Genomic DNA, 71,046 nt, shown 5'->3' on the forward strand with positions numbered 1-71,046 from the left:
GTTTAGAATCATTTGATTGTTTTGTGTATACACATTCTTATTTCAGTTCAAGAGCCAAGAAAAAACACTCTTAATAACATTGTGCTTTCATCATATCTTCGCTTACAGAGTGAAGGTTTCCTAAGTACTTGGAGTATTTCCTTTGTTGGTCCATGGGATGCATCTCAAGGAGAGCATAACCCTGGCTTCTAAATGTCTGTCCATTTTTCTTTCAACATAAAATCAGGCTTGGATAATGTATACCACATGACTTTGCTACAATTGCATATGAGAAGATCAAGCTCTAGTTCTTTCTTCCTACCTGCGACTCATCAATATGTGAAATCGCTCAAACTGCTATAAACAAACTGAGAGGTTCATTCTGTTTGATATTACTTTTTATTGTGATGTCTTAATTCAATGTTCCAGTGCTTATGTATTACATCTTTATACTGATTATTTTTGCTTTGTAGTTGCTTCAAATTGTTTATGGGTAGCCTCAGACAACTCAGAATAGGTAGCAGCTACAATTTCCCAGGCTTTAAGAAATTCTTTAGTAAGGCATAATCTCTACTATCTCTTAAGGACGTAGTGTAGGCGTGCACACACCACGGTTCTGCCTCCCGCGACATCCTCCGCTCCCTCCCACGCCCGCGCATGGAAGTCCGTCGTGCCCTCGCCCCCAGATCTCGCGCACGCCCGCAATCTCGCCCACGCCCACGCCGCCAGATCTCGCCCACGCCCACGCCCACGCCCACGCCCACGCGTTAACCCAGCCCTAGCTATGCCCGCGCCGAGCCCTCACCCACGGATCCAAGATCTCCTACCCCTCTGTCCCATTCGTCGCTCTCGGCCGCACCATCTGTCGATGATGACGAGAGCCCAGGGTTGACCGGCCCGGAATCCCCCGCACCACCCCCATGAGCAGATCGATATCATCCGCAGAGGTGGACCGCTTCGCGGGAGGTGCGGGCTCCCCTCCATCGTCGTCCTCGTCGGCCCAATCGCCGGTCGGGTCGACCCCAGGTATGGATTTGCTCCCTCCTAGGAGCCAGTCATCGTCGGGTCATGATAGCGCGGAGGTGGATTGTGGGGTATGGGTGGGGATGAGGATGTCCGTGTAGAGGTCGCCGAACTCATCGTCTTCCTCCATCGCGGTGGGATCCGAGGAGGTGGAGGATGCGAGGCGGCGGCGGCTGGATGGACCGACGTGATCGAGCAAAGCGAATCGGGAGTCCCCCATGGCCGATGTGATCGAGCGAAGGCCAAGGTGGCCAGCATCAACCGGGCCTTGGAGGACCGCCATTAAGGCGTCGTCCCCTTCGTCGACTCGGCTAGCCATGCTGCCTCCTTCCCCGTCGAGGACTACCTCGTCGCCACATGCCACCTAAGCCCGGTGCAGGCGCTCAAGGCCAAGGAGATCTAGGAGGAGGAGGTCGTGGTGCCGTCCTCCGCCAAGCGCAGCAGCACCTCCCGCATGCCATCGATCCCGGCCTCCGTGACTCCGTCGACCCCAACCATCGTCGCACGGAGATATGCCCTGGGCCTACGCTCCTGCTGACCAAGCTACTGAAATGTGCTCTTTGCTATTTCACAAAAGAGGCAAAAACAAAAGCCGATAACAGAAAACCTAATCCCCCAAACCCCAATCCATCTCGAGTTGCTATTTAATGTTTCTGTTCTTCCCCTCCGATTAGATGTCTCTAGCTCCTCTTCCCGTGGCGATCGAGTTGCTATTTAATTGCCTCTGTTTTCTCCTTCGACAACTGTCCAATACCTTCTCCCTTAGGCCTGGCACGGTCTTGGTTGGTACTGCGTCACATAGCTCCTTTGTATAGTTGTGCTTACTCGTTACAGCTATTTAGCCAAAAATTACCTGTAGATGTCAAGGGGATGATGTTCAGCATCATTCAAATAGTTGTTGCTCCAATTGCTGTCGGATTGCTTCTGAATAGGTATTCCCTTCATTGCCTTGAACTGAAGTATAGGACAAAGTTGTGCTAGATTGGATAGTTCCCTTATATTTCTTTTTTTTGTTCCCACTTTGAGTGACTTCTGTTTTCAAGTCTTAATTCATGCTTCTTTATATTATGCAGATTCCTTCCAAGGCTCTGTGCAGCTATTTAGCCATTTCTCTCTTCGATGTCGGTGTTTGTCACTGCCCTGTGTGTTGGCTCACCATTGGCAATAAATATCAAGGTTGTTTTGTCACCATTTGGATTAACCATAGTGCTGCTCCTTTTTGCATTCCACACCTCATCTTTTGTAGTTGTTATCATCTTGCTGGTACTTGGTTTAGCAAGTCAGACGACGTAAAGGCACTACAAAGGACAATATCTTTTGAGACAGGTGACGTCCTCTCCTATACATGAGGATATGCTCTTTCTAATTTGTTTTGTTGCCTTACCGGTATCTCTTGATACGGGAATGCAAAGCAGCCTTCTTGCTCTTGCTTTAGCAAATAAGTTCTTCCCAGATCCAGTACTACCACGGGCACGACTTTGTTGAGGTGTGATTATCCTCATATTTGAAGAATTTTCGCTTATTATCATTTTTGGGCTAACCATTTTTCCTTTTACTTTGTATCAGTTCGTCAAATCAAATTGTAGTATGCTTATGTGCCTTATTGGCCGGAACTTTCCTGTTTTCAGCTATGTACTTAATCCATCTAGAATTGTACAACCAGATGATATATCTATATATTACAGGCGAAATTTATCTCTAATAGATCTTTACTGTTTAAAATAATAAATATATCACACAATAGAGGAAACACTTATTATTTCCATTTCTAAATTTGTTGTCTTTCATAGATCTTGCTCATATTTCATATCCTGTCAGCTTAGATACTTAGGAACTGGAAACATTTTAAGGTACCATATAGGTATTTTGGAATTTGATATAAGAGTTCTGAAGTGTCAGTTGTCAACACTACCGTGCGGTGGTGCAGAACAGCTGCACCACCCAGTGCATTGATAGGCGCCATAACATTTCGCTCAACTCACTAGCGGCACCACTACCATTTGTATTTGTACAAGGAACTCATGCATCACATTATGACATGAGCATTTAAGATCCTAAAATTAAGTAACCCCTCTTCCAAATTATAAGTCATGCCAACTTTCTTAGAGAGTCAAACCATCTCAAGTTTGAACACTGTTGTGAGTATTGCGTTGTAACAACAATAAGTCATGTTTCTTTTTTGTGTTGGCTTGCTGGACAGCAGGACTTGTCATTTATTTTCTCGTAGGTGATGTTAAAACAGTCTTCTTTGTCAAGTCACCAGAGATGAATTATAGGCCACACCACCATCTGATGCATGCCTTGGCAGTGTCAATGTGATGTTTTTGTTGCTTGCTTTATTGGACTATTACATGCCTAATATTTGACATAGTGTTATTGGGCATAAATTAAAGATAGGATTAGATTTGGGTCAATTAGAGATAAGATTATTGTGCCTTCCTTAGATGACTTGCAACTGCATTATAGTCTAGAAAACTAAAATAATCTCAGATGAATCAACTTATACACACAAATATGGGTACATAGGGAAAACACTTGGCGAAGTCTTTGACGAGTGTGACTCTCGGCAAACAAGTCTCGGTCTAAGAAAAGTTTAATAGGACCAATTTAGTTTGGTAGACATTAATAAAAGTATTGTATTACCAGCAAACAAGTCTCGGTCTAAGAAAAGTTTAATAGGACCAATTTAGTTTGGTAGACATTAATAAAATGCAGGTACTACCTGTTGTTGTTGTTACTGTTAATCACAAAATTGAATGTGCCGCGCCGGATCGATATGCAACGTTTGTGTAATCCAGCGGTGACTGCTATTAGCATTGTATCTTGTTCATTTTCTTGCCTGCTTGGCTGTTGTATCCAATCCATGACAAAGGTAAGTACATTGATCTGGTGACCATACATTAGCCTGGAAGAAGTGCCTTGTAGACATTTGTCCAATTTCATGATGATTGAAGCAACTGCAATATAATACTTTGTGTGGACTTGTAGCTAGGCAAACAAATTCGTATTGCCGCTGACTGTATTATTATTATTGTTACCCAGTTTTGTCGTTGTTCAGTACAAAATCCTTTGTGTGGACTTGTAGCTAGGCTCATTATATCCCTACTAGGTTTTTTTATAGGTGCTCGACGAGTTATCTTTAAAACAGCCCATAGTTTATGTTGTTGTTGGTGCTTGCTGCAATCTGTGCATGTACGGGTGAGCGAAATTGATCCATAGCAGCTAAAATTCTGTCCCAAACATCAGTGCTATTTGGATGACATTGCCCTGAACCATAGTTAGTTTTGTTTCCCGACATTTACAGGTTGATTGCATTGCTGGCTCAATGATTAGCTAAAGAAAGAAGCTCTAAAATGCAGGTACAAGCTGATGAATTGCAGTGGGATTATTGAATCAGGGGAAAGCGAGAAGGTCTTGCTGCTCATGAAGAGTGGTGTCAGGATACCCTTTTATGTGCATTTCTGCAGCGACAAGAGCACCACCCCTTCAGGTTTCAACCTGAAACTACGAAAGCACATTCATAACAAGAGACTTGAAGATGTCCATATGCTCAGATATGACAGGGTATTGTTCCAGTTTTGCTTTCTCTTAGATAAACATTTCATGCCACTAGATATGTATTGTTGTTTGTTGGCCATTTAATTGTGACCATTTTTTGTTTGTGTAGATTATGCTTTTCCATTTTGGGTTTGGCAGTAATGCACATTTCATAATTTTGGATCTCTATGCACAAAGAAACATTCTTCTCATGGATTTAGAATACACAGTAATGACACTACGTTCTCACAGGTTGTTGCCTGATTGATAAGCTTTCTTAGCATGTATTACCATTATTGCAGCAGTATTAACTAATAAGGATAAGAAAATATTAGAGTTAACATGTTGTGTTGTGACCGCTCCCCCTAGCTGGCCCTCGACTTCTTCCTCTTCTTCGCCTCCATGGAGGCGCTCTTCTTCTCGACGTCACTGATCAAGTTCTTGGAGGGCGCTTGGGTGCCCATCCTCCCGTCATGATCGTGTGGCATCACACCACCATATAGAAGTATGAGTATGACGTGCACAACAAGGTGACCCTAGAGTGGTTGCTGGCGCTGGGCGATAAGCTGGGCACAACACGACATAATGTGCGAAAACTTGTTTACAATTTTTTACATTTGAAGCAGTGATAATGTAAAATTTCTTTATATTTTTTAAGTATGAATAGTTATGAGTTCTTAATTCTTTGCATTCGTCTTAGTATTCAAATAACTGGAACAGAAATGCATCGAATTATCTTTATGGTACTTTATCTGTTTTAACTGGTCCACGACAAGCTTGGCCGATGGGGCCCGTGTTAATGGAGTTTCATGGAGAATCGTGTGAGCATTAAATTATACAACACATCAACAATTCTAAATTAAAGCTAGCATGGCATGAAAGCTAGGGTTCAAAGGGGATTTTAGTATTCATGAAAACATTTAAATTTTCCGTTGCAACGCACGGGCATATACCTAGTATTACTATATATAGAGCTACGAACAGATCTGCACTCCCACCATGTCTGTGTCAACATTTTTTTCCATCCGCACGATCTGAGATCCGATGTCGCATGACCACTCTTGAAAAGTTCATGCTTTCTAAAAAAATAGCATGGTAATTATTATAATATACAACTAGGAGCATATTTGTACTCTTGCATGTATGCGTCAACTTTTTTTCATCCGCATTATCTGAGATCCGATGTCGCAGAACAACTCTTGAAAAAACAATGCATTTTTGAATAGCATGGTAATTGTTTTTCACAATACAACAACCATAACCCAAAATAGTGTATTAAAATATTTAAAACTGCTAGTCTTAACTAACTCTGGGCATATTTTGTGGGCCTGCCTCTTATTAGAACCTTACTATCAATAGTAATTCTTATTAAGGTTTTGGTATGTGCAATTTTATATAAAACAAAGTCAACATTCCTTTTTCCAGCTTACACTTGCAGTGTTTCCAAACAGACAAAATGATGATGCATCAGAAGAGAGCCTCCATTCTATCCTACTGTTACTACCGGCCGAAAGGCCTACATCAAATGGACATGGCCCCATATATGGTTTTGTTTCATAAGCAAGTAACCGATTGATGAGCACATCATGTTAACCTCAATGGTATGCTCTCCCCTCCCTTCTGGTTGCGGTCACTAGCCCGTCTATTTCACCGTCTATGTCTTTATTGCATTATTATGTATATCAACTTCTAGTTTTGATAATGTCTATTTGTTCATCCCTTGATGGTAGACATTGCCTTGACGAAATGCATGTGGTAGACATTGTTCATACGGTCGATTCTGTCCCATATTTGATAGTGTTTATTTGTTCATCCCTTGATGGTGTAGGTCATTATAATACTCCAATATTCTTTTATTTTTTAGGAGCAGGAAGGGCCAAAGTCCTATAATACTTTGATCTGACTATTTGTAGCTGCAATTAAATTGTTTTAGCACACAATTAGATACGATGAAACTTATATTTATTTAGGTGATGACCCAATTAGATATGACGCCAAGACTCTACATATATTATTGTTTTGTAGCTAGGTTTTTTAGATAATGGAAACAAAGAAAAATTCCAGCCTTTTGCAGTCTCCTACATACAGCCTTATATATTCTAATAAAAACACACGTCATAAAAAGGGACATCCTTAGAAGGAAACAGGCCATAAAAAGGAACATCCTTAGCTAGGTACAATGCATGTATATATAGTTAGCATTTACATCATGCTATCTGCTTCCTGAAGACAAAGATAGCATATCATTGCATCACACATAACTTTGAACTGGTACCAAAATTGTATTTATATCATCATATCAACTTTGAACTAGTACAATGCATGTATATCAATGTTGTGTTACCTCAATACCTTCATATATAACATTCTTCTTTTTTATATACATTGTAATATGATGATAAAAAATGTTGCGTGTGGGGCGCGAGATTATGTCCATACCTTTATTTCCCAAACCTCAGTGTCATCTTCTTAGGCATGTAAGACACATAAAGAGAACACAATGTTGGGGTGGTCGATGTCAACTCATATATGAAAAAAGACAAAGCAACCTATGTTATCCTTAAACTTCTCATGTCCTCCATGCTCTTCTATCCTAAATGCAGCATGGAGACCAGCCATCCTGACAATGTGGCATTACTTTCAGTTCTAACATCATCTGCACATATGAATGCATTAGAATTAGGATGGTGGGTGCATATATTTCTGGGTAGGCAGGGTTCAGTGGTGTGTTTCCAGTATACAGAGAAGATTACCTGACTTGAAGGAAACTTATTTTGGAAATTGAATTGCATGACCTTGGATTATAAGTTGTTTATATGTTTTGACATATGGAGGTGGAGAACATAGCGCCAAATAATATCAGTTTTGTTGTAATTTTTTCAATATATACTTATGTTAGACTAACTTATTTGGGTTGTTGGTATTTCGGTATCATGGTGTCTTAGTAGTTAGTACAAAATTAAGCTGCATATATTCAACATTATGAATGCATGGTTCGTGTACTTTCTGTGCCACTTCGATTTTACCAACACATTGTGCTTTATGTTCTACAATTTTCATGTCATGCATTTTATTTTTACATAGTAGCCAATCACTGCTATCCTTTTGAAACTATTTAAGTTGCTATTGAATGTTGTCAATATCTACCTATAATAGACTATTTGATCTAGGTTGTCAGTATCCACTTACGATACACTATCTGATCTGGGTTCTTTCATAGCATCAGACTACATACCAACAAAAGATTGAACCAAACCAAACTAAATCACAGATACAAAATTTCACAAATTCTATCTTATGATAGACGCTATTTTCTAAGATTTCTATAAGGATAGCGTATTTGATAACATTGCAATCAGTCAATAAAGGAAACATATATGATAAGTATTTTTCTCTTTTAGTTTCTGCTAATTAACACATTTGTATTACAACTTCAAATCCCTCTCATCAACTATCACGCGACCAGATATCCTTGATTTTTATATATCTTTTTAAAATTGTAAAGCTACACAAAATCTTAAATAACTTTGTAATCATATCTACTGCTACATACTAAATATATTGGTATTTATTATCCAGTATTTATACTCTTTTTGAGCAATGTGAAACCTATTAAGCCACTAGCTATTTCATATTTACCCTCTGTCTTTTACCCTTTTAGTGTTTTCCCCCTATCTTTGTTTCTTTTGAGTTTGATCCCTAGCCTACCCATAATTGATCAGGACAAAAATCTATGTTGGTGTTATGTTGTTCGTATCAACAAAAGAAAAAGGTAGTTTGGCAAACAAGTGTCCAGGGCCGAGGGCGGTGAAGTATTTATATCTAACACAAGGATTTTAACCACCTTTGGTAACTATGTTTATCAAGATATTGCTAACAAATGCTAGATTTATAGTTTCACAACACTGATACAACAAATTAAAAAACACCGATAAAAGGCCACAAAATAACTTCTCAACTTTTGTTTTACATTAAACACACTATTTGACATTTCTTATCCACTTAATACAGGTTGACGACTAACTTTCAGATCAGCCTAAGAAGTATGTATTATCCAAAAAAGAGAAGCAAACCAAACAACATATACTTTTGATTTTTGTATTTATGAATTATAATTCATTCTAACATCACAAAACACATATAAGATCAAGACTAGCCAACTCCACGAACAACAGTAAGGTTCTACAGACCCTAGACCCATAACTGTTAGATCATCGTCGTTGCCACCAAGGTACTACACCATCTATTCTCATTCGCTCTACATAGTTTGTAATCAATATAATTTGCATATTATTGTTCACTCTCCTTCATAACCATTGAACAACAATACAATAGCTCACATATTCTTTAACAACTAATGTTTCTTTTTTTCTATACAGGTAACTATTTTGCATGCCTATGACGAGAATCGTCACTTTTGGAGCACGGGTGCTTTGTGTACATGTAACCAAACTGCTAAAACATTTGCAGTTATGTATATGTTTAAGCGATCCCTGACCAACTCTTCAATTATGCCACTAATGTACTAAATAAATATGTCATATCGGTTGACTCAACAACTTATGTTAGCGCTAGAATTGTCATCTATGTACACTATGAGTTCTTTAAACGCTAGAGTTTTGTTAAATTTGATTTTGCACTTATGTACTTATTTACTCCATAACGTACACATCATACATTATACTTTGTTATTCAGCTATCGGCAGGCGCGCATGGGCGCGCCCCATACACTAGTATATATAAAACAAAGTAAGTTCTCTATTTTTAGGAAAAAGAGAAGGAAAGCAAAGAAATGAGAGAGTAACACTTGAATTTGGTGAATATTAGAAAAGAAATTTTATACCCCCAAATATAGGGTGTTACATTTAGGCATCTAATGAACAACTTTGTCAAGCAATTTGCTAGTTCTGAATACATGTACCCTACTGCTAAGGCATACATGAAAGAAGTTTATGATATGTACATTGCGAATGTGACACAGAACCCTATCATCGTTGATTGGTTGGATAAGTTTCATAGTTTGTTGTGGTACCACGATGGTTTTAACCCTAGCATCAAGTGTGACTATGTGACTAATAACATTACGGAGCTCTTCAACAATTGGATTAAGGACTACAAGGACCTTCCAGTATACGACCTTGCTGATCAAATAAGGTTGATGATTATGCAAATTTTTCACAAGATAAGGCGGATAGGACGGAGATTAGAAGGAAAGATATTACCCTCCATCATAGCCCAACTAAATGCACGTACTAGAGGGCTTGGGCACTTGGAAGTGATAAAAGGTGATGACTATGTTTCCGAGGTCAGGGACAACATTGATTGCGTATCTAGATATGTGGTGAAGGCATATCTAAGAGAATGTTCATGCCTAGACTGGCAACATACCGGCAATCCTTGCCACCATGCGTTATGTCTAATAACTACACAACAATTCATAAATGCAATGATGGAGGAATTCTTTGATGATTACTACTCTGTCGATATGTTTAGGAAAGCGTACTCACGATTGGTGGAGCCAATTGAGAACAAGTTGTTTTGGCCAAAGGTGGACTTTGCAAAAGAGGTTGGTGCACCCCTTAGTAAAAGAGGTGTAGGACGTCAAAGGAAAAATAGTATGAAGAGTTGTCTGGAGGATGGTAGCGGCAAAAAGAAACCGACAAATGACAACGAGAAAACAAAGAAGCTGATTAGGGGGAAATTTAAGTGCCCAAATTGTGGGGAGTTAGGGCATAGAAAGAGCAACTACAAGTGCCCCCTCAATGGAACAAAGAAAAGGTACTACGTAAACAACTTGCGGGCTATTGTTAATGTTTTGCTAACCTCAATATTGTTGATCTAACCAATATCATCACAGGAAACGGAGGCCGAGGAAAAACACAACTAAAAATGGTTTCCAAATGAGCATGAAGCTTCTACTCAACAACAGCTTGTACCCGAGGAAACAAGCTCACAACAACTTGTAACCATCCCTTCTTCATCGGCACAAATTGTACAAGAGCCTTATACAAGTGAAATTGTGCCACCAGTGGAGTGTTCAACACCTAGGAAATGGAGGATAGCTGTGAAAAAGAAGCTTACTCCGAAGAAGAAGTTCGTATGCACCTAGAGTTGAACCTGAGTTGTACAATCGTAGGCACCTAGAGTTGTGTCCTGTATTTTGCTTCTCTGTAAAGAACATGACGTTTGCTTCTCTGAATTTCTGAACCTGACATATGGTGCAACTGACTGTGTTTACCTTCTGTTTGGAGCAAGTCTCTTTTCACAGAAATCGTTTGTTCACAGAAATAGAAATTATAACAGAAACAAAAAACTAGCTGGGTTTACTTGGTTGTGTTTACTTGGTTGTTCACAAACTCCGTTAACAAAAATTCTTAGTCTGTGTTCACAAATTCTGTTAACAGAAACAAAAACTAGCTGGGTTCACAAATTCTGTTAACAGAAACATAAACAGATTCTTGGTCTATGTTTACTTGGTTGTTCATAAATTCTGACACAGCAGCTTGCTGTTAACAGAAACATAAACAGATGACTTTTGTCACAGTTTCAGTCACAGCAGCTTGGCTGAACTGCTTTTGTCATGGTTTCAGTCACAACAGCTTGGCTGAACTGATTTTTGTCTAATGTCGTGGATAGAATATAAACTATCTAAGTTGTTTACAAAACATATGCCATTGAGGACAAACTACACAGTTCCACAAGACATATTACATAAGGTTCCACGAGACATATTACATAAGGTTCCACATGATAAGTGCAAACAAGTTAACTCAACCGATGGTTGTCCTTTTCACATACATTTATACATAGGCATAATCTAAACCCTCTCACAAACAAATATCTCATATACACTCGTTCATATGTGATAGATGGCGATCATTGATCTCATCCGAGTCTAGATAACTATCTTCATCATAAACCCAGTCATCATTACAGTCACCATCAACATCACCATCGCATTGGAAACCATCGTATAAGCCAAGGGCTTCATAGTCTTCAAGTAGAGGTTGTGGACCAATAAAAACTTCCTCCAGATCCGTGCTCACAGTGTCTAGACCTTCTGCAATTTCATTAACAGCACCGCCAATTTCATGGAGGGGACGAGACTCGGAGGGGAAACGAGCGAGTGCCGACGAGGAGGAGCAAACGACGGAAACGAGCGAGTGCCGACGAACTCAGCGTCGCCAGAAACAAGCGCCGCGAGGAGCAATGGAGGAGAGAAACTGGTTGATCCGTTTTGTGGAATGGGTCAGAGAAACTCTGACGTAACACTGTCCAGGTAAACGAACAATACACAGGTAGAGGGATCAAAGCGCGTTTAAGTACCAAAAGACCAAGACGAAATATGTTATAATACTATAATCTCAATCGACACATTCGGGATACTAACTTTTAGAAGCCCACTAAGGGCTTGTTTGGTTCTACCCCAATCCATATGGATTGAGGGGGATTGAGGGGGTTTTAATCCCTAGTAAGTCAAAATCTCCTCCAATCCGTATCAATCCCCTCCAATCCATATGGATTGAAAATAACCGAACAAACCCTAATGGGAGCTTCTTGGTTCAAAAAAAAAAAACTCAACCCAAACCCCCAACCTATTCGAGCGACGAAACTGGAAAAAAGCACGCGACGACGCGACGGTGAAGGGGAAGTGTGAAGGGAAGCAGAAGCGAGACAAATCCCCACCCGGCTCCAAACCCTAGCCACCTCCCCCGTCCCCCCCTTTTCGTCCCCCAGATCTCGCTGGCGTCTGCTCCGCCTCGCTTCGATGTGACCCCACCCTAGGGTTTGAGACGGTGTTGCGGTGTGTGCGTGTGTCGCGGCGATTCGCGACGCGAGTAGGATTCGAGGTGTCGGCGGCGGTGCGAGCGCAAATGAAGGACCCGGCGCACCGCACGAAGGTGGTGCTCCGGCGGCTGCCGCCGGCGATCGCGCAGCAGGCCGTCGTGGACCAGGTCGATGCGCGCTTCGCTGGGCGGTACGACTGGGCCTGCTTCCGTCCCGGCAATGCCAGGTCCGCGCTCTCTGTGCTTCAAGTGCTTGTGGCGTTGCTGTGGGAGGGTGGTACTATCCTGTTTAACCTATGAACCGTGGTAGGAAGCTATTATTACGTTCCGTTTGCTAGTTGTTGTGTACCCACATCGCAAGCAATTAGCCAGTTCATCCGTGTATTATGGAGGTAGAGCCGTGAGATTAGTTACCGAGTTGTCCAATTTTACCTTTCTCTGATTGTGGTGACCTAATTATTTTCTCTGTCTTGCAATGGCCTGGGAGAGATTCTGAGTTATCTGAATTACAATTAAAGTCTGTTCAAAGTCTAAATTTATTTGCTTTAGCATTGATTGCTACTGAAGTGTTAACTAGAACATAGAACTAGTGGATTGCCTTCTTAGCTGTTTCTCTCTGTTGATTGTATTGCACAATCTGTATCTGACCTACCTGTGCTTTTGATAGAGTTTAAAAGAGCTAAAATCATTGGTTAAGGCAGCAGATTTATTGATTATGGCAGATTCATTTTTTCATTCTATCTTTGTTGCTTCTGGAGTCTGGACTCATGTTTTCATCTTTAGTTGTAGAGAAAGTTGCTGAGAAGAATTAAATCCATCTGATAGTTTAGAACTACCTTTACACATTCAACTTTCTTTGCTTTGCAGTAATTGATTACTGGTTAGTGATTTTCTCTGGCCGTTTTATATATTAGTTTAATGTTACAGGGACTTGTATCTGAGTTTTTTGCTATTATAATATTGATTTTGTGGGGCTTCTCTCCTTTAGTACTCTCAATTTGATCTTCTCTGTAATAGTATTTATAAGTTGATTCATCCTTCAAAATAGTACTCCAACCGCTTTTAATCATTTTCTTTTTTATTTCTCACCGTTGACCATATTGTATCTCTCTATTTTCTTCTCTCCTAGCTCCCCATCGTTGGCTCGACTCCTCTCTCTTCTCACATACAGCATCGCACCGACGGCACAAAAAAACATTGCAGCAGCACGCCGGCGCTGCTGGATGGTGACCGTTCGGCCAACTGCCACCCCTTGCTACGGTCTGAACCACCAGACAGAAGATAGCAGTGTTGCTCATCGTCTTGCACTCCTGCGTCTCTGCCTGGATTATTTGTGTTTCTGTTATTTGTATAGCTGCGAGGGTAATGATAGGGTCAACTTATGTTCTGAGAAATAAAAAAAAGAAAATAAAAATGATTGAAAATGGTTAGAATACTATTTTGAAGGATGAATCAACTTGTAGATACTATTACAGAGAAGACTAAAATGAGAGTACTAAAAGAGAGAAGCCTATTGAAATCAGTACTATAATAGCAAATAATTCGTATCTGAGTTTTTTGCTATTATAATATTGATTTTGTGGGGCTTCTCTCCTTGTATCTACATTAGCAAAATTTTGTAGGAATTCCTTCTTGAGTGATTCATGTTTTTAACTGATTTGCTATCCAATTGCTTAGTGCTTATTTTGATTTGTTTTGGCACTTCCGTTTCCCTCTTTTCATAGTGTTTTATGCAGTATATTTCCGTTTTGCTTTCTTTTTTATTTATGAACAATAAATCACAATCAAATTTTCTGTCAGTGACATGTCCTGCATGTTTAGTTGAATATTTTTTTCTTTTGTATTATAATTGCGGACTGTTTACTTCGTGTAAACTGTAAAGCAATTCTCTTTGCTTGAGCATGTTAGTACATTGCTTAATTTTGAAGCTACATGATTGTGACATTCTTTTTTTTTCATCTTTTTATCCAGCCAAAAGAATCATAGGTATTCTCGACTTTACCTAAATTTCAAGCACCCAGAGGATGTTGTTGAGTTTGCTGAGGTCTTCAATGGACACATATTTGTGAATGAAAAGGGTATTTTCTTCCATATTGTTGAATTTTGTTCATGATAATCTATATTTAGGATGTGCAGCTTTTATACATTTTAATTTGATCATATTGTGCCAACTTCAGCAGTTACAAGCACTGACTCTTTAGTCTCTTTAATAGCAAAAACTATTTGTCCTTAGTGCCATACCCATTTCATTGTTCAGACTTCCTGTGATCTAAGTTTATTATGGGTGCACGCCTTATCATTTACTATGTAGCATCACAAACACAAATTGATGTTATATCTTGATGCTGGATTATTCACATAGCCATTAAACTGAAAGTTGTATATGACTGGGTCTAGTTATAGTTTGCTTCCTATTGGTTGGGCCTAAGTTATAGTCAGCTTTCTAGAATATTGTCTACTTGACCTGATGGTGTATAGGATTCTGTTTTCCCTTGGTGAGTGTGGAAGAAGAGATCAATAGAAACACACTAGTAAAAACTTGTTATGAAGTAAATTTTGAAATCGAATTGGATGTACTTACATAAGGTCACAACATTGATAGCACGTGAACTATGTCATACTGACATTAATATTGTCCTTGACGTTATCGTGCTTGTTGATCCAACTTAGGTCAGCGCTAGAGGTGGTGGCTGGAAGCAAGAACACCATATGTTGGCTTGATAATATTTCTTGTACAGTGTGTTATATTGTTATGCTGAAACAGAAATTAACTACTTAGTGTCTGAATGTTTGGTGTTTTTTGCAACTGTAGACCACATGTCTGAAGTTTTTTTTGGGGGAGTGCCATCTATGTTTGCTTTGTGTAAATTGGGTCTCATGGATGTTATTTATGGTTGTCAGGTGCTCAATTTAAAGCTTTCGTGGAATATGCACCATCACAACAGGTTCCCAAGTCAAATGTCAAGAAGGATGGCCGTGAAGGGACTGTTACGAAAGGTCCTAGGCAATCACTTTACCTAATTCTTTGTCAATTGTATTGTTCTATCATATTACCATTTTCCTAAACTTGGATTTTGTCATTTTGGAATTACTAGATCCTGAGTACTTGGAGTTTCTTGAGTTTATTTCAAAGCCTACTGAGCATCTACCTAGTGCTGAAATTCAGCTTGAAAGGAAAGAAGCCGAAAGGGCAGGTAGAATATGCCATCATTACTTTCTATCCATCATATAGTACTCCCTCCATTCCAAACTATAAGACGTTTAGGCTCTGCTAGATACATAGCTTTTGCAATGTACTTAGATATACACACTGTCTAGGTACACAATAAAACAATGTATAGAAAAGCAAAAAAATGTCTTATAATTTGGAACAGAGGAAGTATTTTCTATATCGATATATCTTTCCAAATATGCTGACCATAAAATGGGGTTGTCACATTTGGTTATTTTTTGTCAGCTGCTGGAAAGGAGGCACCTGTTGTGACACCTCTTATGATGTATGTCCGCCAGCAAAGGGCAGCTAAGAGTATGGCTCAGGTACATTTATTTCTTAACTGAGAACATAGGGCTCTTCTTGGTCAACTGTTAACTTGCTACTGTTTTCCTAAATTGCAGAGACCTGGAAGTAGGCTTAGCAGAAAAGTTGCAGGTGTTGTAACTAGCAGTTCCAGTCCTAAAAGGTCTTTTGAGAAGCGCAGATCCTCCACGGTAGCATGCCTTATTGAAGCCTTTTGATTTTCTGATAAAACTTACTATTCTCAGTTTATAATTTCTTTGACATAACGGGTGTACCTTTGCACGGGTGCCTTTGTTGGCAATATTCTTTTGTGCAGATCCATTGCATGTGGTACTAAGTACTAACTCATCATTATGTTTTTCATATTCATCAGATGGCCCCTGATGTACTATGCTTATGGTTTATTGTATTTCTGAAAAATAGCACAATTGCTCTTATTTCTATATCTCTGGTGTCTGCATAGTGTGTTCCTTCTATAGTTATATGCTTTAAATGAACCCACTAAAATTGTTTCCTTGTGGGTGATAGTTGTATTGCATGGTTATTTTTACTTCAACTCCTATATAGTCTTATGCATGTATGTTTCCACGATATTCAATTGAGGTTGAGGCACCACCAAACCTTTAGTTAAGTTGAAATTTGAACTATTTGTGTTGTTATTTTGTAACAAGACCTACTCCTACTGATCTGCTGGAAGCTTAAAGTTCCATAGTTTGTCATTCTGATAATGTTTACCTACTTACCTGTTGCGACAAGACAACAAATGCTACCCTCCATTTCTTCTGTGAAATAACTTGTGACCTGAGGTTCATAATTTTGCTGTCTTTTTCTATTTTCTCAAGCAGTATGTTGTACGAGACAGTATTAAGGAGAAACCGACCTATATCATGGTGCCAAAGAGAGAGGAGCATACACAAAGGGAAAAAATTGTTTCTGGAAATTCAGGTGGTATGCTTGTACCAAATCAAGAAATTGCTAATAGTAATACTTTTGTTTTTTTAACTATCTCTCCATGTATGTCTAACGCTACCAAGTATTACTGAGGATTTTTTTTGCTACCACTTACCCCTGCCTATAGTGCTGCTAAATGTTGTATCTAGTGATGTATGGACTATTGCACACTGTGTTGAGGGTGGATAACGATCCAACTGCTGTTTTTTAGCTTTCTTCGAAATTGTCATAATCTTATTTACCATGATTTCTTGAATTGTTGCAGACCCAACATCAAACCCAGCCTAACGAGCCAAGCCAAAGTTGAAGTCACTCAAAATTAACTCATTTTTTATTTAAATGAAAAATAAGTTCAATTGGAGCATTTTTTACACGAGCAACCGAACCGGCTCAATGAGTTCTTTGTCCAGCCTGACTGTCTGTGATCCTTTGTATTGTAATTTCACCCAGCGCACGATCTATGGGAATAGTACTTCAAATCCTGAGTTCAGCAACGCCGATTAAGGACATTATTGATGTTGCTTTGTGTTACTGCATGATGAAATATGTGAGCGTTTACCATTTAGAGAAAAATGCTTCTGAAGTTAACGCATTTCCAAAATTAGCAGGAATAGGCAGTGTTTGGTAAGAGCTAGTTGAATGCTAAAATCATCCTTTAACATGCCACATGGAGTCTTTTTGCTTTTTGATTGGGTTGCTGGCCTGTTGCAGTATACTATGTAAAGAGGTTACACTTCTGGTACTACCGATTCAGTCCAATTATGGAAATGATAAATGCCTTTTGTATTAGGTGACATCATATATATTTCCTAATGTTATGCCAATTTTCTAATTCTTGATAAGGATGTGTTCTCTTTCATATATTTTCCCCTGAACACAATCTGTTTCTTTTCGAGAAAGGCAAGCTAATTTGCTTGTCTCTGTCATGTTTATGGCTGCTCGTCCAATTTAGTAGCTTATTACATGTGCTGAGTGGTGCATTTTTCTGTGTTAATAATCTTGTTTTGTAGATGCCACAAGTGGGGGGGCATCTGGATCTGGTCAGTCTTCTGACAAAATTGTCATTTTGAAAGGAAGAGGAAGGGTTGATTCGAACGTAAGTTGATATTTTTGCACTTTTCTTATTGTGGACTTGTATTTGATCAATTTTTACCACAGACACCTGATGGAGCAGCTCAACAGTCATCAACCCCTGTGAAGAATATACCACCATCGAGTTCTAGACTAGACAAGCGATCTGAAGCTAATGGAAGAATTATTAAAACTGTTCTTTCAAACAAGGAAGTTCGCAGTTCAAATCCATCTCAACATGAGCAGGAAGGTCAAATGTTTAATACTGAGAAGGATAAGCGTCCACCACGGGCTCTCAACCCTCGGACTATTGTGAAAGATCAGGTAGTTGAAAATGCTGAGAGAAGCCATTTTGATGAGAAGAATAATTATCTCCACAGCTCTGCTCCAATTGGTGAGAAGGTTGAAAGGCATGCCAGAAACAGAGATAGACCTGATCGCAGTGTATGGGCACCTCGCCGCTATGACAAATCTCCGCCTGGGGGTGTTTCACATGCCTTGTCGTCAGATTTTTCTCAAATGCAGTCACATTCTGGAGATAATGTCTCACAACTAACAGATGGTACACAATTTTCTGAAATGATTTCACTGTTGGTGATGCCTGGAGTCTCTAAACTTGAACTTAATGCAGGTCATGGAGACAGAAAGACAGACACAAGGGGTCATGGAGGTAGCCGTGGTGTTCCTGTTGAAAATGGTTTGTATGCAAAAGTAAGATGCGTACTTATTCTAGATCAGTTTCATGACTCAGTTTTTAATCCAGGACATAGGCATGCCAACCGTCGTGGTACCCCATGTGATCCAAAGGAAACCAAAATATCTGCTAGCGTGCCTGATGGAAAGAATTCAAAGAGGGGCTCTGCTAGCTATGGTGCTCATGAGGTGCGATTATTTTGTAACTTCTTGTTTTTCCAGTTGGTCAAAGGCATGGGTGCACACTGCACACTCAGACCACCGTTCGAGTCCTCATTGAGGAGAATTTGGGTTCATATTTCTTAATTGAAAAGCCACCTAGTTCATCCTAGGTTGGTTGGGTAATTTTATTTCTTGTCCCATTGCTGATCGCAGGGATCTTTGATTTATATTCAACATTTTTGGTCCAAAATTAATGTCATGAATGTCATTGCAGAGACAAGTATGGGTTCAGAAGTCAAGTTCAGGCTCGTGAGTTTGTCCATTGATGGTATGATGTGCTACTCTAGTTTATTCATTCATTGTCTTCAAGCCCTTCTACAAATAGCTATAACACTACAGTGATCCTTGTCAGCGCCATAAGTTGTACATTCTGCTGCTTATAATATTTTTTGTGGAACATTGCTGGTGGAATAGTTGAATCCATCCCTGAAGTCTCTTCTCAAAGGTCTATTTGCAGCAAGTTTCATTGTTGGCTCAATAGGATGGTCTCTGCGTACATGCTATGAGTCTTTTCTACCACATAGTTAAATGATTCCTGTTAGATGACACAACTTACTAAGTTGCTCTTGTTCCATGCATTATACCAGGTATGTGGTAACTAGGTGACATACCTACTTATTTGTACATATTTGTTTTTTTAGATGGTACAACTCGCTAAATTGCTCTTGCATACTGAATTACCAGTCTAAATCTATTCTTTTAGACTTCGCATCATTCCCAGATATGGGGCAAATGAGAGATTTCACACATATTGACACCTAGGCCACTTACTGCTGACTAGGTGCATACATGGTGCTCCACATTAGCTAGGTGACCTGATTGAGCCAAAGACAACTTTGTGGGACTTGGTTTAACCATTTAGAACCTTAGGGAAGAAAGTGAATCTGTAGTGGAACTTCAGGGAAGAATTCACCATTCTTTCAACATTGTTAATGAATGCCATTTTTCCGAAAGTGGTCTTGAATTATCTGGAATCTCCACCAGTTTCCCGCTAAATTGTTAACTCTTGCAGATACTCCCATAAAAAACAGGTATTGAAGTCGTGGAGAAGTCTTGGATTCTGCAGCGCATTCTTCTTTGTTAGCTGTTGATCCTGTGAAGTATGGTAACGAAATGTCCAATGGTCAAATGCTACCATGAAGTGCAATCTCAGATCTGTCAGTCGAAGTCTCAGCTGAAAAGAGGGCTCGGCTGATTTGATTCACAGAAATAGTGAAGTAACATAACCCGGCATGTAGGTAGCTCTCCGACAACTTTGGGCAAGATTTGATTTATGCCCAATGTTGATCTTTCTGGAGCATTGGATGGAGATTAGGTTGGCATCACTACCTCATTACCTCGTGATAGTGGTCACATATTTCCAAGACCCCTGGAGGTTACACGCACCCTCGGCAATTCGTCAGAGATGGATGTAAATATCTCTAGAGAAAGAAGAGGTCTGGTTCCGATTGCTGTTTACAGGTTAGAGGTGCAACGTATTTACAAAGAGAGATAAGAGTTATCACTTATCAGATTACCTGGTTTGTTAAATAAAGGTGAATTTAGCTACTAGATTATGAGACCCCGTGTTTTGACTTCTGCAATCGTGGTTCACGACAGCAGAAAGGTTACCTAGGAGTGTAAAAGTGACATCTCATTTTGATGCTATGGTTCTGACTCAATGGGATGTGACTTTGTGATGTGGTTTTGTCGCCTGGTGTGTGTTTTGCTGCCATGTTCCTCCAAATGACCCGGGTGTTCTGTCGTGTTAGGGATGATATGCTTGGTGTACAGCATCAAAGGTGCTTAATGTTTTAAATCTTAAAAGTGATGTTGCCTGGCTTTAATGGTTGATGATGTCCGTTCTCCTGTGCATTTCGTCATGAAGGTTAAAAATATAGATTTGCCTACGGAGCTTTGGAGTGTTCTAAAGCGGTTATGGCTCGTTACTGTAACGAGCCAACTCGGCTCGACTCGTTATACTAACGAGCTAAACAGCTGGCTCGGCTCGGCTCGTTAGGAAGCTTGAGCCAGCTCGTTAGGCTCGCGAGCCACACAACTAAATACAAAGATATATGTATATATATATATATATATATATATATATATATATATATATATATATATATATATATATATATATATATAACCGAAAAAATCATATTTTAAATATTTAACACTACAAACCTAAAACTTTTATAATATTATTATCATATCATCGTCCTAGCGCTTCTAACTTTTAATATTAAATTAAATAACCAAATAAGTATTAACTTACAGATTTATAAATCCTTATTATAAGAAGATAGCAACAAGCATCATTATAAAGCAATTCATCATCTATTCCACAAACATGTAACATTTTATTGCACAACGCTAACATCATATGCTGCTAGAAATAAAGTTCACAAAACCATAACCAATAATCAAATATTAAATATGCAATATAGGTATGTAGCCATGCAATAATGCAAATATTTAAGCACATGGCACATTCACACATGTCCATATCACAGATCATAACTACGAGAAAACAAGACTATGAGAGATGAGTCGACACCCACGACTAGACAAATTTGTGTTGTGGTTTAGCTCATTTGGCTCGCGAGCTAGCTCACGAGCTAACCCGAGCTGGCTTATTAGAGAACCGAGCTAGAATGCTAGCTTGGCTCGTTACCAAATTAAAACGAGCCGAGTCGAGCCGAGCTACTAACGAGCCGAGTCGAGCGAGTTATCGAGACACGAGTATTTTGTCCAGCCCTAGCCATATATCATATTATTAGAAAATAAATTATATTATTTAGGAAATAAAATGTTAGAAATAGTGTATATAGCGAGGATAAGGCTCTAGTCTAGTATATGGGGAGTTATATTTAGGAACTGCGAAAACGAGTTCTATAATTGTTTGATGTTTTTTTTCTTGTAAAATAGGGCTCCCGTTGGAGCATGTTTCTGGTGTTAAAGCCCTGTAATTCAAAATAGGATCCTATTTAGAACTCTTATTGGAGATGCTCTTACGACTCCTAACTCTATGGCGTCGCCTGTGAAATGCAACTTGCCCTTCTGTTATTGCCATGCCCAACTACTTTCCTCTCGTACGTTCCTGCTTTTGATGCCCAAATTTTCCTTTAAGTTTGTCATAGTTGAAAAGGTAAGGGTGAGGCCACAAAATCCTAACCAAGCAATCCGCTGATCAGATGCCTAAAAAATCTAATCGTGTATTGGTTGCTCCATGATGGTAGCCTGATTCGACACCACTTAGTCCAAATGTGAGGAGCCAGACTCCGTGTATACAGACTAAATTTGAATATATGCTTTTGTTTGGTTGTTTGCATTAGTTTATTCAGGATAGATTATAACTTATGTTTATTTGTTTGCATCAGAATGTATACTAAATAAGAATATATAAATAAATCTTCAAATATTCTATAACAAATATGGTCTAAATGAGTAGCAATTGTGAAGTAAGAGATAGAAAAGTTTACCGATCAGCCATAATTTCATATTTTATTTAATGAGATTATGTAATGATTTCATCTGTTAGCTTCCATGCACCTTGAAAAACAATTTTTTTGTTACTGTGGATGATGTATATCTATTCTATGACTTACTTCAGGACACTTCAATAATATCCTATAAAACGTATAATTTTCTCTACTCTTTTAAAGCACATGTTCCATATGCATGCATCGTGCATCACGTGTAAAACACGCAAGTTTGTTCCTCCACTTTTTGCCTATCAATGGATCGTTATACCTGGACTACGAGAAACCACCCAAACCTAACACGACAAGAACCCACACACAGCTCAACACTCTCACGTAGTACCACCTTGTTAGGTGAAGAGGACACCAATTGAGCGAGCTATATAAAAAAGTGATTGAGTTTTTTTTCAACTCATACCTTACTCGTCCTAAAGAGACCGAGATAAAGTGTAATATTGGCTCTTATCAGATTAATATCTGATATATGGACTATATCTTCACCTTGATATTAAATTTATTTTTTATAAGTATCGAATATAATTATAAGTCGTCGCAAGGCATAACCATTGTATTAGTATATTTTAATTAATAGGATCATGTAATGATCATATGATAGTTTCCTTGATATTTTGTTTTCTTGTGGATGATGCATATCTATGATATGATTGGAGATAGTCTAAAATAATCTCTTCAGGTGACATCTTTATTCGTAATTTGTGTAGCATATTGGTGTTTTGACACGACATTTGATTGGACTCAAATTGTCTCCGACCATGTTCTCTCTATTTCTCGTTGATATTCATCTTTTACATACATATTTATAAGATTATCTACTTTATATCTTATTTTTCTCTAACAACGTTCTTTATATCTCGTCTTATATACGTTAAATAGATGTATTAGAGATATATTTTGCTATGTATTTTTATATGTATATATTTTTATCTATATATATTAGTTTTTTGAATATATTATTTAAAATATGAAAATATATATAGTGAAGAGAAATTCTATATCGAGCAAAGTTTAGAAAATAAGTCGCTCGAGTGAGTCTTACTTGCCACCGACCTAGCCACCTAGGGGCGGAAACGGATGGAAACAAGTGGGAAAACCCCTCTCTCGTTTCTATTTCCTCATCTTATCACAAAAGAGATCGAATTCGGAATATTCGACGGTGGAAATGAGAGTGGGACAAGCAGGTTTACGAAAATGAATGAGAACAAAAATATTCAATGAACACTCGTAATTAATATACAAACACGTATGATATAATGTAATAACATGAAACAAATAGGAATAGAGAGACAACATTTATTGTTGTTTGCTTGCTAGTGGTTGTTTGAGCATTTAGACCACTTATCGTTGAGGAGAGGTAATGACTTGAATAGTCTCTTATGCTATAAAACAAAAGGCTTTAACTATTACATTAATACATATTAGGCTAATATCGGATTTCTCAAATACCGCATAAATATATGTTTAACTTGGCTAAAAATGGAATCCCACAAAAAAAAAATGGACGGGATAGACGTCTCCTGTTCCTGTCCCACAAATACGAAAACGGATAAGTTAAATATAAAAATTATTTCCGTAAATACGAAAATGGACAAGTTAAATATAAAAAATGATTCGGATTAGGATGAGATTTTAGACCTGTGTCTCGCCGAGCTCCAGGCAATCACGCGGATTGATAATGTTTCACCAACACAGTAAAAACATCAGCTGGGCCCCACCTGCACAGTCCACAGGCCACAGCGAGGGCCGAGCGCCCGCCCGAGTCCCGAGAGGGCTTTGGTTTCGTCGTCAATCGTCATCCATTCCCAACCCAAACACTCTCCGTCCGTCCCTCCTCTCCTGTTCCCTCCCCGAGTCGATATCTCACCGTCGTGCGAGTAAAACAAAGCCTCGCCGCCACGGCGCCACGCGAGCAAAGACCTAGCGCGAGCAAGCAAGGGAGGCAGAGACCTTAGTGCGTCGCGCAACGCGGCTCGGCCCGACGGCATGGAGAGCCTCGTCCTCGCCTCCTCCTGCTCCCCGTCCCCACGGCTGCCGCTACTCTCCCCCTCCGCCCGCTTCCGCCGGCTGCCCGGCTCCATGCCACAGGCGCCGGCGTCCACCAGCGGTGCCACGCGGAAAGGTCTCAGGAGGCACATGCTCTTCGTCGCCGCCGCCACCGCGACTCCTTCCGGATCCAGGAACGGTGAGGGGACCGGTCTCCCTCTTCTGATGCCTTTTCCCTTATTGATTGCGCACTGCTGAGTTTAGTGCGAGCGAGGCGCGCTATTGACTAGCCATTGCCTCTGAATTGCTATCATTGTTCCGTTTTGTTCATCTATGTATGCTGACCCAATTCTTGCCTGCTATTTATCTTGTAGAACTGAGTGTGTAGCTTGATTATTTGTGGGACTGGGTGTGTAGCTTGAGGTTGCATCCTGAGTCTGATTTTTCATAATTCGTATCTGACAGAATTACTACTAGTAGTTAAGAACCGAGCAGGGAACGGTTAGCTTACCCGAGTAGAGTTGAGAATATTTTGTCAAAGTAGGTTATTCCTATTTTTATTCGTTAGTATTTTATTGTGACATAAGTAAATAAAATGCTTATTGCCACAGTTTTCAAGGAATTGAGAGCAAAAGGCTTTGCAAGCATGTCATCTTCGACTGCCAATGAGAATATGTCTACTGAAACTGGCACCCTGCCTCCCATGCCTCCCCCATCATCATACATGTGAGTTCTCCCTCTTGTTTCTCTGTCTGCTGTCATTAAGTTTACCTTTGAATGGATGAATGCTAACTTAGCATATAATCTCTGCAGTGGTTCGCCTGTTTTCTGGATTGGAGTTGGTGTAGCATTGTCTGTGGCGTTTACCACGGTGTGAATCCCATTGCCTATAATGATATGCCATGCTTTTATGTATATCTTTCACTTGTAACTTAAATACTTGGTGGTTTGATGTATCAGGTTTCTTCCATGCTAAAGGTGAGCTCACAGCTATCCTCTGTTTTTTATGTTGTCAAACGGTATGTATCCTTGTAAAGCGCATGGTCACTCCTAATAGCAGGAGGTCTTTGTGTTAGCCTTTCTGTGCTATGCTTCTTTAGTCTTCCATTATCTCTATACTTTATCAGTCCATTTCTGAGGGTTTTGCTGCTGATCTATTTAAATTATGAGCAGTGTTTTCTTCTTAATTTATGCACACACATTTTTTGTTTCTTAATTAATTATTTGAATACTATTGATGGTCATTAGAATATAGTTATAGTACGATAAATATGATTTTATGAAAGATCGAAGGTACATTTCAAGACATATTTACACATATGATTTTTATGTTTCATAACTAAATATTTCGAGAACTGTTGACAGTCAAAATTTAAAAAAAACGTCTGGATTCTTGAGCTGATGGCACTTTTGCGCTGCTTGAAAGCAACAGCAACGTGCTGGGTACCACCATATAGACAAGTGGAAAAGACATTTGTGTACTCTCAAAAGAGCTATAGGACAGAGTCACATTTTCATGCAGCTCTTTCACTAGACTTAGTTTGACCCGATTTTGCCCAAAGTGTCATTTATGACCCAAGGGACTATTATTTTAGTAATTTGTAGCATACTCCAGTATGTAGTCCTGTGAGATGGGTGTTTGTAGTTTCAAAAGCTAAGTTTCTGCATCTCGTATATCTTTAACTTCCATACTACCACTATTACCACAACTCCTACCAAAATTGTAAGCTGTACACCCCACTTCATATGTCACTAGGTTTGGCCCTCGTACCCATTTGTTGTTGCCTTTTACAGTTTGCGTTGCATCTTTGAAGGCCTGGTGCAGTGGTGAGAGCTGTCTCACTGAGTCACCAGGTCGCGGATTCGAAGCAGCCTCTTCGCATTTGCGGGGGGAAGGCTTGCCTCGATTTACCCATTTCCCAGACCCTACTCATGTGGGAGCCTCCAACACTAGGTTTGCTCCCTTTGAATTTGGTTCTGTGATCTATTTGCTTACCCCTTCTTTCACTTGTTGCTAAATCTGTTGCAGAAATATGCCATGGAACAAGCATTTAAGTCAATGATGACCCAAGCACCACCAAACTCATTTGGCTCCAACTCGCCTTTCCCATTTGGCATGCCACCACAGGCATCTCCTACTGCACCAAGCAGTTTTTCGTACTTGGAACCAAGGAAAGGTACCTCCCCACAGGTGTCAACTGTTGATGTCTCAGCTACCGAAGTGGATGCCGCTGGAACATCGAAAGAGGTGGATGTGACTGAGACACCAAAACCTTCTAAGAATTTTGGTATGGCATTTAGTCTTGTAGATTTTCTTTAATTATCCTTGAATGGAAGGTTGAGACATTCAGTTTGCAGTGGCATGCTCAATTGTAAGTTACCATTGTTGTGCATTTATACTAATAAATGAAAACGAACTAATTGGTGATGCGGCTTTTCTTAATGTTGATATTCATTTGCTTTTGCTTCATATATCTGCTGCTCATTCTGGCAACCATAATTAAATGTATGCAGCATTTGTTGATGTTTCTCCCGAAGATTTGCAGCAAAAGGACCTCCAATCTTCACTGGAGATGGTAGATGTAAAACATGATAGTACAGAAAGTGAAAGTAAGGAGGATACTGAGGAAAAGGTAAGTTATGTTACAAAGCTAGGTAGTAAGCTTCCTGAAAAATCCACTGTATTAATTTAATACTCTAATTTCTATAATTCTCAAAGGCTCCCAGAAATGGAGCGACTTTTAAGCTGAATGAAGATGCTGCTCGTGGGCCAACTGAATCCAGTAAGCAATTGAACATACACATTGCGGATCTCTATTTGTGTCTCAGTATCTTCTTATAAAATGATTTGGTAGTGTACCTTTTATCTAGTTTTCATGGTTGATCTGAATTGATTCCTCAACTGATTCTGCTATAGGTCAATCAGGACCTATGCTATCTGTTGAGACAATTGAGAAGATGATGGAAGATCCAGCTGTGCAGAAGATGGTTTATCCGTAAGTGCCACCTAACTTGCTGTCTTTACAGTTATTTTATTGAAAACAGAAGCACTTCTGCTTCCCAAGAATTAGTTTTAGTTTATTATTAATTGTAATAGTTTGGTGAATATTGTTGATTGTCAGTTAATTACTCTGAATGCCAACTATCCATGCCTTGCCACTTTTGGTATATGCACAAAATGAGTATGCTTGATTGCTTGGGCAATAAGAGAAATGCTCTGTATTAGAAAGCACCTAAGACATTAGTTTGGCTCAACCATACTCCCTCTGCCCCTTTCTAACTACCATTCTCACTTCCAGATAAGTCAAACATGTATGTATGTATTATGGGCCTAGAGCCCAGCCCATTAAGGCCATGTTCGTTTGATCCCAAAACCATAGGGATTGAGGGGGATTGGAAGGGATTGGAGAGGATTTTGACTTGTAGGGGATTTGATCCCCCTCAATCCCTATAGATCAGCACAAAACGAACAGGGCCTAAGGGTAACATATATGTAACTAGGTGGATGCCCGTGCGTTGCCACGGGAGTTAAAATTTAGTATAAAACATAGATACAGAAATACAAACATCACTATGATATGTTAAATCCATGTGGTAAGACTGTTCCAAATTATAAATGTTTTAGTATTTCTAACGAATCAGTATTGAAGCACACATTGACGACGTCGTCCGTGGCGCCCATGACGCCGTAGTGACACAGCACGTGGCGCCCATGACGCCGTAGTGACACAGCATGTCGCAGAGGCGCGTGCCGCACTGCATGGACGTGGAGATGGCACTGAGGCCAGTTCAAGCCCACTTTCTGGCACACCCTGTTATGCTCCTTGTGTTGGTTGGCCACGCATACCAGCGTCACGGGGAGTTCCAAGGCCTCGAACTCCGTCACCAGCTGCTCCATGGTCAGCTTGGCGGGGCATCTCACGAGAGTCACGAGCCCCACCACCATGTATGTCGGTTAAGTATGTCGGTAAGCCGATATTCTTAACATAAGAACGTTGATCTATTAGAGTAAGAACGTCGGTTTCTAGCCGACATTTTTCTAGTAGTGGTAGTGGTGCGGTGCCGGGGTGATGAAGTCGTGCGCCATCAGCCACGACACCAAAGGCTCTAAGTTGAAGGGGTGCTTGCCCGTGAGCCGGACAAGCGCCGGGTGGCGCCGCACCCACGCGTCAGATGTGGCCTCGCCACGCGAGTCGCAGACGGCTGGCTCCACCTCGAGGCACAGGAGGTACGATGATCGCCAGTCCGGCGGGAATGTTGTATTTTTCCATGGAATCAAAATCGGGGCGGGTGCGACGCTTGCCTCCTGGGCCACCGGAGCAGAACATGTTGAAGCTCTTGGGAGGCACAATGGTCGACCACGAGTGGGGGGGCAGGTGTCGCTCAACAGAGGTCGCCATTGTCGGCACGAGCTACGAGAACGGTTTTTAATTGTGATGTCCAGAGGTCGAGGTTAATCGGAAGCTCGAGGAATATAATCATGCATGCCCTCAGAAAGAAAACACAGAATAAAAAAGAAAACACAATAAATTAGGCAAGGGAAACCGTCTGTCACGATTTTCTGATACAATCAGGTGATATATTAATAGATATTACACGACATTATATATGAAGCAAGTATTAACACATCATTATATCAATAGGTCGGGAAAGTATATTACACGACAATTATAAGGGAAACACAATAAATCAGGCAAGTATATTACACGACATTGCATAGAATACAATCAGGAGCAAATTCAGATACTATGCTGATCCAAACTGCTGTATTCGGTAGATTATGTTTGCAAATCTACGATTCTAGGGACAACTCACGTAAACAAAACTTAAGATTTCAAAAAAAGAAGCCAGGTTAGGTAAGACTACCGCAAGACTGTTACTGCAAGCAAGCTGGCATAAAGCTGCATTCGAGATCACGTTTTTATTCATCTTGGTCAGCTCGCCTTCATGCTGATTTTTGTATTTGCCAAAAAAGTGTTGGGCTGTAATATAGTTGAAAAAGAATCCCCAAGTGTCTCTAATGATTCCTGCGAAAAGTCCTCTCGGCAATTCTTTGCTGTAAGTGCTTCCAGAATCTGCAAGTCAATGAACATGGGTTAAAAATAAGAACTATGTTCGTGTAATGCCACATCAATCCGAAAGTGACTATTGCATTAGGTATGAACATATGGGAATGATCAAACTACTTCCAACGAAAAGAACAATCGACAAATGCATGTGTAATCTATTGACTGTTTGATGGAATGCAAAATTTCTACAGAACTCTAGATTTCACCAGAAATAATTACATTTTGACAACGGGGAGTTCTACACACTTTCCTGCTTAGACTTGTCAGATCTCTATCACAACAGCTACAAAACGATCAGAAGCCTAAGCATGTAAGGAGAGAACATGAGTGATGATCATGTACATCATGATGGGCGAACAAATCAGGAGCAACTACACCACTGCTGGGAAGTAGCGACGAACATTAATTACATTACAAAATAGTATAGTAATAACTAAAAACAACCCTACGTATTTACCAGTCTCCATATCCTACATTCTTACCTTAATTACTCTGGACGAGCATGCGCCAGTTTACTGGCTTAACACTGGCGGTACTTCATCACTAATTTTTAGTCCCTTTATTTTATTTCATTTTAGTTACTAAATTTCTAAATAGTTAAACTAAAATAGAGTTTTATTTTCCATATTTAATATTTTAGGGACTAAAATATAATAAAATTGATGGACAAAAAAATTAGTCCCTATAAACCAAACACCCCCTTAAATAATTTACATAGTTTTAGCTCTCTCAGATACTGCTGAGCCCCTCCTCTCTAGATGTTTCAGGGCCCCTTTGGCAGGGCTCTGGCTTCTCCAAAAACGACTTTGGCTCTGGCTCACGAGGTGAAGCCACTTCTTTAGATGAGCCAAAGCCATTCTGAAAAATTATTTGGCAAAACGGCTTATAGGTTGTTTTTCAGAAAGACCCTTGTATAGTTTATCTCTCCTGTACGTGGCTAGGGATTGAGGGCAGGACCAAAAAAAATAATTTGGACTGGTGGGAGGGCTATTGTGCAAAAATGACGTGAGCTGAAGCCGGGTGAGCCACTTTTTTTGGCTCATGCCCTCTAGTTCATTTTGGAAAAGCACTTCACTGGTGAAGCCATTTGAAAAAGAGGTGTTTGACATAACTTTTGCATGAGTCAGAGCCGAAGCTGAAAAATAAGCCCTACCAAAGGGGCCCTCAATATCACCTTCGTTTGCATCGGCCCTGCACATGAGGGAGCCAAAACCAAAAAAATTGACCATGGCAGAAGCCTGCCGCCCCTGCTCTCCTAGCTCCCGATATGCCCAAAGTTGACACCACTCTGTCGTCTAATGTGCTCTGTCTAATGGGATATAAAGCCATGCATGCTCTGCAAGATGTTTCCATGCATATAGATGAATTTCACAAACTATTAGCAATGCTCACAAGGAAGGATTTTTCCAACGGTTATTTGCATATATAATTTACCTGTTTTTTCTATTATTAAAATGGAAAAAGAATAGCCAAAGTGCCATCCAGGCAGGTGTGATTGTGCGCCTGCTTTATGCATTCAACACAGTTAGTCAGTGTGCATATAACTTTCTGCTGGGGTATTTGCAAATAACATGTAAACATATAGGTTACATGAAAAATACCAGCCAACAACATATTTAACCTTGTTTTTAATTTTTGCTAACCAAATTATATAGCCTTATTTTCACAGGAAGAAACATGGGTAATAAACTACACTTTGGAACCACATGCAAGACTGTACCAACAAGAACTTAAAGTGAATATATTTGTGGTCACTAATCTTATAAGATAGGCGTGATTGCTTAGAATATTAACACTGACATGAACATCAACCCAAACACCGTGCAAGCATGTGGAGGGTGTAGAACGAGATAGTAAGAAGGAAGACACCATTTTCCACAGAGAGACAAAGCACGGGGACGACAGTTACAGACGGATCCACGATGTCAGGGGAGAGGGAAATTGGAGAGTTGGAAGCAGTGGGACCGCTGTACCTCGGGTGCCATCGCGGAAGGCCTTGGAGACATGCTTGGGTGTCCAGCACAGGCCCTCATGGCGGTCGTCCTCGTCAAGCCCCAACACCAGCCGCCCGATGGCCAGTGGCGTCCTGTCGCAGCTGTACCACCAGGGCGTGGAGGTCGACGCGCTGGTGCGGGTCGAGGTGCGTGCGTTGCGTCACAGTAAAACCTTTGTTCGTCGACGGACACGGTGTCTCTGATCCTTTTTTTCCCACACCGTACGCTGCAGACGGACAGGATGCGCGCGGCGCTCCAGGAGGCTCGGCGGCGGCACGCGCGGGGTGTGGTCGCGGCCGTGGGCCGCGCGGCGGAGGCTCGGCTCCGCGCCGCGGAGGCAGAGCTGGAGCGCGCCTGCCGCCGCGGCGCGGATCTGGAGGAGCGGCTCCGGCAGCTGGCCGGGGAGGGCCAGGCGTGGCTGGGCGTCGCCAGGAGCCACGAGGTCGTCGCCGCTGGCCTCCGCGCCACGCTCGACAAGGTGCTCCAGCAGCCCGCCGTCGCCGCCGCCGGCGGAGGAGAATGCGGCGTGGCGGAGGACGCGCAGTCCTGCTGCTTCGTGGCATCCCCGTCGGGGCTCGTCGCCGGCGACGCGGTGTCGACGGGTTCGTCGCCGTCGTGCAAGGCCTGCGGCATCGTTTTGCTCATCATCATCGCATGCGGAAGCGACGGCCGCGAGGTGGGCCTGCTCGAGCGCTCCCATGGCGGTAGATGCACCCATCTCAGAAACGAGATTAGATCTCGATTGATCCCTTGGCGACTTCGCGAGCCAGTCAGCAGCTTGGGGAGGAGAGAGAGAGTGCGTACAGGAGAGATGGGGGAGAGGAGATGGAGCGAAGCCCGGGTTCTGGTCGATGCCGCTAGACTCGAGATCGACAAGGACGAGAACGGCGGGCGAGATGGTAGGTGCGTATGGGTATCGCGCGGTGTCGGCGGTGTCTCAAGCATAAATTTGATGTCGGTTTTCAGTTTTCTACTTACCCGAAGTCCCCAGGTGCTCGTACCCTACCTCCTGCGTGCCCTCCCTGTCTGCTTCGCTGCCGCGCGGCCGCGCTGCACGCGTTGCTTGCGTCGTCGCGGCCCCTGGTCGTGGCGCTTGGAACGGCATTCGCAGACGACGCCGAGGTTGTTACGAGGATGAGGGGTTGTGGATCCCCGGCATCACGGACGTGCGCAGCGTGGGGGGAGCAGGGGCGGGGAGGGGGCTAGGGGATGGGGGGTTGCAGATCCCCGGCATCACGGACGCGCGCAGCGTGGGGGAGCAGGGGCGGGGGCTGGACGGCAGCTATTGCGCAGGGGTTTGCGGCGTGCTGCCGTGCGGTGCGGGAGGCCGTTGCTGAACGGGAGCGGGGGCAGTCTACAAATGGCTATTAATAGCTGTAGAGATTAGGGCATATCATGGTCTTGCTGTAAAGTAAGGTATCACACATAGGTGTATGTTAGAGTAATCGCTCTCTTAGGACAGATTTAGTGATCAGAGATCCATGGAGAGGAATCCTCTTGCTATTTAAAATTGAATAACAAGAGAATTCTTTTTCCATGGATCCTCCCGTGGAGTGGAGGCAATCTTGATATTTACGTTAGGATAAAAAACACCCCAAAATTTCTCTGCCTGAAATTCACGTTATATCTTTTGTTATAAAATAAAAGTACGTGGTTTTAGCTTCTAAAGTCAAACTTTTTTAAAAAAATCGATCAAGTTTATAGAAAAAAACATGTGTATCTACAATATCAAATTAATATGATTAAACCCAACTTCACTTGAAATAGTACACATATTTGGTATTATGTTACTTAGAACAAAAGCACATGATGAAAAGGTAGAAAACAGTGAAAGAACAATCAGAATAATTTAATAAATGGGTTGTTGAAAGCATGTTTTTTCCCAAAAATAAATTAGTTAGTTGCTTTGAAGAGCTTCTTGAAGACAAAATACAAAGAAACAAAGAACGAGAGAAATCCTACAAATTCTCTTAACGTTGTTTTTAAATCTATTGCTAATATAGAGTATTTTGACGGATCACTCGTTGCAGGTCACAACTCACAAGGCAAAAAGGAACAAGAGCAGGCGGCCAACCCAATGCCAACGCGGTCCAGCCAAGTCCAACCCACCCCACCACACCCACCACGTCGTCGACGCCGACGCGTCGCCAACGGAAACTTCTCAAAGCGCCGACGGGGTTCCACGGCCCGTAATTTCAACCGTCCCCACCGCCGCGGGCTCCTCCTGACGGACCCCGAAGGTCGCCTTGACTCCCGCCCCTCGCCGGCGACGCCCGGCATGCCGTCCTCCCGCCTCGTCCACCTCATCCTCCTCGCGACGCTCTCGCTCCTCCTCGCGCAAACCCTAGCCTCCTCTGCCCCCGTGCCCGCCGCCGGGTCGGCGTCGGCGGAGTCCGGCGACCCCTGCGCGACCACCGTAGCTGACGGGGAAGCTGACGTTCCGCTGTGCCCCGTGTGGTGCTTCCGCCCAGACCCGGTCTGCGGCGCCGACGGGGTCACGTACTGGTGCGGCTGCCCCGAGGCGACCTGCGCGGGCGCCCGCGTGGCGCGACGCGGCTACTGCGAGGTCGGCTCGGGGATGGGGGGTTGCAGATCCCCGGCATCACGGACGCGCGCAGCGTGGGGGAGCAGGGGCGGGGGCTGGACGACAGCTATTGCGCAGGGGTTTGCGGCGTGCTGCCGTGCGGTGCGGGAGGCCGTTGCTGGACGGGAGCGGGGGCAGTCTACAAATGGCTCTTAATAGTTGTAGAGATTCTATTGTAGCCCATGGATGTTAGGATTTTCATTCCTCCAACATGGTATTGAACCAAAGGTCTTCTTCCCTTCTCGTCCCCTAGCTGCCGGTGGTGGACAAGGTCCCATGGTTCGCGTTCCTCTCCTTTCCTCTGACTGCTCTCCTCTCCTCTTCTTCACTGGCCGCTGTTGGGCGATAGTGGCCACAAGCCCACGACCCCTCATCGCCCTGTGACCCTATCGCTGCCCCCTCCACCATAGTTGTTATCGCTGGAGCATGCCCCTAGGCAGCCCGCTCCCCCTCCACCTCCCGTCCAGGGCTCACCTGCCTCTGCTCCTGCGGGTGGTGGCCTAGCTGCCGTTGGCCCAGCCGCCCTTGGCCTGGCCGTCGTTGGTCTAGCTGCCCTTGGCCTAGGCATGGTTGGCATGGGCACAGGCCTCGCTACCGCTGGCATGGTTATTGTTGACGTGGGCCCGAGCGTGGCTCCCATCGTCCCCAGCATCTTGTTCTTGCCCTCACTGTCCTTCGTGCCTCCGTCGGCTGCTCTTCCACATTCTGACGTTGCGGCTGCCAACTGCACCCTGGTTGTGGCCTCATGGCTGCTAAGGCCACTGTGGCCGTTGCCTGCAAGCGGCAACGGGTCGTAATCCTCGCTTAGGAGCATGAATGCACCACGACGGATGCTCTCACCCGGCAACTTGTTGAGGGTGAGTGCCATCTCACTGGTTCTTCCTGCCTTAACCTTCTCCTAGAGCCCTCGGTGGTTGACCCCCCTTCGGCGTATGAGGTCGTCGTCATCGCTAACCTCCACACCCAGGCGATGGGTGTTCAGAACATTCGCTCTCTGGCCCCCATCTTTCTCAACCTGGCTTCCTCCACCTACGTTCGCTAGTGCGACCTTGTCCTCCTCACGCTGTAGCGCTACACCCTAGATAACCACATCCTCACCGTCCCTCACTATCCCTTCTTGGCGGCGAATGGATAGTGTGGTTCTCTCCTAGATCATTAGGACGACCACTGTTAAAATGTAGGATGTCGTTCGCTAGGCCTAGGTTGCCATTGAGGAGCAGTTCCTCAGCAACCGTGAGGCTCGTGCTCTCCACCTTGACACCGCCTTTCGGACCTTCGTCTAGAGGGACCTCTCTGTCACTGAGTACTGCTGCCAGATGAAGGACATGTCGGCCTCCTCTTGGGACCTTGGGGAGCCTGTCTCCGATCGCACGCCCGTCCTCAACCTTCTCTAGGGCCTCAACGAGCGCCACGATCACCTCCAGACTTGGATCACTCGCTTGGTCCCATTCCCTTCCTTCCACAAGGTCCGTAACGACCTCATCCTCGAGGAGCTCGCCAAGGGGGCGCCTCCTCGCTCCGCCACCGCCAATGCTCTCTACAGTTCCGAGGCCCAGGCCTAACACATGACTTCCTTCATTCTTGCCTCAGAAATATTAATATTTATGGTACATTATTAGTATCATTAGATAGATTGTTGCATCTATTTTTACAATAAATTTATTTGTTGATACAAGTACTGCTAATATTTTCTACAAACCTTGTCAAACATAAGAAAGTTTGACCAACACGGATACCATTAAAAACTCGGCCGGGGAGGGAAAGGCTGCCCTCCCAGTATTATATTAAGAAGAGACCGAAACATGGTCCCGGCCGAGAAAATCCCCGAACCCTAGCCCCCATCACTAGCGGGCCGTCACCGCCCACTCTGCAACGGCCCAGCCGGAGGGTGGCGCGCAGGACGTGCAGGATGTCAGCGCTTCTGCATGATGAGGATAATTAAGTGACCAATCTTAGAAAAAATAATACCTTTGCTTTACTAGACCAATATCTTACTCCTGAATTTTGCTAGTTCGTGAAACATGATGACCACTTTCTTTCTATATTCTGTGTAAAGTTAGTTCTGCTTTGGAGGAACTCCATGGTTTAACATAAATAGAATGGACCAGAAATTTCTCAGTGTACCTGCTCTTTGCCTGTCAGGTGTTAGGGATGGAAGAACCATAGAGCAAGGTTTCCCAAGTAATGAGTAGTAAAATGGGATTATGTAATATTCCTTAGGGTTGTTGAGGTCAACCATTTTCACTATTTTCTTAAACGGTTGTTTAGCCCATTTACGCACCGTTAAATGCTCCATGGTGGTACTCCGTTTCCATTTAATCAGTTGTTTAGCCTGTTTAAAGTTACAACATCAACATCAACATAGCCTTTTAGTCCCAAGCAAGTTAGGGTAGGCTAAGCTTGTTTAAAGTTAAACAACCATTTTGCCTGTTTAAATGGCAGCATAGCCTTTAGGATAACATTTTACACTTATGTAATAAATTGTTACCATTTTTTTCCTTTAGGATGACATTTTTAACAACCATTTTGCTCGTTTAAAATATGATATCGTTTGCGAGAGGGCATGCAACTGAATTGGTTAGGTGGTCTGAGTAGCACTCCTCAGATTTTGAGTCCAATTGCCCATGGGAGCGAATTTCAGAATGGAGTTAAAAAACCTCTTGTCCCATATCAAAGTATAGGTCTATGGCATGACCTTGGTCATGGTCATTCTCACATGGGCTACGGTCTGTTGCGTACGAGTGGGGTAGAATTTCAATGTTTTTTCTTGACCAGTGTTAAAAAGTCTTCTCTATTTATGATGCTCGGGACTGTCTTACCCCCCTGCGGGTCAATTAAAAATGATACCGTTTACCATTTAGGATAACCCTAACTATTGTACACTTCGGCAATAAATTGTTCTTTATATGTTAAATTGGTATTTGAAAGTGATGTAGTAGATTTGTCTCAAAATCTAGTTTCAATACATTACAAATATCCTGTGTTGAGTGTTTGTTTGTGTGGGCTGTGTTTGCCTCTTTTGTAGTGTTCTGTTCTTCTCTCTTTAATGAAATGATACACAACTCTCCTGTGTGTTCGAAAAAAACTCGACCTGCGAGGGGTAACACAACCCCCGAGTATTGTATTAAGAAGAAGATCTTCTCACACAGGTCGAGAAAACCCCCGAACCCCTGCCCCACCCATACACATCGACATCAAAGCCCATGTGAGAACAACCACGACCGAGGCCGAACCTTAGACCCATGCTTTGGCGTGGGACAGACGAGGGAATTTTTTTAACCACAGCCTAAAATTCGTTCTCACGGGGAGTTGAACCCATGACCTGCAGAGTGCAGAGTGCTACTCAGACCACCTAACCAACTCAGCTAGAGGTCCTTTCGCCTCTTGTGTGTTCGAGAAAAAAATACATTACAAATATCCTGTGATAAAAAAGTAAGTTGAAGTTTTGTTTTGAGACCATCTTGATTTCCAAAATGTAACTTTTAATTGAGGGATTTGTATCTGTCATGTGGGGCCGCACCGACACGCGGGCCCGCGATGCCAGGAGGGCTGAGGCTAGGGCGTTTAAGGTAGGCGCCAACAGCAGCCCACCTAAGGAAGGTTCATCCAAAGAGGAAAGTAGCAGCAGCTCAACCAAGGAAGGTCCGTCCAAGGAAAGTGGCTAGATTAGTGGCCAAATTGATAGGCCTTAATTGTAGGGGAGTTGGTTTCCAAATAAGTCATTTCCTAAATTAGAAGTTACCTAGTCGGTCGGGCCAGTGGCCTATTTATATGGAACCCATGAGACAATGAGGGATAAGAAACATATCACTTAATCTCCTATCTACCTCTACTATCTAAGCCTACGGCGGAGGAATACCTCGCCGGAGAAGACGGACGGCGGATACGAGTTACGTAGCCGCGGTCCAGCTGCTCGAGGGCCTAACGCCCTTGACAACCTGGTATCACGATCCCGGCGATCCTCTTCCCAGCCCACCACTACACCCGCCGCCACCACTTCACCACCCACAGCTGCAGCACCAACCTCACCGACGTCCTCGGTGGCGTCCTGCGTTCCAGCCATGGGCGATTCCAACGACTTCAAGGCCTTGGCCGAGGCTCTCAAGTCACTGCAGGCGTCCGTCGCGGCCAACGCCCAGGCCATCGCCAGCCTCACAGCCGACCACACGTCCGCCTCAGGCCACAAGATCGACTATGGAGAGCACCATGGGGACCGGCCACCGAGGTTCCAAAAGCTGGATTTTCCCCGGTACGATGGTAAACCCGATCCTCTCATCTTCATCAACCGCTGCGAATGCTACTTCTATCAGCAGCGCATCATGGAGGAGGAGAAGGTCTGGATGGCTTCCTACAACTTGGAGCACGAGGCGCAGATGTGGTATATCCAGGTCCAGACGGACGAGGGTACTTCGTGGCGCCGGTTCAAGGAGTTGCTACTTTCGTCGCGCTCATCGACACGGGCTCGACACACAGCTTCATCGGGGAAGCGGCTGCGCGACGCTCAGGGCTAACCATCGAGCCGCGGCCTCGACTCACGGCAACGGTGGCCAATGGGGAGCGCGTGGCCTGCCCGGGCGTTCTTCGCCAAGCTTCGGTGGACGTGGGCGGCATCGTATTCGGCGTCGATCTCTTCGTAATGCCCTTAGCCGGGTACGACGTCGTCCTCGGAACGCACTGGATGGCCACACTCGGGCCCATTGTATGGGACTTCACCGCCCGAACCATGGCATTCCAGTGGGAGGGGCGAGACGTCTGCTGGCACGGCGTGGCACCTCCATCCGCACCGACTCTACTAGCCGCCGCAGCCGACGACACCCTCATCGACGGCCTGCTACACGCCTTCGCCGATGTATTCACCTAGCTGATCGGACTACCTCCAGCATGGGGCCGCGAGCACCACATAGTCCTCAAGCCGGGTTCCTCCCCAGTGGCGGTGCGACCGTACAGGTACCCTGCGGCGCACAAGGACGAACTGGAGCGGCAGTGCGCCACCATGATCGACCAGGGCATCGTCCGCCGCAGTGACTCAGCGTTCTCTTCTCCGGTCATCCTCGTCAAGAAGCCGGACGGGTCGTGGCGCTTCTGCGTCGACTACGGCGTGTTGAACGCGCTCACTGTCAAAGACGCGTTTCCAATTCCGGTCGTCGACGAGCTCCTCGACGAGCTCCATGGCGCACGCCTCTTCACCAAGCTGGACCTGCGGTCGGGGTATCACCAAGTGCGGATGCGGCAGGAGGACGTCCATAAAACAGCGTTCCGCACCCACGACGACCTCTACGAGTTCCTGGTGATGCCGTTCGGGCTGTGCAACGCCCCAGCCACATTCCAGGCTTTGATGAATGACGTTCTATGAGCCTACCTCCGCTGGTTTGTGCTTGTCTTCTTTGACGACATCTTGTTATACAGCACATCATGGGCGGACCACCTCCGGCACCTCCGAGTCGTCCTCCACACCCTGCGCCAGCACCGACTCTTTGTCAAGAGGTCCAAGTGCTCCTTTGGTGTCGACGCCATCGCCTACCTCGGCCACGTCATTTCAGCAGCTGGCGTCGCTATGGACCTCGCGAAGGTCCAAGCCATCCACGACTGGCCCCAACCTCGTTCAGCGCGAGCCGTGCGTGGCTTCCTTGGTTTGGCAGGCTACTATCGCAAGTTCGTCCACAACTACGGCACCATTGCAGCACCCCTCACCACACTCCTGAAGAAAGAGGGGTTCGGGTGGTCCGACGAGGCAACCGCCGCTTTTAGTGCCCTCAAAAGGGCAGTGACGACAGCACCGGTGTTGACATTACCAGACTTCACCAAGCCCTTCGTCGTGGAGTGCGACGCGTCCACCTATGGCTTCGGGGCGGTGCTCATACAGGAGGCTCATCCGATCGCCTTCTTCAGCCAACCGGTGGCGCCCTGCCATCGCTCCCTAGCGGCCTATGAGCGCGAACTCATCAGGCTTGTGCTTGCCGTACGGCATTGGAGGCCGTACCTGTGGGGGCGACGCTTCGTCGTCAAGACAGACCACTACAGCCTCAAGTACCTCCTCGATCAGCGCCTGGCGACCATTCCGCAGCATCATTGGGTGGGAAAGCTCCTCGGGTTCGACTTCTCTGTTGAGTACAAGTCAGGAGCAACGAACACGGTGGCCGACGCGCTCTCGCGCCGCGACAACGACGAGGACGGCACATGGACTCTCCAGGCAATCTCGGCTCCCCGCTTCGACTTCATCAGCCGCCTCCGACACGCCCAGGCTACTGAGCCCGCTCTGGCTGCCATCCACGACGAAATCAGGGCAGACACACGCACTGATCCATGGGCGGTGGCCGACGACATGGTTCTCTACGACAGGCGCTTGTACATCCCACCGGCCTCGCCACTTCTGCAGGAGATTGTGGCAGCTGTCCATAATGATGGACATGAGGGCGTCCAGCGCACACTACACCGCCTCCGTCGTGACTTCCATTTTCCAAACATGCGGCGTGTGGTGCAGGACTTCGTACGGGCATGTCCCACTTGTCAGCGGTACAAGTCGGAGCATCTTCATCCGGCAGGTCTCCTCATGCCCCTACCAATTCCCACCGTCGTTTGGGCAGACATCGGCCTCGACTTCATTGAAGCACTGCCCCGTGTCAACGGGAAGTCGGTGATCCTCTCCGTCGTCGACCGCTTCAGCAAATATTGCCACTTCATCGCCCTCGGCCATCCATACACCGCCGAGTCGGTGGCGCAGGCCTTCTTCGCCGACATTGTACGCCTCCATGGCGTGCCGCAATCCGTGGTGTCCGACCGCGATCCGGTGTTCACCTCGACGTTCTGGCGTGAGCTCATGCGGCTCATGGGCACTAAGCTACACATGTCATCCGCCTTCCACCCACAGTCAGACGGCCAGACGGAGGCGGCCAACCGCGTCATCATTATGTACCTCCGCTGTTTCACAGGCGACCATCCTTGACAATGGCTTCGCTGGCTGCCGTGGGCCGAATACGTGTACAACACAGCATACCAGTCCTCGCTCCGGGAGACGCCTTTCCGGGTGGTATATGGTCGTGACCCGCCCTCAATCCGCTCTTATGAGCCTGGTGAAACAAGGGTGGATGCGGTCGCACGCAACATGAACGCGAGGCATTCCTCGCCGATGTGCGCTATCGCCTCGAGCAGGCACAGGAGGTGCAGAAACGACACTACGACAAGCAACACCGGCCAGTGACATATGCAGTCGGCGACTGGGCGCTCCTTCGACTTCGCCAGCGAGCTTCGTCCTCACTGCCACAACAGACATCGGGCAAACTGAAGCCCCGCTTCCTAGGGCCATACCGTGTCATCGAGCTCATCAACAACGTCGCCGTTCGCCTGGAGCTACCACCACAGGCCCGCATTCATGACGTCTTCCACGTGGGCACCCTGAAGAAGTTTGTAGGGGCACCTCCATCCGCCCCACCGCCCCTACCCGACATCCATCATGGGGCGATTGTTCCAGAGCCAGCTCGGGTGGAACGCGCTCGCCTGGCACGAGGTGTTCAACAGGTGCTGGTCCAGTGGCGGGGCGAACCAGAAACTTCGGCGACCTGGGAGGACCTTGACAAGTTTCACGCCACCTACCTAGATTTTCAGCTCGAGGACGAGCTGGTCCTCGAGGGGGGGAGAGATGTCATGTGGGGCCGCACCTACACGCGGGCCCGCGATGCCAGGAGGGCTGAGGCTAGGGCGTTTAAGGTAGGCGCCAACAGCAGCCCACCTAAGGAAGGTTCATCCAAAGAGGAAAGTAGCAGCAGCTCAACCAAGGAAGGTCCGTCCAAGGAAAGTGGGTAGATTAGTGGCCAAATTGATAGGCCTTAATTGTAGGGGAGTTGGTTTCCAAATAAGTCATTTCCTAAATTAGAAGTTACCTAGTCGGTCGGGCCAGTGGCCTATTTATATGGAACCCATGAGGCAATGAGGGATAAGAAACATATCACTTAATCTCCTATCTACCTCTACTCTCTAAGCCTACGGCGGAGGAATACCTCGCCGGAGAAGACGGACGGCGGATACGAGTTACGTAGCCGCGGTCCAGCTGCTCGAGGGCCTAACGCCCTTGACAGTATCTTATCAGTGCTCCAATCCTTCCCTTATAAGTGTTTGGAATGTGGTGGTAATGTCTCCTGTGATAAGGCCTCCCATGTAATGGACAGCCTGCAAAGTTAGTTTTAGTAATTCTAAAGTTACTAATTCTTGTGAAGGAATATTAAGAAACAGGAAATCTCCTTTTGTTTCAAGTAAACTGAAAAGGTGTTGCTGATTTCTTCCCATGTTGCAGCTACTTGCCTGAAGAGATGAGGAACCCAGATTCGTTCAAGTGTATGCCCCACTTGTTTAGATAATTAATTCCGCATATCCAGAGTTTATTTTCCATTTTAAATACTGATTTGTGTTAATATTATTTTTCAGGGATGCTGCAGAATCCAATGTACCGGCAACAACTACAGGATATGCTGTAAGTAATACATCTATTTGAGCCCTGTCAAGGCATCGGTTTTATGTTTTGATTTCTCACCTTTTTATTTTAACTTTATGTTTTAACTTGGACATTTCAATGTTTTATTTAACTTATCATTTTAGAATTAAGCTGAAGTGCTGAACCATGGCATTAGCAGTTGATTATTGACCAAACCTATCATTAGTATTATTAGTATGTACCATATAAATCTTGAATAATGATGCCATGGATGGTAGAAGCATTTAGGATGATGTCAGGTAAGAACTTACACCCAGACTCATGATCTCATGGACCAACTGATTATCAACCTGTCATGGCAACTGGACACTGTATGCAGTCGAGCTAACAAGTACCGATACCTGAATGTTTACCACTAACTTATTAGCAGAAATCGTCATCTTTATTGTAGTGCAAAAATCTTCCCTGATTTTTCTTTTTTACTTTTGCTGCTACTTATTGACAGAAAGAACATGGGTGGATCTCCTGATCAATGGGATAACCGTATGCTTGATCACCTGAAGAACTTTGACCTTAGCAGTCCAGAAGTGCGGCAGCAGTTTGGTGAGTGAATTGTGGATGCTTTCTACATTACTTGGGTTTTTTTTGGAACACATGAATTTTGCAAAATTCCATGTGCTATGGTAGTCTATTTGTTCCTACCTGCGATTTGTTGGTATCATAATTGTTATCACTCTTTGCTTCAAGTATGTTCCTCTGATGTGAGGCTGCCACAAGCTAACATACTGGTGTTCTTAGAATAGCCTTGTTACTTTCTTATGCGAAAACCTAGCATTCATTAGTCGGCACATGCTTCTAGTGTTTGCAAGGCAAGGGTAACAATGAAGTTATTAGTTAAGAACTTGTGCTTCCGTGGTATCATTTTTTTTATTGTTTATGAAAAAACTGTTTAGTGCAATTTTTTTTCCACTGATTATCCACCAAAGCAGTTTTACTTTGATGATATATGAACTCCTAATTGTTTGGTTGCTTGTACAGCGCAAGTTGGCATGACTCCCGAGGAAGTGGTATCGAAAATAATGGCAAACCCAGATGTAGCTGTCGCATTCCAGAACCCAAAAATACAGACAGCCATCATGGACGTAAGACCCTGTAGAAACTCATCCCACCTACTATACTGCTTTAGTCATTTGAGTCTTCCTGACATGGTGCCATCTTGACGCAGTGCTCGCAGAACCCTCTTAACATTGTAAAGTACCAAAACGACAAGGAGGTATTTCTAGACCATCTTGCTGTGTCAATTAGTCTAAATGGACATAGATGGGGAGTGCCGCCACCCTGCCTAGCTTTCTAACACGACTGTCTCTGCCTTTAGGTCATGGATGTTTTCATGAAGATATCACAGATCTTTCCCCAAATCAACGGCTAGCTGGTCTTCACTGCGGGATTGCAGTCTTGATTTTTTTTGTCGGCCTATCATCCCCTGTGTCTGGAGGGCCTGCTGCGGTAACCATCTTTGAAGGAAAAGGGAACACCTGTTGCTGTTGGGCCGTGACGCTCTGGATACACCCTCCCTGTGTCGAGCTTTTTGAGTTTCATATGTAGTAGTACATCGTGTGATGTAGCGGCCTTGGTCTAGCTATGAGTATGATTGACCCACCCTCTTCCCGCTTCATAAAGTCAGGCTAGTGAGCGTAGCAGGGGCAAATATTTGTTATTTACATTGCATGGGCAGCCAGCCGGTCTGCGCTCTGACGTTGCATGGTTTATCTCGTAGGATGTGAAAGGCGCAGCAGACAGACATGGTTCGTATCAGATCAATTTTGATATATACTAATTGCTATTGTTAGTGTGTAATACGTCAGTGACACAATGGCAATGCAAGTAATCTGTTTCGAGACTTGCTGACCATGTTTGACCAGGGTTGCGATGCAACGTATTCCGTCAACATGAGCGCTGCGTACAGTCGTCAGGCGACCCACCATATGCTGATGCACCAGGTCCTCCTCTTCCACCAAACCAACAGTTGCGCCACGCGGTTGCAGCTACCACCTTGCCATGACGCTGCCAAAGCAGCTCGCTACCACCCGTGCGTATGTGCGTGCGATGCAAACAGAGAACGACGCGCCGGCGATGTCAACCTGTTCCCCGGCGTGGATGCGTCAGCGCTGTTCACATCGACGACCACGAGGCGCTGAAACTTCGGCGTCAGACAGAGTAGCCGCGTGTGCCGCCGATCCTGTCCAGATTCCAGAGTCTGGAATCCCACACAGCGAGCGAGCGGGTGACTGGGTGAGGATCCGATCGACCCTCTTTTTTTTTGACCTGGCCTAGCCCAAGCCCAGCCGCACACGGCCTCGCCTTCGCTTCTCGGAAGAAAACGAAACCCGCGTCGCCGAGTAGCACGAGATCATGAATTCAGGATTGAGGAAGGATGCCTCCCGCCCCGCGGCGACCCAGCCGGCTCTGACAGTTGGCACGCAGCGTCACCAGTGGCGCTGGCGCGTGAGCACTGAGCAACGACGACCGCAGTTCCATGGGACCGGACTTCGGGGAGGGTGGTCCAAGTCTAACACGGGCACCGCACCACCAGTCCTGCCCTGCAATGGCGGTCGAGGTGGGTTCAAGGATGGCAGCGAAACAACAGGCTACGCGGAGAGGCAGACCGACGGACGCCGCATGCATGCATGCATGGCCGCGCTAGCTGCGATTAACGGTTAACCTTGAAGCCATGCCAGGCCATCCACCAGCTAGGCGGCCTTCTGCCCGATTTCTGGCCGACTGGCCGTGTCCGTCCGGTGCGCTGTCAGTGCTCGTGCTCCTGCCCTCCCAAGTCCCAAGTCAGCAGGCGTCGACGTTCAACGACACGACAGGCATGCTGAATTGTCGAGTCCAGTCACTTTATTCGTAAAAATAAATAAAATAAAAAACTGCAAATACAGCTGTGAAACTCTGACGACTGTGGCTAAAGGTAGAGTCGTTGATGGCGTTCAATTCAACGCCGCTGTCTTCTCGCAACTACTCTCCTCCGTAGTGCGTACACCCCGTTCAGCTTCAGCAGTGCGGCAGGTGACGGGAAGGCTTGTAAAACTCGTTCGGCCTTTCAAGGTTTAGGGCATGTACAGTGGTGTTTAATGTGGAGGCTCTTAAAGTATTTAAGGGGGTTATTTGCAAAAAAATCTTAGAGCCGTCTCTCCGCGAAGAGACGCCTCTGGCTCGTAAACCAAGTAGCAACAGACGCCTCACTTCCCACTGTACGAATTTGTCGTCTGTTCTATCGATCTGATGCTATACAAATACATTTAATTATGTATTTATCAATAGACTACGTTTGTAGACACTTCATTGTACAATACAGTCTCTTAGTTGTCTCATGTGCTTAGAGAACCGTTTTGGTGTCTCTCCACTGTACATGCCCTTACAAGCTAGGAGGAGGAACTGCGTAGTTCGGCCTTTCAATGTTTTACAGAAACCTGGGAAATGCACAGAAGCCGAAACGATTACGCAATGCCCCCAAGATGTTTTTCTTATAGAAACCTGAAGATAACAGAACCGCGTAGTTACTTGGCTATTTTGGGTATCGTCACAGCCATCGATTCTCTCTCTCTCTCTCTCTCTCTCTCTCTCTCAAACACACATAGGGATGCTTGTGCCATTGAAGAACAACTAAACGTAGAAGAAAGAGAGGCCAAATAAAGCTCTCCTCTCAGCTGATGAGTCGTCGTTTGCTTCTGTTACATGTTAACACTTGCACTACTACTAGCGACGATTACCCTGGCTACTTCTAGACGAGATTCCGGTAATGATTTTGGGTAGGTTGACTGCTGACCCGCTTTGGCTTTGCCGCATTGAACAAATCGCATCGCTGGCCTCTCGCGACCTCAAGAAACCTGCAAAAGTGAATTTGGGACACACGATCAGCGGACCAGGTTGCATGCATTGGCATCGACTTGAAATAAACATCATCGCGTAGGCTTTGCACGGAAAAAAGCTTTCAAATCCAGATGGCGTCTGCTTGTACAGTACCCCCGAAACACGGCGAATTCTATATTTCTATTTGATATAAATAAATGCACGCTAGTAGCTAGCTTAAGGCGGTGCAGCGATCGATGAGAGATGGGTGTGGATGTCTGGAGCTTTTTGTGAAGCTCGATCATTAATTAAGGCGATAAATTAAAGGGCAAAGGCCTCATATGAATATATATATATATATATAAATCCGATGGAAGAGAGCGCAAGTATGGCGATTGGCGAGTGAGATCGAAGCGCAGGTCTGAACTCTGAACATGGTTTCCACATATCACATTTTTAGCCGGAGCGACTTTCCTGAAAGCGGCAGGCACTACATGCCACTTTGCCGAATCTTCTCGTGAAAAATAAAACAATGACCGGGTAAACGTAAACCACAGGCCGCGGGCGAAAAGTGCACCTCCGTTTGCCCGAGTCCCGTTCACATATGCAGAGAGAGAGAGAGAGAGAGAGAGAGAGAGAGAGAGAGAACAAAACGGGGGGCAGCCATGGCGTGCGAGATCAGGCTGGAAACGTTGGCCACGCGCTGTGTGCCTGGCGTTCAGACTGTTGCACACGGAGGACGGCCGGCCGGGGTGCGTTCTTACTGCATGCACCGGAAGATGAATGAGTGCGTGGCAGGGGCAGGGGAGCAATGTAATGTCTGGAGGGAGAGGAGGACCATATATATATATGATATATCCAAGCTCGACTACTCCTCCATCGTCGAAGCTGATCAGCTGGTTTAATCCCTCGATCGCTCGCTCACATCGCATGATGCAGGCCTAGCTCGCAGCTGGTCTCTCTTCATGTCGACGTTAACGGTACTGTACGGATAGGCGCCGAAACGTGTGGAAAAGCAGGGTGGGATCGATGTGGATAACTCAACGGCAACAAAACAAAACCGAGAGAGAGAGAGAGAGAGAGAGAGAGAGAGAGAGAGAGAGATAGAGAGAGATAGAGAAGAAGAAGGTTGTTGTAAACAACTAGCTAGCACCAGTGGGAAGACGAAGATGGTGGAGTACGACTGACAGTTCGCCATATGTTAACCCCCCTCCCGTGTGATCAGGGCCGGTCCTGAGGGCGGGCAACCGGAGCGGCCGCACCGGGCCCCAAAATTCCAGGGGCCCACCCCAGGTATACATACAGTGTATATGTATATACGTATTATGGCCAGATCCAAGTAAAACTAATCCATTAGGCCCATATTGATTCAACTGTCTGGACACCACGGTAATTGGAATAAAAAAAATCCCTAATCACCGTCGGCCGCTGCAAACGCACGCGAAAGCCTTGCCCTTGCGCGATTGTGCCCTGCGCTTGCCGTCCTTGCCATCTGATCACCTCACATTGCAGTCATGTCATCTTCTTGCCGGTCCCCAGGCCTGTTGTGCTGCCTGTTCACGAAATCACAGCACAGGTCACGACTTCAACTGCTTGAAGCTAAGTTTACCTGAAAGTCCAATGTTTTATATGAAGATCTTTGAGTATGTTCGGCAAATGGATTCGTATCCAAATATTTCAATCGCTTACCGGATATTATTTACTGTGCTTGTAACTGTTGCATCAACTGAGAGAAGCTTTTCAAAGTTGAAATTGTTGAAGAACTATTTAAGGTCAACAATATCTCAAGAACGTCTCAACGGATTGGCCACTTTATGTATTGAGAAGAAATTATTGGACAAGGTTGATAGCAACACTATTATCAACGACTTCGCATCAAGAAATGTTAGAAGAAATTTTTAAGGTAATAGGTAAACATATTTGAATTTATTTTGATATATTTGAGTTTTTTATTATATAAAAATTTTGTCGATGTACTTAGAAGAAAGTAAAAAAATTATAGATGAAGCTTTAAAGGTCCCAATTTTTTGTTTCGCCCCGGGTCCCTGAAAACTCAGGACCGGCCCTGCGTGTGATCCCAATTGGCGATTTACATATATACAGAGGAGGTTAGGGTTTAGGTCAGAAGTCTGCCTCAACTGAACACACACGTTTGCATGTTCGTGTCTTCATGAACTAACCCCCCGGCCGATATATCAACACGTTGGAGTGAGCCGGCCGGTGTGAAATTTAGTTTCAAATTCTACATCAACGACGACGACGACCCACTCTTTGGCGTGGTGGTCATCAGGGTCAGGGACGGAGGAGGCCGGGGAGGTCCTCGAAACGCGTGTGGCTTTTCCGGTCTCGTGGTGGACCGCTGGAGTACGTAGTTCCTCCGAGGAACAGAACACACACACCAAAACTTTCTTGCTTGGACGAGAGCTAGAATAGCAGCAGCACACATGAAAGTCCGCTGTCTCTGGACACACTAGCAATTTCCAGTTTCTGCAGTCAGACGACCAGGCACTGGATCATGTTGCACCTCTTTCCTCCCGCGAGCTAGTACATTGATATCTGTGAATTCTCTCTCTCCAGTGCCCGCGCACATTGATATCTGTGAATTCTCTGTCATTGGACAAACATTATTGGTGTTTTTAATGTGTGTGTTTTTTTTAAAAAAAGCCAAGGGTTATTCTTCTTCGTAAACTTTATTGGGTGCGTAGGGCTTATGGTCGAGTTTGGGACCAGCCTGATCAGGGGCAACAAGTTAGCAACTAAAAACTCCAATAACCATTTTTGTCATTTCGCATCGTATTTAGCACTATTAACTTCACGTAATGGCGTAAGGGTGTAACGGAGCTTTGTTTTTAAAATGGAGGGGGAGTAAAATCACAAAGTTAAAAAAACGATGGGTAAAATCACAGTTGCAAGGCTACAAAGGGTAATAATCACAACGCCCCTTTAGCATACTATAAAGAAGTCCACTAAGTACTTCACGTACAACCCACCCATACGACTTGAGTACGACCAACCTTAATCTACGACTGTTGTTGCCTCTTGCTCTAGACTAATGGATCTTGAGCAATTAAATGACCCTTAGTCATACTTGAGTTCACTACTAGAGTCGTACATGTAGCAACGCTCATCCATAAAAGACACTCAAGAAATATCGAGATTCTTAATTACATGCATATCCTTCGGCCATTTATCTACTCACAAAATTTTAGAGCATCTCCAACAATATCTTAAATCAGTGTCCTATTTTAATATAAGGTTTAACTCATAAAAATACCTTCAACAATATCCTATTTTGTAAATTTTCATCAAAATAATATATGGCACACCATGAATTGACCTAAATACACTACGCCCCGAATTAGTGCTATCTTTGTTTTCTACATCATCCTCAACCTTTCCTTTCAAATAATGTAATTTGTTTTTTAAAATACAAAATTTGGGGTTTAACTGTTGGAACTTAATTTATTTTTAGTGCTATAAACACTTTAAATTATATAGTATTTTAATTTTTGGGACACTATTTTAAAACACTTTGTTGGAGATGCTCTATAAAAAAACTTCATTTGCCCACCGTCGCGGGCGGCATTGGCCCCAGGAGGGTTCCACGTTCAAGTTTCAGATCAGAAAAGTGCTCTGCGCCGGGGTCGCCTGTAGATCCGCAATATCTGCTTTCGGCGCCGCAGAACCAGGTGACTGAAACGTCTGAATGGGAAGCAGTCTACTCGCCGAGCTTCCAGTTTTCCTGCGAGGAGGATGGGGCATTGAAGTCGGGCAGTGTCCAGTCCCATCGCCGTGCTAGTGATGTCTCTGCTGCGCCGCGCTTGGATGGACTGCCTATTCCTTCTGCACCCGGGGTCAACGAAGGGGGATGGGAGGTTGTCCGGCTGCGGTATTGGTGGCGCAGGACATTGAAGAATCCTGAGAGAGCTCCACGAAATCATCAATTGGATGTGAAGGGCGCCAGTCTTTTCAAATTGAAGCTCAAGGGTAAATGCTACAACTTTCTCTCGCCAGCACATCTCGCTTTCCGCTGCTTGGCTCCCCCGCGCTGTTGGCAGTGCTTGCAATCCAGGCACCGGGCGCGGTACTGCAACCAAAATGTCAACCAGAGAACATTCAATGCTGCTCAATGCTACCCTGATTCAGCCGAGCACTCTTCAAGGGGTTCCACCTACCAGGATTTGCTGCTAAGGCCCAACAATCTGCTTAAGTACCAGGTTCCTCCCCGTGAGAACTCACTTGGTCATCCGCCACCATTAATCAAGAGGTCCTACCTCCAGACTGTTCTGGGAGACCACGGTATGGAGGCTCGCTACCTTGGAGACCCTCATGTGAGGCCAGCGCGCGCCTTCTGTGCGGTCTCGGCGACCGGCTCCATTCGTCGTCGGAGAGATGAGCTAATCGACAAGGCCGTCGTCTGCTCCTTCGATGGCAACAACCACGAGGTTGACATTCTAGTCGCAGGTGATATGCTGAGGGAGAAGTTTAGCCTGCACCACGGTCAGTATCAACTGGTCAAGCATTTCCCTGAGCAATTCTTTATCGTCTTCTCGGACCCAAGGTCAAAGCAGTGGGCTCTGGATAGGAGATTGGTCTCGTATCGTGGCCGGATTTTTCATTTTGGGGATTGGTCTAAGGACAGCTATGCTAGGAAGACAAACCTTGAATTTAGAGTTAAAGTCCGGGTCGAAGGGATTCCGGTGCACTGTTGGGTGGAAGATGTGGCTTCAAAGGCCTTGGGCAAGAGCTGTGCTATCCACTATGTGCAAGAGCGCACAAGGCGTAGGGAGCGTACTAGGTCTTTCGACCTCTGGGCTTGGTGTTCCGACCCTTGTGACATTCCTAAGGAGGTCTTGCTTATGGTTTTGGAACCAGACAGGGAGTTGCCACCAGTCAACACGCCCTTGGCTCTGGTTGGTGCTCAGCACGATGTTCCTGCTAATCTAAAAGCTGGACATGTTTACACTCTTCGTAACCACATCGAGGTGGTGGAGGATCTCTCTTTCCTCAGTGGGAGGGGTTCCAGGGGGGACCGCCTAATCGCAAGCAGGATTATGATGGCGCCCCGGACTCAGTGGGTGAAAAAGAGAGCGCGCTGAAGCTTTTAGAGGAAGAGAGATTGTGCGACGGGACTGGGGTCATGATGATGATGGGGATTTTCAGCGAGGCAGACGCAGCGGCAACCGCCGTCATCGTAGTCTGTCTGGTTGGGCGCGCTCCTCGCGTTGTCGAGGGGGCATGGATGACTGCTATAGTTCCAACGGCAAGCCTCGGCACTCAACTCCCTTCCGTCGTCATGTGGGGGGGTTGATGCTATCATCTCGCTGGGTGCCCAAGGTGAAGGTCAGGTCTATCTCTTTCGCAGACCCCATTGTTACCGCTGTTTGGCCGCAGGTGGAATGTCAAGGGCTAGCTGAGGATGATGGAGGCAAGTCTGGTTCGATGGGCGCTGATATACTGGAATCATTGCACAGCCCTGCTACAACCACGAGCAAGGTAAACAATACTGTTGATCTCGCTGCTGTTTTCACCTCAATCCACAAAGGCTTAGACAGCGTGCTGATACATTCCCCTAGCGTTAACCTGCTCAATCTGGGCACAGAATTACCAGCTAGTTCCCCAGCTGCCTCACCGAATGATTTTGCATTTCACAATAGCTTAAACAGTGTCCTAGTGGATTGCTCTGGCGTGAAGCTGGGCGCTGCTCATCCGGCCAGCACTCGACCTGGCCATCTGGATGGTTTCTTGGGCCTCATAGTGTGGGAGTGGATCGAGCTCTAGATTCCTCCTTGCCTGGTGTTGATCATGACGGTAGGTTGGATGCCTCAGCCACTCTAGCTACAGCCGATAATAACAACCAGGATTTAGGGGATACAGGGACTCGCCCAATAGAAAATGCACAACTCCAATCCCCACTGAAAACACATTCTTTAAAAACTCAAAAGGGCTCTATTCAACTCCTAGATACACAAAGGACGACAGCAACTCCTTTTATTCCAAATCAGCAACCCTCATATTTTATTAGCCCATCAGTCATGCCGCGCAGTTTATTAAATTCAGAATTAGTCCCTGTCGCTCTGTCATGCGACATACCAGATGCCTCAAACAATAGTCTAGAAGATTTCATTTTATCTATCTTTGAAGCTCCTGAATCACCACTAATTCGATCACAGCCTAGCACTAGTTTAGTGCCAAATTTCTTAGTTGAGGGGGGGGGGTCAGCGCAGTCTGTTTATGATGTGGGTGTGATCCCATCTTCTATTGGCAAGAGATCTAGTGCTAGGTTGGTTGCAAAGAAAAATTTGAAGATTGGGAGAAATAGAAATGCCATAGTTAAAGCACAAGAAATTCTAGTTGCTAAGTTAAATAATTCCGCTTCATCACATTTTCAAAATTCAAAGGCTTCATTTTCTAATGACCAGGTGGATTTGGTTGAGCAGCTTGCGAGGCATTTCTCTAGGCCTCTAACCAAGGAACAAATGGAGGCAATTATGGAGCTGGCAACTCAGGGGAATGAAAAGGAAGGGATCAAGAACAAGGGCAGCAAGGTGACACCCCTCAAGGCTCCTATCATCGAGGCTTCTGAGATGCGCTGAGTTGTAATCTGAGAGGTGTGGGTAGTTCTAGTGCATCATGTTATGTCGCCGGTGTGCTTGCCTGCGGGTCGCCCATGATCTTTTGTTGGCTGCTTTGTGTAGTAGGTTGTTGCCTGGGCAGTGGTGTTGGTTTCTTTGGCTGGCATTATCTGTGTCTCTGTCTATCTTATTTTCTGTTGTAAGACGCTGGTTATTCGCTTATGAAAGTATGTTATGGACGGTGGAAGACTGGTTGGTTCCTGTCCTCCTTTCCTATCCTGTGTACCTCATGTGTGACATTTATTTAAGTAGGGGAGCTGTTTTTGATTAATGAATATCAACTGTTGTATTCTGTCTTGGAATGTGAGGGGTCTAAATGACCCAGCTAAGAGGGAAAGTGTGAAACAATTGATTCTATCTTCTGATGCAACTATTGTTTGTCTTCAAGAAACAAAGATAATGAGCTGGAATTGTAACTTATTAAAGGAAACTCTCGGTGTAAGTTAGCAACTCAGACGGCTCATTTACCTTCACTTGGAGCCTCAGGTGGGATTCTAATCGCTTGTGATGCGGATTTTTTCGATATGGTTACGATTCCATACCCATCTGCATATTCGTTATCTGTCAGGGTTTGCTCCCGTCTTTGCGATGTGGCGTGGGACCTTACAGGAGTCTATGGCCCTCAACCTGAGAACGAGAAAATGACTTTCTTAACAGAGCTGCGCAATATTCGAAATATGATGAAGCCTGAATGGTTGATCTTAGGTGACTTTAATATGATAAGGAGAGCAAGAGAGAAAAACAAAGGTTCAATAAATAGAAGAGTGATAAGACAATTCAATCACACAATTGACTACCTTCAGCTTTTAGAGATTGATCTCAATGGTAAATTATTCACTTGGTCAAACGAACAAGACGACCCTACGATGTCTAGAATTGACAGATTTTTGGCGACTACGGAGTGGCATGATACGTTTCCTCAGGCCGATCTGCAAGCCTTTGGGACCATGACCTCGGATCATTTCCCTCTAGTTATGCAAGGTTGCTCGGATTTTGGTTTCTATAGGGGATTTCGATTTGATGCTTTTTGGACAAAAATTGATGGGTTCAATGAGGTGGTTCAGCAAGCGTGGACATCTAGTGTTAGTTCCTCAGATGCCATTCTTCGGCTGCATGTGAAAATGGCTCGTACGGCTAAAGCTCTAAAGATCTGGAGTCGAAAGACTGTAGGCAATTTTAAAGTGCAACTAGCAATCATTCAGACCGTCCTTACCTTCCTTGAGAAAGCACAAGAATTCAGACAGCTCTCTGGAGATGAGCTAGAATTCAGGAGAAGCCTAAAATTGAAAATCCTCGGATTAGTGTCAGTTCAAAAGGCAAGAGCTAAGCAACATTCAAGACTCGACTAGATGCGCCTGGGTGACGCAAACACAAAATTTTTTCACTTGATGGCAAATAACAGAAGAAGAAAAACTTTATTAGATCGCTGGTTCGAGACGACAGACTGCTCACTGGTCAGGAAGATAAAGTGCTCGAGGCCCATAATCATTTCTCTAAAGTTATTGGCAGGACGGGTGCTAGACAATATGTTGTTCGTTGGGACAACTTAGGCTATAGCCCTTTTGAGTTATCAGATCTGGACTCTACGATCAATGTGAATGAGATTAAAAATGTGGTTATGGGGATGCACTCTGAAAAGGCGCCGGGTCCAGTTGGGTTCATAGGGTTATTTTATAAGTGTTGCTTTGAGCTGATTAAGGATGATCTATCCAATGCTATTCATGATTTCTATAATCATAGATGCAAAAGCCTGCATCTGGTTAATGAGGCAAATATCACACTTTTGCAAAAGAGGGAGGGGGCTGACAGGATTGACATGTTTAGACCGATCAGTCTCATCAACAGTTTTATGAAAATTTTAACCAAGATTTTAGCAAATAGACTTGCGCCAAGAATGAATGAGATTGTCCACAGCCCAAAACGCGTTCATTCAGAAACGTTCAATTCATGATAATTTCCTCTACGTTCAAAAAGTTATTCAGAAACTTCATAAGAGCAAACAACCAGCACTTTTTGTCAAGCTCGACATATCAAAAGCGTTTGACTCCGTCAACTGGGCATATTTGTTAGAGGTTTTAAGAGCTTTAGGATTTTCTCAGAAGTGGAGGAATTGGATCGCCACAATTTTGGGCTCTTCCTCCTCCAAAATCTTAATCAATGGCCAACAAACAAATGCAATCAGGCACATGCGTGGCGTTCGTCAAGGGGATCCGCTATCACTATTCCTGTTTATTTTAGCTATGGACCCGCTACAGAGGATGATTGAGATGGCGGCAGATGTTGGGTTTCTGGGGTGGGTTCTGCCAAGAGCGGCAAAGCTTCGCTGTTCTCTTTATGCTGACGATGCTGGAGTGTTTGTTAAAGCAGATAAAGAGGATTTGAAAGTTCTGAAAAGGATTCTGGAAGTTTTTGAAGGATGTTCAGGGCTAAAGATCAATTTTGATAAAACTGAAATTTTCCCAATTCGTTATTCTGAGACTCTCTGGCCACAACTGATGGAGGTGTTTCCTGGCAAATACTCAAAATTACCGAGGAAGTACCTTGGTCTGTCGCTTCATTTCAGGACTGTTAGGAGAGTGGATTTTCAACCTTTAATTGATAAAATTACTAATAGGCTAGCATGATGGAAAGGCAGGTTGCTCTCTAAGGCAGGTAGGGAAATCTTAGTTAAAGCGGTGCTATCTGCTCAGCCTATTTATCATCTGACGATCTTTTCGGCGCAGAAGTGGCTTCTTAAAAGAATTGACAAATTAAGAAGAAGCTTTCTTTGGAAAGAGAATAGTCCAGAATTTTGCAGTGGGGGTCATTGCTTGATTAACTGGCCCACAACTTGTCTGCCAAAGAATAGGGGGGGGTCTAGGAGTTCTGGACCTAGAGCGTTTTGCGAGAGCGCTAAGACTAAGATGGTTGTGGCTGCAGTGGACGGTTCAAGAAAAGGCATGGGCTGGCATGCCATTACCATGCGACAAGGTGGATGTGATCTCTTCAACGCTTCAACAAATGTGACTATTGGTAATGGGAAGATGGCGGATTTTTGGGGTTCTAGTTGGATTGAAGGGCAGGCTCCAAAGAATATGGCACCAAATCTATACAAGAAAGCAAGAAGGAAAAACATCACGGTGTTCAAGGCTCTTCGAAATAATTATTGGATACAGTTCTGCGCGCCGTTCACTCGGGAGGAGGAAGTGAGAGAATTCGTCTCACTTTGGTATTCAATTAGCAGCACTCACAGCCTCAATGATCTCGACGACACCATTTCTTGGAGATGGTCGACAAATGGGAAATACAATTCAAGTAGTGCTTACAAAATTCAGTTCTCAACAAACTTTTGTAAAATTAAATTCAATCCTATTTGGAAAGCAAAAATAGAACCTAAGTGTCGTTTCTTTGTTTGGACTTTGTTGCACAACAAAATCTTAACTGCTGACAATTTGCAAAAAGGGGATGGCCCTCCAATCTTAATTGTTCTCTTTGTACCCTGTCTTTAGAGACAGTGTCACATCTTTGTAAGGATTGTCCTTTCGCTGTGGAAGTGTGGAGCATGATTTTGTCTTGGGCTAATCTCCGGTTTCTTGTCGGTATTTCAAAGACGGGAACACTTAGCGAATGGTGGTTCAGGCTGATGTTGCTCTGTAGCAAGCATTCAAGAAAAAGTTTCGATGGCCTTCTATTTTATTTCTGGTGGAGCTTATGGTTGGAGAGAAACAACAGAATCTTCAAGGGTCAACAGAGAACGCCAGAACAAGTAGTGCAGATGGTGAAAGATCTTGTGGGTAGAGGTCTGGCCTGCTAGTAGTGTCTGAGGGCCTGACCAGAGGGTTAGATTTTTTCCAGTGGTGCTAGCTAGGTATTGCTTGTCTAGTGGTTTTGGTGTTGGCGCTATTTTTGGTGCCAGTTTTTGTACAATATTTTCTCCTTTTATCTAATATAGTGGAAGACAATTCTTTTGCCTTTCTCTTTTAAAAAAAAAAGAGGGCCCACATCACCCGCTTATCCAAAGAAACCCCAAGAAAAGTAAAATGAAATTCAAGGGAAAAAACGAGAGAGAGAGAGACACACCAACCTTTAAACCTCCTCCCTTCCCTCCCTTCCCCGTGCTCCTTACCATTCTCCTTCCTCGCGCCACAATGGTCTACACAACCACCTCTCCCTCTTCTCCTCCCCGAGCCTCTCTCCCAATCCAATGTCTCCACCTCCACCTCGCCGCCACCTCCTGAGCCTCCTCGCTTTGGTCGCTTTCTTCCCACCGTTCCTCCTCGCCTCCTCCTCCTTCCCGCTTCCCACCATCGCCATAGCCGCCGTGAGCGCCAACACCAGCGCCTCCCCGCACAACCTCGCATGCGCGCTCGTCCCCTTCGGGAACGGGACGGACTACATGATCTCCTGCGCCAGCGTCTCCAACCGCTCCGCCGAGCCCCACATCTACTCTTACGGCGGCGCCGGCGGTGGAAGCACGCCGTTCTCCGCCGTCGTCGCCGGAGATGGGTACCTCTGCTCTGCCGGACCGACTGTTTCCCCGCCGATGGCCATGCGGTGGTGGGACCTGACAGACAGCGAGGAGCCGTCCAAGCGGGTGTACTGGGGCAAGGCGCTGTCAGCGGTGTCCGGCGGCGGAGAGTACGTGTGCGGGCTCGTGGAGGAGAGGATACAGTGCTGGAGGTGGTCTTCGGGGACGTTTCCGCAGAGCCTGCGGTTCTCGGCCGTAGCGGCGGGCGGCGGGTTCGTGTGCGGGCTGGCGAAAGACTCCGGCGAGGTGAAGTGTTTCGGCGGCCGAGAAGCCGTGGGGCGAGAGCCGAAGGGGAGCCATGCCATGCTCGCCGCGGGAGAGCGGCACGCGTGCGCGGTGAAGGCGGGGAGCGGTGAGGTTGTGTGCTGGGGTGAGGCGGCGGCGGTGGCGGCCGCGTCGCCGACGGTAGCGGGGCGTTCGGTTTCGTCGCTGGCGGTGGGAGACGCGATCACGTGCGTGCTGTGGGGGAACTGGACGGTCGCGTGCTGGCCGCCGGAGGAGGCGGCGCCGCCGCAGCCGGTGGCGCAGCAGCAGTTTGTCGCGCTGGAGGCCAGGGGGAAGGTGGTCTGCGGGGTGCTCATGTCCGACTACTCCCTCGTGTGCTGGGGCCCCGGCGTGTCGGGCGGGGTGAGCAAAGTGTTCGACCGCGTGCTGCCGGGCCCTTGCGCGCCGTGGACGTCGTGCACGTGCGGCGTCTGGTCGGGCTCCGCGCCTCTCTGTGGCGGCGGCACGGGATACGCAGCCGTCTGCTACCCCTGCGGCTACAGTCCGCAGCTGATGGTGTTGACGCCCCCTACTTCGGACTCGTCGGCGAGCTCTCACTCGAGGTGGACGAAGCGGCGGCCGAGCGACCTGGCGATCGCGTTGATCAGTGCCGGGATCGGCTCGGGAGTGCTTGCCGCCATCGCCGCGGTGGTGGCGGTCTACTGCCTTCGCCGGCGACGGAGCGGCGCCTCTCAGGACCCTGGGCGCATCCACGCCGAGCCAATTGGTCCGGCGCCGCGCGTGGAGCGGCGGCTCAGCGCGCTGCTCTCCAAGGGCCCGAACACGACGGTGGAGCAGTTCCCGCTGGTGGCGCTCCGGGGCGCCACGGACGGCTTCTCCCCGTCCCACCGCATCGGGTCCGGCAGCTTCGGCGTGGTGTACCGCGCGTGCCTCCCCGACGGCCGCGAGGTGGCCATCAAGCGCGCGGAGCGCCGCGGCCCCGTCGCGGAGTCCTCCTCCGTGGCCGCGCGGCGCGCCAACAACCACGAGGTGGCATTCGTCGCGGAGCTGACGCTCCTCTCCCGCGTGAACCACAAGAACCTCGTCCGGCTCCTCGGCTTCTGCGCCGACGGCGGCGAGCGCATCCTCGTGTACGAGTACATGCCCAACGGCACCCTCCACGACCACCTCCACAAGCGGGCGGCGCCGCTCTCCCCGCCGCTGGCGTCGTGGCCGGCGCGCCTCCGCCTGGCGCTGGGCGCCGCGCGCGGCATCGAGTACATGCACACCTACGCCGTGCCGCCCATCATCCACCGCGACATCAAGTCCCCCAACATCCTCCTCGACGACGCCTGGACCGCCAAGGTGTCCGACTTCGGGCTCTCGCTGCTCATCAACGACCTGAGCAGCAGCGGCGGCGGCAACGGATGCAATGCCGCCGCCGCCGACGACGAGCCGTGCATGACGGCCGGCACGGTGGGGTACATGGACCCGGAGTACTACCGGCTGCAGCACCTGACGGACAAGAGCGACGTGTACAGCTTCGGCGTGGTGCTCCTGGAGCTGCTCTCCGGGTGCAAGGTGATCCAGCGGTTCGAGGGCAGCGGCACGCCCAAGAACGTGGTGGACGTGACCGTGCCGCACATCGAGGCGGACCGCGTGCACCGGGTGCTCGACGCGCGGCTCCCGCTTCCGACGCCGGCGGAGATGGAGGCCGTCGCCTACGTCGGGTACCTGGCCTCGGACTGCGTGCGGCCCGCGGGGCGCGACCGGCCCACCATGAGCGAGGTGGTCGGCGTGCTCGAGCGTGCCGTGGCGGCGTGCGAGGAGCACGACGATGGGGGCGGCGAGGCAGTGCTGTCGCGGTCGTGCACCGATGGGTCCACTGCGTGACGTGGCACCCGCGCGAGGGCATTGCTTGGGTGGATGGAGTCTCTGGTGGCGACAACACGATGGATTTTTCTCTCTATATATCTCTTAACTTTGCCACTGATTTTGTAGTTTATTTTGATTTGCAATTGCTAGCTAGTATAGGCACATTCATTAACATTTTAAATTAAAACACTGAATATAGTGGAAATTGAATTTTTTTCTCCTTCTGTACGTAGTTCTCCTTTGTTTTATTACGTTCGATCCTCTTGAGATGCTCGTGCACCTTCAATCTCTCCTCCTGCTAATGGCAACAAATTCAACCCACGTCTACTCGTATCCAAATTTAGTAACTTTGATATCCATCCCACACCCACAAAAAAAATATAAGGCCATGTTCATATCCAAATTTAGTAACTTTAATATCCATCCCACACCCAAAAAAAAATATAAGGCCATGTTCGGTTCTACCCCAATCCATATGGATTGAGGGGGATTGACGGTGTTTCAATTCTTAGTAAGTCAAAATCTCTCTCAATCCGTATCAATTCCCTCCAATCCACATGGATTGAAAATAACCGAACAAGCCCTAAGAAGGAAATTAAACCCAACCCATCCAATAATATTATTGATCCCAAACCAACCCGTAATTGGGTGGAAACCCGTGAAAACCCCGTGGGTTCAGCTTATTGTCTCACATTAAGCCAACTGCATACACATATACTGATACTCAATGATAGCTTTATAGGTAGTTTCAATGACTACAAAAACATAGTCCACGACATACAAAAATAGTGACAATAATATTATACACTGATACAAAAACAAGTTTGGTCGATGAACATTTAGGTCTCGAGAGAATAACAAAAAACATATGTTAAAGATCCTTAGCAAGAAACATAAACTAGCATCAGTAAAAAGAGTCTCTGATCAAACTCGAAGCTAGCAACAGTGGAAGGCACATCTAGGTAGCATCAGAAGCACATCGAACGACCCATAAATCTCCATAAAAGTGAAAAGAAAAGAGCCATGTGTGAACGGTCCATGGGGCGGCAGTGTGTTCGCTTCGTACGCAAGAGCGTGCACTAGGGGACAGGGGGCGTCGGCGTCTAAGTGTGAAAGTGTCTAATTAGCGTCGGTCGTCGGCATGGGCCAGGGTAGCTCCGTATGCCGAGGCGAAGACTTGGGGAGAGGGGAGACTCCGGCCGCCGGGGCAGGAAGCAGGATGCAGCCATCGGTGCAAGGGTGAAGACTTGGAGAGTTATGATTGAGTTGTGTATGTTGGGACTTGTGACTAAGTTGGAAGTCGACTCGAATATAATCATGCTGTCTACGGATGGGTGAAGATCCATGGAAGCCCACGTCTATGCAAACTCATCTACACCCATGGTGTTGGCACCTTTTTAGGACGCCAATCACTCAACACGAACCGTGGTGGTGCTCTCTGCACAGGGGCGGACGGTCCACGGCTAGGGGTCGGACGGTCCGTGACCTGGCGTAGGGCTAGGGTTTTCTGCCTAACGGCCGGACGGTCCGCGCGTGCGCAGGGGGCAGCGAAGGTCGCCGACGGTGCCCGGGTCTCGCTCCTGGGAGGGACCCCGTCGAGGAGGAGAGATCCTAGGTGATGTCTAGGCTCGGGCAGACCGATCTAGACTCCTCTAATCGACGTAGAGTCGAAGAGAAGCGGAGAATTTGGGGATTGAGAGGCTAAACTAAAACTAGACCAGAACTACTCCTAATTGTACAAGAAATAAATGCGAGATAAAAGTGTTATTGATTCGATTGATGATTACAAATCGGCCGTATACCTCTGTATTTATAGAGGAGGGGGCTGGACCCTTTACAAACTAATCTCCCGAGCCAATTCCGTGAATCTAGCTAACAACCGTAGCACAAAACTCAGAACCCTAATCTGCTCTGCGCATGTGGGGGATAGATATCCCCCGGGTCCACTAAAGAAATAAAAGATCTCCCGAAAGGCCCAAGGGCCCAATAAATCGTAAGATCGTTCTTTCGTGGGCCTGGGGAAAAACGATCAACAAAGCAGAGAAGACGTAAGGCTGGATTGGAGCAAACCCGGACGGCCCACAACGACGAACAAGTAAATCCCAACGGAGACCCGACTTTCCCACGCTGAAGCCCCCATGCAATGGAGCCATGCGAGGATAAGTCGGCGAGGGTTACGTAGGGATAAACTCAAGAGATTCACTACCTTTCAGCTACTTGTTGTTATCATATCCACGTGTACTGCCCCACGGTCGAGTATATAAGGCCTAGGGGGCACCCCTTCAGAAGGATCGACCCTATTTTTGACCAAGCCACTTACGTAAACTCTCTGTGCCTTCAATCCACAGAGCCTTCTTGTAACCACGCTCGAATACTCACCAGGACGTAGGGTGTTACGCATCTCTAAGCGGCCCGAACCTGCAAATCTTGTCCACTGTCCCTCGTGCAATCAGGCACGAACCATTTTGCTACAGTTGTTGACACCGTCCTACTCCTAAAAACACCTTGAAGGGTAACCCCGGGTGTGCGGTCGGACCCAAAACACCGACAGCTGGCGCGCCAGGTAGGGGGTGTGTCGACGATCCAAGCTAGCTCAATGGCCGTCACCTTCCACAGCAAGATCATCATGCGTCCCGGATCCATATTCTGCTTCGGGACAATCTCATCTATAGCGGATGAAGAGGGAATTCTACACCGCATCGCGGACCCGCCGGAAAAGAAGTCTCCTCCAACGAACTCCGAAAAAGCTGGAGAAACGCAACTTCCGACCCTTCGGAAAAAGATCGTCTCCGGAAAGGCTGGAGCTGGAGGCTCGCCGACCCAGGAGACTCCGCTGTCTACTTCCCCGACAAATGAATGGACACGGACCGCGAGGAAGAAGGAGACCAGGGAAAGGCAAGTCGTTCTTTCTGTTACTCCGGCCTCAAAGGAGAACGGAAAGAAAGTCGCCACGACAGCAGCACCATTCTACCCCGACGTCCTCTTCATCGGGAGAGTGGAGTCGCCCGTCGTCTCTGACGATGAACCGACCGCGCCTGGAGAAGAACCACCCCAACGAGAATCCCGCCGACGGAGGAACCGACGCAGGAACATTCGACGACATCATGCGGCCGGAGAACGGGATCCGGAGCAGCCTGTCTCGCGAGACGAGGTCTCGGAGATAGGAGAAACTCCAGAGGAACGCGCCTTCAGAGAGCGAAGGAATTCCCGACGACGTGATCGCCGACGGACTCAGGAGCAAGCCGAACAAGATGCAAGGCAACGCCGGGAGAATCCGCTCTTCGGGCGCAACCTGAACCCCGACTTCGCCCGAGCTATGAACACGCCAAGCGAAGTCGGAGGCGTACTAGCTCGGATAGCTGATGGACTTCCTCGGACTCCCGACGCCGAAGGATACCGACAACTATTCACTCAGGCGGCCAACCATCTTCTACCGCTCGCTCACCCGCCGAACGACCTACGACACGCCATCAACAGTCGCCGAGACGCGCGAAGCTCTATCAATGCTTCGCACGAACGACGGCATGAAAACGAAATTCGCCGTCGGGAGGAGTATGATCGAGATCATGGCTTTCCGACTCAAAGCCAGGCCACCAGGACTGAGTCGGCAACAGCTTCAACTGGCGGTACCACCCGGGGACGGTCGAGGAACCACCATCGCCACTCCCCTCCCCGGGATAAACATCGTCCCCAACGACAGGAGGACACGTGCGGAGTATCCGCTCTTACTCCGCGCCTTAGGGCCATCCAATGGCCTCCCAACTTCAAGGTATCCAATGTCGACAAATATGAACCGAAGCAGGATCCAGGGGGTTGGCTAGCCGTCTACACCACCGCTGCTTGGGCTGCCGGGGCATCTGAGGATGTCATGACCGCGTATCTGCCCATTGTCCTTGGGCAAGATGCGCTGCAGTGGCTACGACATCTACCCCGACATTGCATCGACGACTGGGGAGACTTCAGTCGACGTTTCACCGCCAACTTCCAGTCCCTCTCCGACAAGCCAGCGCAACCATGGGACCTCAAATCCATCAAGCGCCGAGGGGACGAGACTCTCCGGTCGTACCTCAAAAGGTTCCAGACCATGAGAAACCGCATCCCCGAGGTCACGGAGGCGGCCGTGATCGAGGACTTCTACAGAGGATCCAATGACTCGGTTTTCGTCCGAGCCATACTACAAAAGGCGCCGACTACCTCCGAGGAGCTGTTCCGGGAAGCCGACCTCTACATCACCGCCGACGAGCGGGCCCAGGATCTCATTGGAGGAGCAAAGCCCGCACCGGCAGCACCACGACGTGACGCAAACCAACCGCCCGACAAACGCTGGGAGAAGAGGCCTCGTGAAGAAGTACACGCCGCCAGACCACCCGCCTCTCGCGCCCGAGGAGGACCTCGTGGAGGCGAGCGCACGCTGGACGACATCCTCGACGCCCAGTGCCCGTACCACAAGGACATGCGCCACACTCTTCGTAACTGCCGGGACTTCAAGCACTCCGTCGGGCACGACCGACCCTTCCAACCTCTACCGCCTCCTCCGCCGAGGGGAGGACCAGATGAACCACGACAGCCCCATCAGCAGGAGGAGGGGGGAGGAGGAGCCTTCCCACGCGTTGACAGGGAGGTCAACGTCATCTTCGGCGGACATGGGTCGCAGGAGAACAAAAGACAACAAAAGCTCAACGACCGCCAGATACTGGTGGTGACCACCGGTCCTCCCGCCCCATACCGGTGGTCGGAGCACCCAATCACTTTCACTCGGGAGGATCAATGGCTCAACTTCGACCATCCAGGCAAATACCCGCTCCTCGTCGATCCGGTGATCCGAGAGAGCCGGGTAAATAAGGTGCTAGTGGACGGGGGGAGCAGCATCAACGTCACTTTCCCCCGGACACTCCAAGGCTTGGGAGTTCACCTCAAAGAGCTCCACGAGTCGGACACTCCTTTCTTCGGCATCGTGCCGACGGAAGGGGAATACCCGCTGGGCCACATCTACATGCCAGTCACCTTCGGAACTCCAGAGAACTACAGAACCGAGTTCCTGAGGTTCGAGGTGGCGAACTTCGACTATGGGTACAACGCCATCATTGGGAGGCCGGGGCTGGCTAAGTTCATGGCCATTCCACACTATACATACATGATACTGAAGATGCCAGGACCGCAGGGAATCATAACTGTGCGCGCCGACTTCCAAGGCGCCGCAGAATGTTTCCGAGTGGCCATCCAAGCAGCCCTCACCACCAAGCCGTGAACGGTTCCTTCTACACCGGCGAACTCTAAGCCTGAGGAAGACCTCGTTGTACCGGCAAACGAAGCTCAGGCCGTGACCTCTATGCGGCCGACTGAAGAAACCAAGCGGATCAACCCGGGGTTCGCTGATGAGCGCAAGACGGCCATCATCAGCTCCAGTTTGAATGACAAATAGGAAAGCGCGCTCATCCAGTTCCTGCAAGATAACCGAGACGTATTCGCATGGCAACCTGCGGATATGTCGGGAGTCCCAAGAGAACTGGCCGAGCACAAATTGAAGGTCTATCCCCAGGCGAGGCCGATCCGGCAAAAGCTACGTCGTTTCACGCCCGACAAGAGAGAGGCCATTCGTGCCGAGTTAGCTCGCTTGGTCGCGGCGGGATTTATTAGAGAAGTATTACACCCCGAGTGGCTAGCCAACCCTGTTCTTGTACTCAAAAAGAATAAAGTGGATTGGCGCATGTGCGTCGACTATACTGATCTCAACAAACACTGTCCGAAGGATCCCTTCGGGCTCCCGAGGATAGATCAGGTGGTGGATTCCACTGCTGGGTGTTCTGTGCTGTCTTTCTTAGATTGCTATTCCGGGTATCATCAGATTAGTTTGGCAAAGGAAGACGAGGAGAAAACGGCGTTCATCACTCCGTTTGGTGCTTTCTGTTATACCTCCATGCCGTTCGGCCTCAAAAACGCTGGAGCGACTTATCAGAGAGCCATTCAAACATGCTTAGCCGATCACTGGGGCAAGCGGGTGGAGGCTTACGTAGATGATGTGGTAATCAAAACAGAGAATTCGGAAAACTTCATCGAAGATTTACAGCTAGTTTTCAACAGCCTGAGAAGATATAGATGGAAGCTCAATCCTGAAAAATGTGTTTTCGGGGTACCAGCAGGAAAGTTGCTCGGGTTCATCGTCAGCAACCGAGGAATTGAGGCTAATCCGGATAAGATTGAAGCTATCATGAAGATGAAAGCTCCCCGTTCACAAAAGAAAGTTCAGCGACTCACTGGATGTATGGCAGCTCTGAGCAGATTTATATCCAGGCTGGGAGAAAAAGGTTTGCCATTTTACAAGCTACTCAAGAAGGTGGATAAGTTTCAATGGACTTCAGAAGCACAAGAAGCTCTAGACGCACTGAAGAAATTCTTGACAACACCACCAGTATTGAAACCACCCCGGCGAGCTACGCCGATTCAACCGGCTGAAGATTTGTTGCTGTATATCTCTTGCACGACTCACGTGGTAAGCACCGCGTTGGTAGTCGAGCGAGTAGAAGAGGGACATGCCTATCCAGTACAACATCCTGTTTACTTTATCAGTGAAGTTCTAGGCCCCTCGAAGAAAAAGTATCCTCAGGTTCAGAAGCTAGTATATGCAGTACTTCTAACTGCTCGCAAGCTGCGTCACTACTTTGACGACCACAAAGTCATAGTAGTCACTGGTTTTCCAATAGGGGACATTCTTCGCAACAAGGAAGCCATTGGCCGAATAGCCAAGTGGGCTTGCGAGTTGGGATCCCACGATATCGAGTTCCGACCTCGCACTGCCATCAAAACTCAAGCACTGGTTGACTTCGTATCAGAGTGGACAGAGCAGCAAGTACCAGACAATCCAGAAACTGCAGAAGTATGGCGAATGTATTTCGATGGCTCGCTGAAGCTGCAGGGAGCAGGAGCAGGGATTCTCTTCACTGCACCGGGAGGCGAGCACCTCAAGTACGCTCTCCAGTTGCTATTCTCGGCCTCTAACAATGCAGCCGAGTATGAAGCTTTGATACACGGATTGAACATCGCCATGTCACTGGGCGTCAAGAGATTGATGGTATACGGAGATTCTCTGGTAGTCATCAGCCAGATAAACAAGGAATGGGATTGTTCAAGTGATTCAATGGGAAAATATTGCGCTGCCGTCCGAAAGCTGGAAGATAAATTCGAGGGTCTGGAGTTTCATCATATAGAAAGAGAACGGAACACGGCGGCCGATGTACTGTCCAAGCTCGGATCCGGTCGGACTCAGGTCCCGCCCGGGGTCTTCGTGCAAGAAATTCTCCAGCCGAGTATCTCAATGGATCAAACAGAAGAATGCAACATCATAGATCAACCCGAGTCAGACTCTGATGACTGGAGACGGCCGATTATTAAGTATATAAGGAATGAAGAAGAACCAGATGACAAGAACTCGGCAGAGCGCATTGTCAGACAATCAGCTCACTATACACTCATTGGGGAGGTATTGTACAAGAGGGGCGCGTCAGGCGTCCTCATGAAGTGCGTTCTCCCGTCCACTGGAAAGCAACTTCTGGAGGAAGTCCATGCAGGGCAGTGTGGAGTACATGCAGCATCCAGAACACTAGTCGGGAAGGTCTTCAGGTCAGGATTCTATTGGCCGACGGCGAAGAACGATGCAGCCGAGTTAGTTCAGAGATGCGAAGCTTGCCAATACCTGTCAAAGCAACAGCACATGCCAGCACAGCAGCTACAGACCATACCAGTAACTTGGCCTTTCGCATGCTGGGGACTGGATATGATTGGACCTTTCAAGAAAGCTCAAGGAGGATATACCCATGTATTGGTGGCGATTGACAAATTCACTAAATGGATAGAGTTCCAGCCCATTGCTTCTTTAACCTCTGCTAAAGCCGTGGAATTCATACAAAGCATAATATTCAGATTCGGGATACCAAACAGTATCATCACTGACTTGGGATCCAACTTCACCAGTTCAGAATTCTTTGACTTCTGCGAGCAAAAGAGCATTCAGATCAGGTACGCATCTGTAGTGCATCCAAGAGCCAACGGGCAGGTTGAGCGAGCCAATGGAATGATATTGGAGGCACTCAGGAAAAGGGTCTTCGATAAGAATGAAAAATTCGCAGGAAAATGGATAAGAGAACTGCCTTATGTCATTTGGAGCTTGAGAACCCAACCTAGCCGAGCCCTGCATGGAAACACTCCTTTCTTCATGGTCTATGGGTCGGAGGCAGTGCTACCTGCTGATCTCAAGTTTGGGGCGCCAAGATTGATCTTTGAAAGCATAGCAGAAGCCGAGGCCACCAGGCTGGAGGATATTGATATACTTGAGGAAGAACGACTGAATGCAGTGATCCAATCAGCACGGTACCAGCAAACTCTAAGGCGCTATCACGACAAGGCTGTGCGACAACGCTTCTTTTCGATAGGAGACCTCGTCCTCCGCCGAATTCTAACGGGGGAGGGACGGCACAAGTTATCACCCTTATGGGAAGGGCCTTTCATAGTAGCAGAGGTTACTCGGCCCGGATCGTATCGCCTCACCCAGATGGATGGCACAGAAGTTGGGAACTCCTGGAACATAGAGCACCTCAGAAAGTTTTACCCCTAGCTGTATTTCAAAACAGCTGGGGCGACCATGTATTCTGTAAAATGGAAATACGTCATCAATAAAGAGAGACTTCAAAGATACTCGGCTCGTTTACGACTGACTTGCATTCTTACTTAACTCGGGGTGACCACTATGCCCTACAAACGGAGCAATCGACTTAAGTCGGCAACGACTTAAGGCAGTGCAACATGCTCACGCTTACTTAACTCGGGGTGACCACTATGCCCTACAAACGGAGCAATCGACTTAAGTCGGCAACGACTTAAGGCGGTGCAACATGCTCACGCTTACTTAACTCGGGGTGACCACTATGCCCTACAAACGGAGCAATCGACTTAAGTCGGCAACGACTTAAGGCGGTGCAACATGCTCACGCTTACTTAACTCGGGGTGACCACTATGCCCTACAAACGGAGCAATCGACTTAAGTCGGCGACGACTTAAGGCGGTGCAACATGCTCACGCTTACTTAATTCGGGGTGACCACTATGCCCTACAAACGGAGCAATCGACTTAAGTCGGGAACGACTTAAGGCGGTGCAACATGCTCACGCTTACTTAACCCAGGGTGACCACTATACCCTACTAACGGAGCTATCGGCTAAAGTCAGTGGTGGCTTAAGCCGGTGCAGCTTACTCGCGCTTACGCAATTCAGGGGATGACCTCCATGTCCCACAAACAAACTTCATAATCATCATGCAGCGTTACCACAAACTTGCGAATTAATAAATTCTGATACGATAAGAGAGTGATCATGTCATTCGAATGATAGGCTGATATCCTCTAACGAGTACTTGATCATACTAACCGCGCGCTCATAGCACACAAAATGTTTCTCTATTTTCCAATGTCTTTCTCAGGAACGATTGACGAAGAAGGGCGATTCGAAGAATCGGGGGCAGCATTCACATCGGCTTTTATGTCTTCAGGGACAACCACGCCGGGTCTCCTCATCAAGATTCGTCCCGCCCGAATAGCCTTGTCCATGGCTTTATCGCGCTGGGCTTTGAAAGTAGCAGCAGTCTCTTCGGCAATTTTAGCAGCCAGCTGAGCAGCTTCTAACTCCTGGGCAATGGTTTTCTTGGAAGCTCGGAGTTCTTTGATGGTGGCATCCTTCGCTGATAGCAATCGCCTAAGACTGGTCACTTCATCCACGGATTCTTGCAACCTACAACGCTGATTGTCCAGTTCCTCCATTGTGAAGCGGTGACTCCTCTCTAAGATGGTCAGCGAGTTGTTAGAATCTCGATACAATCTGTCCAGATTGTCGCGAGAAGCAGCAAGGATACGTTTTTCTTCCTACAAGCAAAAATCAACTCCTTCAGAATCCAAGCAAGTAATAAGAGCATAGCAAGACGAGGCACGGTTTTGTAAGTTACCTTTTCAGAGTCAAGCCGAGCATGAAGAGAAGAACTCAGAGCGTTGGCGTCATCCAAAGCAGCGGAGACCTGATTCAGTTCAGTCTGGCTCTGAGAATACTTCTCCTCGAAGTCAGCACACCGTTGAGCCATTTCAGCTTGATCTCGGGAATGTTTTTCCTCAAGAACTGCAATCTGCCGAGTCATTCCTATCAAGAGGTAATCAAACGAAAGGAGGTCAGAAGGTAAAACAATCTACGAATAAAGGCAAGGAAGAAGAAGAAGGGCACTAACCAGCATTAGTTGCCTCCAACTCGGATACACGACGATGAAGCGACTCCGGATTCCAACGCTCAAGAGATGAAGCCACTTCTGGGATGGAAGCACCCTGCGATCTCAGCTGGCTGGCCATCCCATCCACCAAAGCCTAATGAGAAGAGCGGATGAACATAATGACAAAAATTCATGCAACGTAAAGATCAAGCTAAAGTACAGCACAATACCTGGAGGTTGGAAAAGAACGAAGGGATCCCCAAGTCAGGAGAAATCAGCTGATAACCAGGTGCCAGACCACCACCCGAAGCAGTTTGCAACAGACCAGCAGGAACGAGCTCAGTACATTCAACAGAGCCTAATGCCAGACCAGCGGGGATGATGCCCTCTAAAGCGACTCCCTGATCCAGAGTTTGGGCCACCACCATACCGCCAGAGTGTGGAGGTGAACCCGCATGAACATCCATGGAAGTGCAGGAAGGAGACCTTGCTCGGACACCCTCGGGGGCTGGGTCACAGTTGGCACTGCCCACTTGAGCCGGATCATCCCCGGCAACACCCTCGGGGGCTGGGCAGTGGCTTATACTCTTCACCCGAGCTAAGTCTTCCCCGGCGACATCCTCGGGGGCTGGGCACGTGTCAGCACTATTCAAGTGGTCCAAGCTCTCTGCCGTAACCACCTCTAAGGTTGACGGGCCTTCAGCTACTTCCATGGGACCAGAACAATCCAAGTCAGCATCCCGACCCTCGAGATCGTGCTCTAAGGTCGACGAGGCATGGGATGACCTCAATCCAGCATCTGGCACGGCAGCACAAGTCTCTGTTGCGTCATCATCCACAGGTTCTGATAGCAAGTCCTCTGGGACCATATCCTCTAGAGTTTGATCAAAGTTGGCCATGGACAGTTCTTGCAGACCAATAAGGGTAGACAAAGCAGGAGAAGGAACTCCACTACTTCCACCGCTGGCGATGAACTGCCGACTGTTTTTCCGAGTTAAAGGAGCTTCATCTTCTTCCCCTTCATCCTCCACAGCGGCGACGCAAGCAGCACTCCCATTGGGATCAGCAACAGTTTGGGCACACCCATTGGGATCAGTGTCAGTAAGACCAGTTGTAGGCACTTCTTCAGCAGCAGGAGCTAAGGTACCGGCGTCCTCATCAAAACTGGATACTCGCCGGAGGCGTCTTCTCTTCTTCTTTTGCTCATCAGCAGAAGGCTCGGGCTGACTGGTTCGGCTAGGGCGTCTCGGGCAAGTACTGACAGGTTTCGGGACATCCAAAGTTGTATCAACCTCTGGAAGGGGCACCACTGCCAACGTACCATCAGGAGCAGCATCGGACGAATCCTCAACTAACAGATCAAGCATGTCATTTATGTCTGCATCACTAGGGTTCAGAGGCACTTCAAAATAAACC

At 46.5% G+C, this 71,046-nt stretch overlaps 5 protein-coding genes across 6 annotated transcripts; all 5 read left to right on the forward strand.

Moving 5' to 3' along the window:
• Window positions 1-12,087: 12,087 nt before the first annotated feature.
• On the forward strand, window positions 12,088-20,613 carry LOC103646424 (regulator of nonsense transcripts UPF3). Its single transcript, XM_008671161.4, has 13 exons — window positions 12,088-12,553; window positions 14,298-14,404; window positions 15,228-15,323; window positions 15,422-15,520; window positions 15,784-15,863; window positions 15,942-16,034; window positions 16,689-16,788; window positions 17,805-17,890; window positions 17,953-18,427; window positions 18,497-18,562; window positions 18,629-18,747; window positions 18,995-19,048; window positions 19,793-20,613. Exons 1-12 carry the CDS (start codon window positions 12,414-12,416, stop codon window positions 19,031-19,033), a joined length of 1,500 nt encoding a protein of 499 aa, XP_008669383.1. The 5' UTR covers window positions 12,088-12,413; the 3' UTR covers window positions 19,034-19,048; window positions 19,793-20,613.
• Window positions 20,614-23,967: 3,354 nt separating this feature from the next.
• Window positions 23,968-44,174, forward strand: LOC100283576 (translocon Tic40). Of its 2 annotated transcripts, NM_001369714.1 has the most exons (14): window positions 24,142-24,444; window positions 24,857-24,971; window positions 25,059-25,116; window positions 25,206-25,223; window positions 26,275-26,533; window positions 26,760-26,878; window positions 26,965-27,028; window positions 27,163-27,241; window positions 42,180-42,220; window positions 42,311-42,356; window positions 42,823-42,920; window positions 43,356-43,459; window positions 43,543-43,590; window positions 43,693-44,174. In NM_001369714.1, the coding sequence occupies exons 1-14, from the start codon at window positions 24,246-24,248 to the stop codon at window positions 43,744-43,746; spliced, it is 1,302 nt and encodes a 433-aa protein (NP_001356643.1). In that variant the 5' UTR covers window positions 24,142-24,245; the 3' UTR covers window positions 43,747-44,174. The 2 variants fall into 2 exon arrangements, with proteins under 2 accessions (XP_008668043.1, NP_001356643.1); XM_008669821.3 differs by lacking the exons at window positions 42,180-42,220; window positions 42,311-42,356; window positions 42,823-42,920; ... (1 more) ...; window positions 43,543-43,590; window positions 43,693-44,174 and adding an exon at window positions 33,339-33,874 and having other exon boundaries at window positions 23,968-24,444.
• LOC103646426 (homeobox protein cut-like 1) lies at window positions 31,122-32,113 on the forward strand. Its single transcript, XM_035965268.1, has one exon. The coding sequence runs from the start codon at window positions 31,237-31,239 to the stop codon at window positions 32,014-32,016; it is 780 nt and encodes a 259-aa protein (XP_035821161.1). The 5' UTR covers window positions 31,122-31,236; the 3' UTR covers window positions 32,017-32,113.
• Window positions 33,587-34,048, forward strand: LOC111590901 (agrin-like). The gene has a single exon (XM_023301802.2). It carries the CDS (start codon window positions 33,587-33,589, stop codon window positions 34,046-34,048), a length of 462 nt encoding a protein of 153 aa, XP_023157570.1.
• A 12,743-nt stretch (window positions 44,175-56,917) lies between the features above and the next one.
• Window positions 56,918-59,468, forward strand: LOC100382942 (uncharacterized). Its single transcript, NM_001175627.2, has one exon. The coding sequence runs from the start codon at window positions 56,988-56,990 to the stop codon at window positions 59,406-59,408; it is 2,421 nt and encodes an 806-aa protein (NP_001169098.2). The 5' UTR covers window positions 56,918-56,987; the 3' UTR covers window positions 59,409-59,468.
• The last annotated feature ends 11,578 nt before the right edge of the window (window positions 59,469-71,046 follow it).

This window comes from Zea mays, chromosome 2, assembly GCF_902167145.1.
Source record: "Zea mays cultivar B73 chromosome 2, Zm-B73-REFERENCE-NAM-5.0, whole genome shotgun sequence".
Lineage (NCBI taxonomy): Eukaryota > Viridiplantae > Streptophyta > Magnoliopsida > Poales > Poaceae > Zea > Zea mays.

Bases quoted from the DNA above. Each gene is read 5' to 3' on its own strand.
- LOC103646426 (XM_035965268.1), top strand. From the start codon at position 31,237: ATGTCAGGGGAGAGGGAAATTGGAGAGTTGGAAGCAGTGGGACCGCTG.
- LOC103646424 (XM_008671161.4), top strand. From the start codon at position 12,414: ATGAAGGACCCGGCGCACCGCACGAAGGTGGTGCTCCGGCGGCTGCCG. The intron at 12,554-14,297 runs GTCCGCGCTCTC...CTTTTTATCCAG, and splicing joins TTCCGTCCCGGCAATGCCAG to CCAAAAGAATCATAGGTATT. The intron at 18,748-18,994 runs GTGCGATTATTT...ATGTCATTGCAG, and splicing joins CTAGCTATGGTGCTCATGAG to AGACAAGTATGGGTTCAGAA.
- LOC100382942 (NM_001175627.2), top strand. From the start codon at position 56,988: ATGTCTCCACCTCCACCTCGCCGCCACCTCCTGAGCCTCCTCGCTTTG.
- LOC111590901 (XM_023301802.2), top strand. From the start codon at position 33,587: ATGCCGTCCTCCCGCCTCGTCCACCTCATCCTCCTCGCGACGCTCTCG.
- LOC100283576 (NM_001369714.1), top strand. From the start codon at position 24,246: ATGGAGAGCCTCGTCCTCGCCTCCTCCTGCTCCCCGTCCCCACGGCTG. The intron at 42,221-42,310 runs GTATGCCCCACT...ATTATTTTTCAG, and splicing joins GAACCCAGATTCGTTCAAGT to GGATGCTGCAGAATCCAATG. The intron at 42,357-42,822 runs GTAAGTAATACA...ACTTATTGACAG, and splicing joins CAACAACTACAGGATATGCT to AAAGAACATGGGTGGATCTC.